At 39.2% G+C, this 72,089-nt stretch overlaps 1 protein-coding gene across 1 annotated transcript; it reads right to left on the bottom strand.

The window, feature by feature from the left end:
• Positions 1-46,481: 46,481 nt before the first annotated feature.
• LOC140240508 (vacuolar protein sorting-associated protein 54-like) lies at positions 46,482-70,902 on the bottom strand. Its single transcript, XM_072320615.1, has 26 exons — positions 70,533-70,902; positions 69,228-69,502; positions 68,335-68,428; positions 66,996-67,030; positions 65,192-65,299; positions 64,034-64,176; positions 62,824-62,923; positions 61,809-61,951; positions 61,387-61,510; positions 60,696-60,803; positions 59,775-59,833; positions 59,004-59,100; positions 57,884-58,113; positions 57,152-57,284; positions 56,558-56,689; positions 55,602-55,651; positions 53,758-53,837; positions 53,374-53,412; positions 52,772-52,838; positions 51,622-51,727; positions 51,136-51,223; positions 50,346-50,467; positions 49,596-49,676; positions 49,188-49,295; positions 47,890-47,984; positions 46,482-46,956 (listed from the first exon to the last, which is right to left on the bottom strand). Exons 1-26 carry the CDS (start codon positions 70,900-70,902, stop codon positions 46,854-46,856), a joined length of 3,090 nt encoding a protein of 1,029 aa, XP_072176716.1. The 3' UTR covers positions 46,482-46,853.
• Between the last annotated feature and the right edge of the window lie 1,187 nt (positions 70,903-72,089).

Here is a 72,089-nt window from a genome sequence, read left to right as displayed (position 1 = left end):
ATCAAGATCTGGCCCATCTGGGGGACTAGCGAGTATTATAGGCCTAACTGAATATTACTTTGCGGGGATAGGTATTAACCATTTCTCCCATTCCCATCGATTTTACGTCTGTGTATGCATCCGGCATTCATTTCAGAATGATTGTTTCTTTTAGCCCGAAGAGTTTCAATGGGGATATCCGGTTGAACTTAGTGAACATAGTGTACTTTGGTCTGGATACGACCCATCAGGGTGTCGTCACACTGTTCCAAAATTGATACAAGAAGGCAGAGCGAAATATTATGACATTTTCAATTCCGTGTGAAGTTGGCCCTGAACATGCATGGTCAAAAGCCGATCAACAGCCGAAGCAAGTGCGATGCCCCTACAAAAGGTCACACGATGGTGCCCGAACCACACGAGAAGGCTTCACGAAGATGTGAATCTTTACGACGAAGCTTACCATATTTAAGGACACACGAAGGAAACACAATGGCTGTACACATGAAGGTTTTGCCATGAAGTTGCTGCTGCAGTTGGAAAAACTCCACCGACAGTCAAGATGCCCTCATGAATGACCCAATATTTAGACGACATTTACTCTATCAGTATGTCCATTACCTTCGCTCAATTTCGGGACAGTGTGACTCCTTTTTGATGAAACATCATAAAGTCAGGTATATCTCTGCCCTTACTATATACAAAAGAATGCTCCCGTAGAATTATGGGGAGAAGTCACTGTGCTTTGTATTGTCATAAAATATTGACCATGTTCGAGTCGCGAGGATAAATTCTCTGGTCCACATACATGTAGTACTGAGAGGATTTTGTAAGAAGAGACGAGGATCTAAGTTACACGTTGTCTGGATCTGCAGTACATGTATGAAATCTGAAGCTCGCTTGTCAAGAAAAGAAAGAAAATATGTAACTGCTCGAACTTTGAACACTACAAACAATAATGAGAATTTGAAGTGTTTCCTGTAATTCCTTCAATTCTCCATAAAAAAAAAAAAAACGAGAAAAATCTTCTTAGGTCTTCAACTCAAAATTCTCCGTGGGTCTTCATCGCCGCCTTCACGTAGCTGAGGTTTCATGAATGAGTTCCGCACGTCGTGTGCCAATCTGCACGTCGTGCCCCAGATTTTATCAAGTCTTTTGTTTTGATTGTTTAGTTTTTATGTTTGGGTTCTTAATGATAATGCTTTGTTTCAATACATTATATAGACAGCCAGAGGTGCCACAAAAAGCAACACGTAAACGAAAGTTTGAACGAGATTAGGCCATCCACTTGCATCGAGATTGGTATTTTCAGCACTTTTACCATAATTTTCACCATCATGGATATCAGTATCACCCCTCCTTGTGTAACAGTGACATCTACTTTTATATACAATAATGATCAACAAAGATAGTCACCAAAACAGTACAATTCTTTAGGGTCGGATTGTAGTGGGATGCGGTGGCGTTTGTCCAATATCATGTAAAATTTCTTTAATTCATTTCTTTAATTTCCGTTTTCTCCTAATGTATTATTACTTTCGGTTTTTGTACCCCATCGCAGTAATTGGCGACTGGCGTTAAAGGGTAATTCTATACCCTGTGTTCAAGTTAACTGCGATATCGGAGGAGGAGTAACTTTAGGTCTAACAAGACGGTACAAAGTTTCTTTAAATCATACATAGGTGAAGAAAGTTATGGAATATTGAAGTTTCAAATGTTTTCGAAGATTATGATACCAATCACAATCCTGTCATGTAAGTCAGATAAGAAGACGATGATTAAATCAAGTTAGAGAAATGTTCCAGTGGTTTAAAAAATTTTGTCGTAACTTCGCACTTCCGCGATCTTTCTCCTTCAGAAAGAAGTCATCACAGATTGCAGAACTTTACAACAGTCTGATGTACATATTTTTTTTTCATCTTAAAGGGATGATATAGTTTTGGTTGAGATGGGTGGGTTCCAGCTTTAATAGGACCACTTTGTTTTTGGATATCTCCATCATTTCAAGAATCGATTTTCATCATATTAACTTTGAATTTCTCTCAAAAAGTATGCTGTTTCATGTTTTATAAATGGTTAATTCGATGAAAATCATCCGTTTTGAAATGGCTGTATGTCCAAAAACAAAGTGGTCCTTATAAAAATGTGGCTCCCACTCACCTCAACAACAACACCAAAAAAAAAACAACAACAAAACTTTACCATCATCCCTTTAAATCCATGTCAATGAAGGGACTATACAGTGAAGACTAAAGTTAACTTGACTACCAAATTGATTTTCTTTCAGAATGTATTGAATGAATAGGGAGATAGAAGGTGATTTTTTTTTTCATAGTGACCATGCTCATTTGTGAGAGAGAGGGAGCAATGTGTACTATAGACTGTCTTTGTGTTTTTTTCTTGTTTTTTGTGGGGTCTTTTGTGTTTTGTTTTGTTTTTGTTTGTTTTTTGTTTTTTTTTTTTTTTTTTTTTTTTTTTTGCCGACGAAGGTTCCTCAGATCTTATAACTGCGGAGAGCAGTTACCCGTCCCAGCATAGCTTCCTGTGAAAAAGTACAACAGTGATTCCTTCTTCAAGGTTCAAGCTCATGTATCTGACGGCACTGTCGACTCCAATGCTATACCTAAATTGTGTTCATGGTATCTTGGGATGAACATTCAGATCGATGCGCGCAAAGCGGATGGGACGTATTGCCACACAACGTTGGACAGGGAGGGGAAGGCACGGTTCACGGCTAGGGTCACGCCGAGTTGTCACTGCCCGTCCAAACAATTTTGCTAGCCGACTTCTACGAATGTTCCCCTATAAAAACCACTTGCCGGTAGCACCGCTGCCACTGCGAAGTAGTCAGGCAACGATAACTCGTCCATTTTCTCTGAAAATACATCTACTTCCTGATCCAAACACATCAGACGAAGTGGATGGTATCAGATATAATTATGTGTATTAGTCTGCCTTCCAGACTCTTCTGATTTGTATTTTGTTTTCGAAATTAATTTCGATTGAAAAGGGATATGCCCTTGGTTACAGAGACACTGTCCAATATCAAGTTTTTTCACCTCGCTTTCATTAATGAATTTTCGGGGACTTCCATAACAGGAGAGAAATACGCCGATCGCAAATTCCAAACGCACAAAGTGGCATGTTCATACTAACAATGATTAAGCTCATATTATACCGATGGCGCAACTATCACAGGAAAAAACGAATGGTTCGTTCTCTTTCGAGAAAAAAAAGTCGATCTAGAAATGCTGAATGTTCCTTGTATCATGAAGCAGGAACATTTTCTGCAAACAAGAACTTATGTGATGTGACAAGCATACTATCTAATGATGAAAGCAAGCTGAATAGAAGAGCTATGTTACGCGAACAGGTCACACGACATTGTTTAGACCCGGATATACGTAAGATTGTCCTCTGTGTGTGTGTGTGTGTGTGTGTGTGTGTGTGTGTGTGTGTGAGTGTGTGTGTGTGTGTGTGCGTGTGTGCGTGGGTGTGTGTGTGTGTGTGTGCGTGTGTGTGCGTGTGTGTGTGTGTGTGTGTATGTGTGTGAGTTTTGTGTATGTTTGTGTGTGTATATGTGTGTGTGGAATCTCAAGAGCATTGTACTTTAGACCGTGAATTACCGGCCTAGATAAAGGATCGGCTATACGTCGTGTGTCATATTTAATGTCCAGCAATATCAATATAAAAACTGTGGACACAATCAATCCGCGACATGAACTAGGACAAAAAAGGACGTGTCCTTGTAAGGTATCAACCGAAGTAAGTCAATAAATGAAGCTCGTATGCATGGACACACTTCGCTCTAATGGAACAAAATAACATCAACGCGGTCAGAGGCAGGACAATGGGGGATTTTCGCTCCTCGATGAACATCAGTCCATAATAGTGTCATCTGTTTCACAAGTCATCACGAAAAAAATATTTGATCAATGCTAGATATTAAACGCAGTTGTTTTCATTACACTACAAATTAAGAGTGAATTTAATACATTTGTTTTATCTATTCTTTTTTTCCGAAACATTCATGGAGAAGAATTTTTCAGCCCAATCTCAACTTAAATATAAAAGAATCTATATTTCTAGAATCTATTCGACTGATTTTAAAGTTGTTAATCTCATTAACATGGATTAAAGGGAATAGGTAAAAGACATGTGGATATATATGAGACAAAAAAAAGAGATGATTAAAATTCTTTACATATACAGAGTGCAGAAAAATATGAATAGGCCCTGATATAGCTTTGAAAGTTGTTTAGAAACAACGCAATACACCATGATAAATAAAAAGGTTTAAGAAAAGATGTATTTATATGGATGAGCTACGTCATGATACCAGAATCAGTGTCAGACTGTTTTTCATTCAGTATGTACTTTATTTATTTTAAATCATCTATGATCCTCAGTAGCTTGTTTGTGATCTTCAAAAAGAAAGAAGAAGAAAAGAGGCATGCATGTTGAAGGATAATCGTTGGTAACACTTACTCATACTAACAAAAAAGTAATTTCTTTTTCTGGGGGGGGGGGGGTTTCATGTTGACATCGAACGCATCTTATAAAGAGTTCTTGGTATACTGAGGTTCTACCTCTATTTCGGATATTCATCTGCTATATAATACGTTTGGCAGTTTCAGGTATACATCGCTGCTTTCAGTTCCCTTTCGGCATGGCATGGCTTCATACTTTTTTGGTGGTATAGCTCCATGGTTGCTGGTGGTGTTCAATCTCTTCTTCCGTTGCTTGGGTGACAAGTCTCGCGCACCTGTAAATCAATGCGTAACCAAAGTCTTCCGCATCATCATTCGAATGCGCGTTCCTCCCAAATGGTACTTATCCTCTCCCTCCACCCCCCCCCCCCCCCCTCTCTCTCTCTCTCTCTCTCTCCCTCTCTCCCTCAGCTCTACGTGAAAAACACCCTTCCCTCGAAGGATACCGTGGACAATTTAGATGTGAATCCGCGGCGACGTGATGGGAATTACAGCAAAGTGCGTCACACTCGGGCGAGATCCCAGAGCGTGCGGGAGAAAGTGGCGCCACAAATCTTTTCCTCGGTTAGTAGGAATAGCAGATTTACCCAGTTTTCTTTTCTTTCTTTTGTCAAAGGGACCAAGATACTGTATTTTGTTTCAGTTTACCATATTAGATCTCTTTATCTTCCCTCTGTGAGTATTTATTTGTAAATGTGTGTGTGTCTGGGGGGGGGGGGGCTTTTATAATGTTTGCTTCTTTTTCTACATTCCTTTTTATTTTTTACTTTTTTTCAATTCATACGTATAGGTATATGCTTCATTTCAAACCTTACACATTAATGATCTTGTGATATCATATATTTCAGGTTAACATTGTGTAGAAAAGACTCAAACTTGAAATCACTATGTAAGCTAGATGAATTGTTTAAGTTTGTTTTGCGCGGATCAGGTGTAAAAAAAAAACAAGAATAATAATAATCATTTGCATCAAATGATCATCTTGGACAACGCGCCGATAAACATTCATGATAACCATGATGTCATACTTAATTGGGTGAGTTGTCTGACATTTGTAATCCCGTATCGGTACAGTATGCAGAAACATAAACGGGAGCAGCCGGGAAGTGGTGTCAAAAAAAAAAAAAAGAAATCCACCCACTTATATTAAGTAGGTCACAGTCTGTGTAAGAGAATATGTCCTCTAATTAGATGAAACTTTCCAAAGTGAGTCAAAGTTACTATACACGTTTCACCACCACAAATAAGTTCACCTCCTTTGTCCCCACAGATGTTCTTAATTATCGACATGAAGAGAAACTTCTCTTGAGGGAAAGGATGTAGCCAGACGATTCACCACAGTCTCAAAGGAAGCACAGCCACAATTACCCGCTTCTTGTTGCAGGCAGCACTGCGGTAAAACTCACGATCTATTTCTGAGCCAACGTCATATCATGAGAAAAAAAAAATAATGATATAATAATCAGTAAGATGTCTTCTGAATCCCATATCAAAATAATGGACTGTGTCATATACCATTGGTGTCGAAAGAAAACGTTTAAGCATGCTACGTGGTGTCTGTCACATGGAAGAAGCATGAAGCCCATGATAATTCTCTACAAAATTATATTTTCTCCGTCCGTGAATTGCCCGATCAAACATAGGCAACACCGGAAAATAAAGTAAGAAATTTGAAGCTTTGTGAAATTCAGTGGATTATTTCTCATGATTTCCCCTAAACACATCACACACATTATCACGTATATGAGACCAACTCTGATTCTTTGGCGGCTAAAATATGTATTGAATTCACTCTGGAATGCCGAACAATCAGTCCGAATAGCTGTGTCTACACGAATGTTCGAACTTCCTACAGAAAACTCAAAATCATGCAATAATGCATACAATGAGTTATGTTTTCAAATGGAAACCAACGTTATGGAAACTCCTGGGATTTATTACCCATAATTCCTCAGGTTCTTCTACTCACCACCCCCTCCCCTTAACACATGAGACTATAATCCACAACCTAACGCATATTCATGATAAGCGTCGAGTGTTACTGTATTATTTTCTGTTTCTTAAATTTTTTATTGATGGCTTGGAGTAGTTGTTCTTCCAGCTGTGATGGTTTTTCGCACCTTCCAGCAGATCACATTGAGTTTGTATTTGCACGTGGGGGAATACTACATACACCGAATACCACGCGTGGGACACTTACAATTAACCATGCAGAGTCAAAACGAGTTGATGCAGACACCTTCTTGGTGCGGATGACCGTGATGCCGACTGTTGTTGCACTTTTCCCCCCAAAAAAGTACTTGGTTTATACGTGCTTCTAGCAGGGAAAATATATATTATATAAAAGATATATGCTAAGTAAAGACTTAAAAAAAAACAACCCTGACAATATCTAACATATTACAAACATATAAATCTGAATTTCCAGGATTCTACATACCCGAAATACTCTACCCCCTCTTTCAAGTCCCCTTCCCCAAAAACTTTAGCAGGAAGAGCGAGACACCCCGCCACACATACGCACACACACACATCACGTGCTTATAGCCCCTGTGTGACATATCGCAATATATTTTCATTATTACTTGTAGTGGTTTTGTTTTGTTTTGTTTTTGGCATTGTTATACAAAACACATGTGACATTGAGTTTATTTGATAGCGAGCCAATGTTAACGTTGGCATAATTTTTTGGAAAAACGATGGGAAAAAAAAAACCCTGAATATGACAATGAGATGAAATTAAGGACACCCACAACATTTTAGATACCAAATTGGCCTGTTAACAGCAGCCGTGAAAATGTATTACTCACACTGTTGGTGCTGTATAAATTCGACATGTGTATCAATAGAGTGACGACGATATCAACCCATTTTTATATCCCAGTTTCCAAACTAAATTCATAGCAAAACCTGCTAATGGAGGCCACCCAATGTATAATATCCTTGTCATCCTATGGGCGGCGTCATTGACCTCAATGACAGACAACAGTGCCAAATAATCACCATTGGACTCCATCACCTATTGAAGTCTGGCAAATAAATAGAATAAAATAAGATAGAAATAACTGAAATAGTGAACACTGGAAAGATCGGGAATGTATGAAGTTCCTCGTGTTTTCAAGCATTCCAATTAGATGAGCCCAATTACAGTCATCTCCTCAACATTGTTACCTGGATATAGCTCACCGATTGAAAAAGAAATATGCGAGAGAGAGGCCAACGGATCTGCATTACGTAATTAAATCCAGTTCGACCACCTGCTCGAGTTGGCTTTCCTACCCGTTTGCTCATCCTTCAGAACATCCAGGGCACTCGAAAGTTTGACCTAACAGGCATAATAGCTGCGGCCACTTTGTCATTATGATATCAGTAGGCGCAGCAGGACTTTCTACATTAAACACACACACACACACACACACACACACAAATTAAATCAAATTAAATCAAACTAAATCAAATTAAAATCGAAGTTTCAACGCTAAATGTTACACCAGCGAAATCAGATTTCCTATACTGCCAATACACACAAGACATTTCGAGGATCCGATTTAAAAACAAGGAAACAGATAGCGAACGATTGAAAGAAGCAAAGACAGGAATACACTGTTGTAGATAGATGAGTGATCACGAAATTATTGAAAATAGCCACATGAATACACAAAATTAAATAATAACATCCCTTTGATAATGATGGGTGTTGAAATCCATTACAAAATACATCGAGTGCCTGTTCAAGGTACCGCTTTTAGTCTGGTTCTATTGAGTGCGTCATGTTCCATAGAGTTTCACAAGCTATAATTCCAGTACATGACATTCTTCGATCGACCTGCATCTATCTGTATCACAACAACCCATTCACTCCCTGGTTTAGAATTTCACAGGATTAAAAGATTTCCGAGATTATTTTCGTCAAGACAGAGGCATGGTAAACGATATTAGATCCAACCCGTGCCTATTTTCTGAATTTTATAAATTTTGTGAATATTATAATATGTGTGTAAGTGTGTGCGTGTGGTCATCATGCCGAACTAACTACTGAAGACCTCAAAGTTGCTACATTTAGCACTGGATTATAATTTACTTTGGAGATTTCGCCATGTGTTCGATTGACCATGCAATTTTCCTTTTGCTGCTGTTATTATTGTTGATGATAGCGATGGCTGTAGTTTATTAGGAAGAGAGAAGTATAATATATAGGCCTATATCTAAGAGTTCGCTGGACACAAATAGAAAACATATCTCGTTAAAGGGGATGGCTAGTAACTGATCAGTGGCAATCAGTGGGAATGCTGGGGGATGATTGTTCCAATCCTTGTGGGCCCGTTAACGATCGCTGTTGATTTAATTTCGACACTGTATATACAGGCATGCTAACCTAGAAACATTGAACTGCACATTACTTGAATATGAGACCATTCTGAAGCAAATAATTTTCACACAACAATAGATATATAATGTACTCTTAATGAATCCCACAAGGATTGGAACAATCCCCCAGCATTCCCACTGATTCCCACGGATACTAGCCATCCCCTTAAAAGGGCCTAGTGTGAGCAAGGAGGTACAGTACTAGGGTATCTCATTGGTATGAGTGAATGCAAGATATAGGCGTGGTATACACTGTATTATAATAAATAGGCGGGCGAAGAGATTTATTATGAAATAGCGCACGCTATCTAAAATGATTGAACTGCCACCCAAAACATTTTCGAGTAGTTCGACACTGACTTTTCGAAAATATGTGATTACGGTCGTGTAGATACAATGAGAAGAAGAGAATGTAATCTCTGCAGTGAAATTTTGATATACAGAAATTGTAAAGAAATCAATCAACCATGTATAAGGGAGATATGAGTCTTTCCAGAGATGATTTATTAATTTTTGGATAGATACCTATACAACGTCATCACCGGTAGAAATGTTTCAGGACACTTTTTTGTTGTTGTTGTTGTTGTTATGTTGCTTTATAGATATTTGAACTGGCTGTGGAGAGGTGTGAACAATTTACTGGATAGTGATTCCAACCGTAGAAAGAGGCATGGAGGGTGCCAGATTGAGGGGAAAGGAGAGAGGAGGTGTACGTGGATGGGGGACAGCGAACCTACTGCTGCGATATCTGATTCCACCTAAGATGTTTGTGCTAGATTCAATTTTATTGGAGAGAGATTCAATTTGATCGGAAATGTTCAATGAATGTAGGTGTGATTGGGGGTCGGACCGTATGTGAAGGACAGGACTGGGAGCCCCGTATCTGCAAGCCATAGCTTTGTTGGGTCTTGTTTTTCTAATTCTTCTTCTATTTTACTTGTTCCTAGGCTGAGCCCGTGTGCTGTGTGCTGGAATCCAGCTACCTATCCACCTGTGTACGTTCTATCCCTGATATACATGTATGAATGAATCTCGGTGTGGTAATCAGACCAAAAAAATGGTTTCTCGCCGTCGGTTATTTTCCAACCAAACACACGAGTGTTTCTCCCCGAAAGGAAACAGGGGTGATGAGGAGGGGAATAGAGACGACGGAGAGCCGAGAAAAGTTGGAAATTAACCCCAATAAATGCACACTCGCGGCACACTTTGGAAGACAAATGAGGAAGAATTGCGTTCCGTGGGAGAGGTTAATGGCTTTGACAGGTTGTCGCTCCACGGGGTTCAAGTCTGCTGCCGAGACCCGTTCACACGTGGAAATGCATGCTCTTCAACAGTTATTTGTAAAAACCTTCCTTCAAACACCACGCCCATTAAACGTGACGCTCGGCTCAACGTTCAAGTTGACGTTGATAAGAAGAATGGAAACAAAACAGCGGAACAGTGAAGGCTTCGCTGCGATTGGACCTAAGATGAGAAAGAGAAGGAATATCAAAGTTTTGCATGACTACGCCTTCCAAGAACAATGAAATCGGGTGAAATATTAATATGCAAATTAGATGAGATGACAATACCATCACCCCACAAGTTTTCCATTTCCCTTCATACAATTTTGAAGATGTCATTTCTTTTTTATACATGACTTTAGAACAGACAATTCTTCACTTCAAGTTCTTTTTCCGAGTTGTAGTGGTGGGTGATGTTCGTTATTCCGAAGGTTCGTTAAGCCGAAAATGAAATAAGGTTCGTTAATCTAACATTTGTGGCGATATTCTGAAGGTTTGTTTGTTTTTTTTTTCCAAGGTTCGTTAGTCTAAAAATGATTTTTTTTTTTTTTTAAGTGTGCGTCCTAAATGAACCTTCAGAATTTTCCGGTATTTTCGGATTAGCGAACCTTCGGAATAGACGAATCTTATATCGTTTCACAGTAACGAACCTTCGGAATAACGAAACTTACGGTTAACGAATCCTTGGAATAATGAACATTCGGAATAACTGAATTGCTGAACTGAAATATTGAAATATCTACATACAAACCAAAAAGAGAGTTTTTGTAAATTGATAATATCTTCCTCTTTTGTAATTTGCGTTTGACTTTGATCCATGCCGCTGTTCGCGAAAACATGTTACAAATAAAAATAAGCAAAAGAAGTAAAAGGTCCGTAAATCTGCTATCACAATTAAACTGTCAGAGTTCTGTTCCTGTTCGTCGCATGTTCCTCTCTCTCGGAAAATGAGTTTGAATGCAAAGCAAAACCTTGGCCGTAAGTTATTGCATGTTCAAGAAATATGCAAGTGCTTACCTCATAAATCGAAATGTATACGTGGGGTTTTGTTTTCCCAGTAGCTCAGCTTCGCCCCTTGATATCGAGTCTAATTAGTGCAGACTGATGGGCAGGTGGTTGAGTGAAGCGTCTTGACACTCTGTTACAACCGTGTCATCTTCACGACAATGGAATCTCGTTTTCTGTTTACATTCACGAAAGAGAATCATGATTATACATGTTGCCAGCATAGTATAGATCATCAGTCTATCATTTTGCAGTATAGGGATCATGTAGGCTACATCGGGTCGTATGTTCGATTGCGGAGATGAAAAAAAAATCCGAGAGCCGAGACCGCTGCCCTGCTTATGACATTTCATCGTTATCCTTGATATATCCTGATTCGTATGGTACAAGACATGCGTAGGATGATACAAATCCCTAAGGATATTGTAATAATTCACTTTAAGTCGACAGTGATTGCAACATGTTTACATTTAAGTTTCTGCAAACTTTTGTGACAAAAGGAGATCAGGGCAAAAACTGAGTGAGATAGCATTTCATGGCTGGCATTCTCGTCACATTTTTCTTCAAAAACTTCTGCGTGACTGCAAATAAAGCCAGAATGATCTTGAAACACTTCACCAGCCGAGCGAAACCCGTCCCAGTGTTTTGAAACGCGACCCCTTTCAGTCGTGAACTTCGAGATGATCGTGACACCGATGACCTCTGAAAATACCAACGAGCGGGACGCTCGAGCGCCGCTGTGTCGCTCTGCGGTAACCATGGTCACTGGCCTCGCTGAGGAGTTCATCATTCTCGGAATAGCCAAACTATAGTTTGGGGTCACTTGCGTACGCAGACGCGCGCAACTAAAGCGAAAGATCGAGGCCTTGCAGTGAGAATTGTCGTGATCGCATCTTATGCTGAAACTTTCTGGTTTTCTCTTGTCCCTGTGGACGAATTAAAGACAAAGACATTTTGCGATGGTTTCACGATGACGGAAGGCAGTTCTGAAATAAGCGGGCCGTGCGATGAATGTGTCATGTCGAACTGCGTCATCAGACGCTGCGATTCATCCGTATTAACTTGCGGCCAATTGCCATCTTGCTTCGATTGTGACTCTGAGATGTTGTTGTTTTATTTATGTTGTTGAGGTTAACAAGGCATTTATTTCATTGCTCCTCCGAATAATGTCGGACACTTCCGCGGGTGATATTTTGATGTTCTTGCTCGCAAATTTGCTTGACTTTGTTCTTGATCAGTGGCAGGGTAAATAACTGCTCAGGCTCAAGCAAGGAGTTCCTTGGTTCTCTGCGATTGAAAAGTGAACTCATCAGTGGGTCGCCATCTTAAAAGTGCGCTGCCCGAAACGTGAAGCAGTTGGCGCTTTCGGCTCGAAGCAGTGATTGCGTCTCGACTCATCACCTGAGTGATGGGACGGATTCGATCAGCCTTTGGTTTCTTCATGATATAGTGTCAAGTAAACCTCGTCACACGGAGAATGGAACCATACACATATTCACCTGTATCCATTTTTTTTTTATTATTCTTTCGGGCAGCTTTGTTGGTGTGGACTGGCTAATTTTGTAGGAATGTCCTTATTAGAGTCAGGATATCCTACAATCCTTTCTACTCCATGAGAGACGTATGTGCTCTCACAGCACGCATCTTCGATACTGAATACAGCTGTACCAGGTTCACTGTCGTGGAGGATTACTGCTGGGGTGGAAATGCCACGGTGCGTGTGTTCGTTAGAATCTCTCTTTCTTAAAATTCCCCGGAAAAAAACATTTCATTGCGTGATACCTTCGGAAACCACGAAAACGACACTTTACCCTTTTGAACCCTCTCCACTTCCCTTCACTTCTCTGACTGTGAATGCAGGATGTCAGTAGTACCAGCATGACCAGCTGGAAGTTCGGCTTTTGTGCCACAAACACAGACGCAAAGTCGCACGCACACGCAGACCCACATAATTTACACACTACACACACACATACACACACACACACACATACACACACACATACACACACACACACACATACACACACACACACACACACACACACACACACACACAAACAAACAAACACACACACACAGACACTCGCACCATGGAGCTTCATGCCCATACATACACAACCACACCATTCTACTAAAAAAAGACATAATGATCATAATACAATAACCTGCACGTCAGCATATAAATTATATAGCCACGCACAAAGAAAGTGATCTACGCTTACAAGCTCAAAGTCAAACAGAGCTTCCCAATCCACGAATCTATAGCTGAACCTAAGAAATCCATTTCAAAATTTTTCAAGTTCATACGGAAAAAAAAATCCCTGCAGAACTGTGCAAAATTGATAAAAATCGGATAAAAAATAAGGAAGTTATGACATTCTGAAATTTCAAAATTTTTCAGAAAACGCTTCTTGACCAGTTGTTATGAATATTCAAATCAAGAAGCAAGTTGATAATGTCATGCTCTCACAATTTCATATCCATTTCACATACAGAATGACAAAAATCTCATATTTCAGCTGTATAAATATAAAATTTACCTTAAAACTACCTGAAATAAAAAAGAACAAATGTCACCTCAGACATAGTTTAGTATGGGAATATGTTTTAACCCGTATTACCTAAAAATATTTTTTCCCGAATTTTACATATAACATACATGAAAAATTGTGAGGGCATGACATCATCAGCTTGCTCATTTGAATATTCATAAGGACTGGTCAAGAAATGTTTTCCGTAATTATGTGAAATTTCAAAATATCATGTTTTCCTTATTTCTTATCTGATTTTGGTCATTTTTGGAACGTTCTGTCGGGATTTTTTCTCTTTCATTTGGAGTTTATTTATTTTTGGGTGGATTTCCTCTTTAAAATTCGTTTACGGAGAGTGAAACAGTATTGACACTCGGTGTAGCCATCATAGATGTTTTATCTCTATTTGTACCGCTTCATTGTAACTCAGGGGATATAACATAGTGCATGGTGTCACATAATGTGATGTTTAAATGTATTGCAACAAAAAACAAGGGAAATGTACGGAAAAGGTAGTTACGCCATTACGAAGGACATTAAGACCTATTTCTGTTGATGTGACATCAATATCGTGAGATGCAGAATGAGCACTTTGTGCATTTAACTCCAAGTAAAGCATTGATTGCTCGTCAAGGTTAATAGCAATTCAGTGAGAAGCTTATTGTCATCTCTCAATTTTTCGTCAGACTGTGCTTCATATCTATCGTGTTTGTCCCGTAAATGGCGGGAGTCCTTATTTTGTCGTCTGCGTGAGTCTTGTTGAAGACATAATGCTGCAATTAATAAGTCATCAATTACTTAACTCATAAGCGTATTTGTACAGCGCTGCAATCGAGGGAAGCCATCAGCTGAAATATTCAGAGGTTTTGAAAGAATCTGAAATAAATGACTTTATCATGCGCATAATCATGGTCAAAGATGGTATCTCTTTAGAAATAAATCAGATGATTTGAAGATTTATAGTTCGACTACAGGGGCGGATCCAGGAATTCCGTAAAGGGGAGGCGCCATTACAAAATTAAAGGGTGCGCCCCCGCCGCCTCCCCCCCCCCCCCACCCCCACTATGGATCCGCCACCGGAATATATCTACATCTACTCTGGACTCGATGTTGGAGTCAAGAAAAAGTAGTATGCTTGCTGCATAGGATTCGTGTACATTCCAGCATGTCCAGGGCAGGTGAAAAAAAAGAGAAAAGTCACTTTCTATCTACTTCCAAAATTGGTAAGCTATTTCATTCGTTTATCTATTCATTTCATTGTGTGCCGTTAGCTATTAGTAGACTCCACCATTAATTATGTATCTATTTATTCATTCATCTACTGGGGGGGGGGTAATTCATCTATTCATTCATTCATCAATATTCTTCTGTCATTAATAGTGCTTTATTTGCCATTTCTCTGTACTGTCTTTCTATCTATCCATTAATATATCTGCCAGAATTGTTGATCAAGGGTATAGATAAACAAGCATACATGTACACTGGTTTGTTTGTTTGTTTGTTTGTTTGTTTGTTTGTTTGTTTGTTTTGTGGAGTCTGAACTTGTAAGTGTACCTTACTTTTTTTCTTCTTCTTCTTTTCAATACTTCTTTTTGTGTATTTGTGTGTGTATGTACATAATTCTTGTACAAATTGTATTCACACCGTTTTATTATAATTATCAAGGCATCCCAACACGTTACCTTTTAGTGTAACTTCTCGGAACATGTCTTCAAAAGATCTCTGTATAGCTATCGCGTTCCATACAGATGTTCTTTGTGGTTGATCTTATCTGAATGGGATAAATGTACATGTTTTTGAATTATCAGTCTGTCTGTCTGTCTCTCTTTGCTGACCTACCAACATTCCCACCTAAAACATTATGTATTTCTACCTTTGTACCTTTAAATTATGTTGGCTGCGTACCCTGTACTTTCCAGGATTCAGTCGGGCAGTGCTGCTGCCCGTCTTCCGTAGGCACTTGTGAACCATCATAAAATCGACGAATGAGTTTTGCTCGTCCTCTTAAATAAATATGAAACTTGTCGTCTCTCATCTTCTCATTAGACCGTGTTTGAATTTGTCGTATACGTGTTGCTCTTGGGTAAATCGCGGGAGTCAACACAAAAATACTTATATCATAGTGTATAATTATGTATATATATATGTATATATATATAGTGCTACAGTCTGTTTTGACCTTACATGACCTAACCCGAATTAAATCTGATAAGAATTTCTCGATGTCGCCGAGTGGACATCAACTCACCAAACGGCATTTGAGGGCCTGTTTCTCCAGACAGGGAGGTGCCACCTCCCTGCTCCAGACAAGGTAATTTTTTGCACCACGTGCAGCCCTGCGGGCGGTAAAGGAGGTGGAGGGGGAGGGGGACCTATACCGGAACTGGTCCTGCGGCCACCATACCTGGCATATCCCATGGTCATTATCGCAGCGTGAAAGTGATAACCAATACAACGAGGGGCAAACGCCATGAGCTGTGCAAGCTCCATGGCAACGCGCGGGAACGCAGTTTGATGGACGTTGCCGCGTGCGAAGCGGTCGTCTGCACGTTCGCGATAGCGCAGCCGAGGAACAGGTGAAACTGCTCGCGGCATACTCCCCAGGCAGTCGCGATAGGCGGCAGTACGTTCACAGTGACTGCAGGATGAATGCCAACTACAATGTACGAGGTTTCTGATTACTTTTATTTCATTTTTCTGGTATTTAGATAATGTCCATGCAGGTATGCGTATGTGGTGTGTGTGTGTGTGTGTGTGTGTGCGCGCGTGTGTGTGTGCGCGTGTGTACGTGTGTGTGTGTGTATGTGTGTGCGTGTAAGAGGATGCCAGAGGTGTGTCAATATTCAGGAATTGGGAGGAAAAGGAGAAGATATTATGTCTCTGTCTGTGCAGGGAGGTGGACCTCCCTGGTCTGTGTGAGTATTCTTCTTGTCAGTCTGTCTGTTCTCGTCTGTGTCTGTTCATACAGTGTGTGCGTTGAATATGAAAAAGTTGAATTGCAACCAGTCAATATTTCAAATCCAGTGCAAATTTTGCGCATGCCTCCCCCCCCCCCCAAAAAAAAAAAAAGAAACACCCTGATAATTGAAATTTAAAGGGACTGTACAGTACTGGTTGAGGTGGGGATTCATGTTTTGAACATTCCTAAGTGAGATAATGAAAAGCCTCTTATGAAATATGAAAGAGCATGTAATTTTGAGAAGAATTCAACATTTATTTGATGAAAATTGGTTTTCAAATGGCTGAGATATCCAAAAAAGTGCTAATAATAAAAGGCGACATGCCACAACTTTATTAGGATCTCTTTGTTTCACCTTGTTTTTTGATATCTCAGCCATTTCAAAACCGATTTTCATCGAATAAACTTTTGATACCCCTTATTACTGCATGCTCTTTGATATCTCATAGAGTGATTTCTGAATATCTCGCAAAACGTTAAAAGCTAAATCCTCACCTCGACCAGAACTGTACACACCCTTTAAGTACATTTGATTTACTAAATTTCCCGACTTAATTTGCAATTGATATGGCAAGATTTGTTCTTGATATTTTGTACTTGATATCAAGCACAAAATGCTTATTGCAACAATAAGCACGACTTCCGATTGATTTTGGGGATTTGCAATTGATTGCAACTTTCATGCAATGCCTGCTATGTGCGTTCGTTAAAGGGATAGTACAGTATTGGTAGAGATGAAAATTGGGCTTTTAACATTTTGCGAGATACCAAGAAAACACTTATGATATAGTACAGATTATACCCTTTTGAGAGGAATTCAAAGTTTATTTGATGAAAATCGGGTTTGGAATGACTGAAACATCAAAGTGTGGGTCCCACACTTTATTAGAATCACTCTTTTTTTTTTTTGGATATCTCAGCCATTTCAAAACCAATTTCATCAAATAAACGTTGAATTCCTCATAGAATTACATGCTCTTTCATATTTCATAAGAGGTTTCTCCTTATCTCACCAAAAAATGTTAGAAACTTTAAATTAGGTCTCAACCAAAACTGTACGATCCCTGGATGTGTGTCCATGAGTAGTATCGCAACGGGTACGACGTAGGGCCTACGTCATGTAGGCCTATATACAAATTGGTGCATTGATTAATGGATATACCATGATGGGAATATATTATCTCCGTGGATATACTCATTTTACTTCAGGTATATGGTGCGTGACTTCTGAATCCTCGCATCGGAGTGTAAAATCTTGCGCTGAGACTGGTAGATTTATCGACTTAGATCTTGCAGGTGCAACGACTTGAAGTTGCGATGTGTGTCTATTTTCATACGGGCTCCTCGTAAAAGAGAGGGAAAAAAGGAAGAAAGAGGAGAAGGAAAGAAAAATTACATGTTGTCCATACAAACGTTGTAAATTATCCCATGACGTAAATCCGAGTCCGAAATTAGAATAGTGGAGATGTACTTGAGATTAAAAAGAAAAAAAAAAATGTCTAAACGGAATTCTTACGATGACATTCATTACAGTCGGATCAAAGGCTGCAATGAGGCACTTATAGTGCAGACGGTATGCAATACAATCTCATATATCGTGTTTCAGTTTTTGTTCGTGTCGAATATCACAAATCCGTATGTAATACCATTCGATTACAAGGAGGCAAGAAACTGACACAATCATTATGTTTCCTATTTTTGAATTTTCAACGTGCACGTACTCCTCTTTATAAATGTGTAGAACCTCAGTCTTTGTTCGTGTCGGATATCACAAATCCGTATAGTCTATGCAATATCATTCGATTAGAACGAGGCACAATCGTAATGTTTCCTACTTCTGTATTTTCAACGTGCGCGTATTCCTCTATAAAATTATGTACACACTCTTCGGGGGAACCTTGCTTTTCAGGGCTGTGTAGGTCACGGAAAGAATATAGCCTGAGGCACGGTCGTTGTGTACAAAATATTGGCTTCTATATGAGGGTCAGAGTTCGAGTTCAACTCGTCCCTGCGAGTTGTTCTTACCGATGTGTGAAGTATGACCTCAGGTGAAACCATGGTTATTCTTAAATTCTATTACGGCAGGTCATTGACTGAATTCTTATACGCCAAAAAGTTGATTTTTAATTGACATTAAATGACCGAAATGAATGGTAATTGTGAGCCTCTTGAATGTAAGAAAGTAATGCGTAAAACACAAACGAGTATAGATACATTGAGTGGTGTAATATTTCTGAGCATGCCCAGATAGGACCCCCAAAACCAACCACATTAATTGGTTAAAATGCAAAACCTACTACGAAATAATTGTCTCAGTAACAAAAACACACACAACATACATCCACATACTCATACCATATAGCTCTATGCTCATACACTCACAGACACAGATACGTGCCAGAGGGTGACATAATCATACTCTGCGTACCCCCCCCCCTCATATATATAATATATATATATATATATATATATATATGCATCCATTTAAATTCTCTCTACTTTCTCTCCCCTCCTCCATCCCCCAATAGAACCTAGCCCTACTTCTTATCTGGAAGGTTTTAGCTGTCAGACTGTTCCAAGGGGGCATCCGGTGATATGAAACTCAACAATTTCCCCTTCCTCCTTCCCAATCTTCCCTTTCTCGTGTTCAAATATAGAAAGTCTCCCGAGACGTCCAATCATTCATTCTTTCTTTCTTTCTTTCTTTCTTTCTTTCTTTCTTTTTTTTTTTTTTGTATACGTCTGGTAAAGAAATAGAAGATAACAGGGGCCTGGGGTGACAGTCGTTTCTGTCACGATAAGCAAGTTCAATATTGCTGTTATTACTTGCAATCTCGGATGCTCCATTCTATACAAGAGTCTGCTTCATGATGATTAATAATTTCTGAGCACTGTTTACGAGCACTTCTCGATAGCTTGATACATATTCTATCACCATTTTTTTAAACATCTCATCACCATCCTCCTCCTCCCTTTTTCATTCCAGCCTCACTAATGACTTGATGCCATTGGCACGTTGATTTCGAATTGAGTCTGTTCACCGTTGTCATCTTCTACTTCTTCTATCGCCAGGTTCCTTGCTCTGTGTTTCCTCAGCCCCTTTTCATCCCCTTTTTATATTCTACTCTTGCATTTTACCTTTTTACCCTTCTCATCACACCTCCCCCCCCCACCCGCGCCTCACCCTTATCCTCATCCGTCTCCTCTAGTTTGTTCTTATCCTCATCCTAAGTCATGTTGTATATATCTTCCTTCATATTATTAGATACTCCAGCCCATGACGGTTTCAAAATCTCAAATGTCCAAGAAAAAATGGAAATGAATGAATACAAAATAACTATTAAACACGAAGATACCAATCCCGCATCAGTTCCTTGTGTTTGATAGCTCAGATCTTTATGTACAGACTACTGGTAGATAAGATGGCGGGGGAGAGCGCAAGTGCATACCATATGCGCCTTTCCCAGGGTGAAGATCCGAAAGCTGCAGCAGTGAATGATTGCGTGTGACGTTGTTATTACAGATAAGACGTAGACAAATATATTCTGTTTATCTGTGTCACAAGCAAGTCGTAAATCATGCATTGCAAAGGAAGCGTAATACCGTCTGTTATGCTTTTTTGTTCCTCTTCTAGTACCAAGGCTATAAGGCAGCGCAGAACAGTAACGAATATTATTTCAAATGAATCTGCCTATCACGTTTCGCCTTAGTTGGATGGTTATAGCAACGTCATTACCATATAATATATCCTATATGTAATATATATAAATATTTGTGTTTGTGTTTGTGTGTGTGCGTGTGTGTGTGTTTGTGTGTGGGTGATATAGGTACCTGTAAACAAAGAAATAATGAAACAACTTAATTGTCAATTTAGGGATCTTTAAGCCATAAACACTTTTTATTCATCGACTAATTAATAATATCTTTATCCATTAATAAATAATTGAGTACTAGGCCTGACAGCTCTAAACGACTGACATGAAATGCGAGTACGTATCTGTAAAGGGTCCATGTATAGAACTGTATTCACAACTGCTTGTGTTAGATATCTTTTCGTTGCTCGTTGGTCAGCTATACTTCTGCGTCACTTTGGTTGAGATGGGGATTCAGCTTTGAACTTTTTGTGATATAATTAGAAACAACTCAATTTTGATGAAAGTCAAGTTTGAAATCGCTGAGGTATCAAAAAAGAGCAAAATAAAGTGATCCTAATAAAAGGTGGAAACCAACTTCAAAACTGAATCTCATCTAACAAACCTTTAATTCCTCCTGGAATTGTGTGCTCTTTAATATTTATACAAGTGGTTTCTAATTATCTCGCAAGAAGTTAAAACTTGAATCCCCATCTCAACCAAAACTACACCATCAATCCAACACAGCAACCATAAATCTCGTGAAAAGGGCAAAATGCTAATTTGTCATATCATTTCGCGAAACAATGATATCGGACATAACACATTCTATGAGCTGCTGATGTATATATTAGTCTCTCTCTCTCTGTCCTATAACATATCATTTTCTCTTTATTGTTGCCTTCTTTCATTTTTTTTTAATTCTTTAGTAAATTGAACATGAAGAATTGAGTGACTTGCTTCATAATTTTCGGAAGTTGTATTGAAGCAATCACGACTTTAAAAAAAAAAAAAAAAATAAGCAATTGAATCTGCCGCTGCTTAATAACTGCCGAAAGTGACTTTATCATATAGTGTGTACATTATACAACCAATTAATGAAGGCATGGTCGCGCGCTGTCATAATGTCTCAATTACATTAATTTTCATAATTGCCATCTTCGGAAGTAAAACATGTCACTGATCATTAGCAGCGATATTTTGCAGTGTTCAGGTTACCTCACCGGGATTTTATTTCACAAACATACATTGATATGTTTATGTAATTATGATAATAGATGTATTTCATCGGACACGTTCATTATAGCTACTAACAGAGAAATGTTTTAAATGAATGGGAAGTTTTCGATCGATTGCAAATCTCGTCGTGCAGACTGCTGCCACAAGGTTTCTTTGTCACTGGAGGCGCAAGGCATGTTGAGTAATACCGTCGATTTATTGATCTCACGTCAAATAGGGATTGACTGATTAAGTTTATGCTCATCATCATGAACGAGACACAAGTGAAAGAGAGGGAGGGATATGCGTGTGTGTGCGTGTGTGTCCGTGTGTGTGTGTGTGTATGTGTGTGTGTGTGCGTGTGTTTCCGTGTGTGTTCATATTTCTTCAGTAATCTTGTATCTATGGAGAACAGATCGGCTTTAAATCGTGCAGGGATATAGAGAAAGAGAAAGGAAGAGCGAAGAAAGAAAGAGAGAGAGAGAGGGATGGGAGACGGAGGAATTGAGAATGATGAAGACAAGACGGAAATTGCGTTTCCTGACGTACCTTGCTATACTCATGGACCTACTGTAGGTCCATGCTATACTAATACTGCACAAATAGATATCTACAGCAAGAGATGGAGATATACAGTCTAGTTTTGTTATTGTTGTTGTTCAGTTCAATTCAAGTTTTATTTTCCACTCGTGGGGTGGAATGCCCTCGTCAGCCAAAGGCTGGTTTTCAGAGGGGTCCACACAGGTTTAAAGGGATCGTATAGTTTTGGTTGAGACCAAATTTCAGGTTTCTAACATTTTTTGATGAGATGATGAGAAACCTCTTCTGAAATATGAAAGAGCATGTAATTCCATGAGAAATTCAATGTTTATTTGATGAAAATTGGTTTTGAAATGGCTGAGATATCCAAAACAGAGTGATTCCAGTAAAGTGTGGGACCCACACTTTATTACGATCGCTTTGTTTTACTTTGTTTTTGGGTGTTTCAGTTATTCCACATCCGATTTTCATCGAATAAACTTTGAATTCCTCTTAAAATGGTATGCTCTGTACCATTTCATAAGTGTTTTCTTGGTATCTTGCAAAAAAGTTAAAAGCCCAATTCTCAGCTCCACCAATACTGTACTATCCCTTTAAAATACTAGCATTATACATACAGTATACCAAACATACCACATATGCAAAGAACAGGAAAAAAGGATATGAACACCGTTGTACGCTTGTTTTAGACACAAAAGAAGAAGAGTTTAGTAACGAAAAAATAACAAGGCCTTAAAATACGACATGAACAAAAAACACGGGCATGTGAGAATTAATTCCAAATACGGAAGTAAATAGGTATTGTTGTTATTTTTGGGGTGGGTAAGGAAAGGGGGTGGGGAACTGACAAATAAAGTTAGAAATCAGAGAACAAGTAAGACAGGCTGGACAGAAAAAGAAAATGTTGATCTGTTTGAGTCCACGACGTATAGGTCTTCAAAACACGGAACTCTAAAAATCACGTAATGCCGAGGAGAAATTTGGCCTAGTATTCATGCGAAGTAAAACAAATATTATAAGATATCCTGTTTTCTGTAACATTCTACTTATAGTTGATCAATCACATTTGACCTTCATGCAACTCAATCGAAATGATTCACCGAATCATCATATCGCTGAATGATAGCATACAAAGTGATGAGGTATAGATCTTGTTCTTCAGAGTTACGGTATTAAAATTCCCCGTAGAGTGTAAAGCGTGAAACATCCGCATTCCAATGGGCGATGGGTCAAAAGCAAGGGGGATGGGGTTCATTGACATGATATTACACATGCACTGCTTTCATAGCATTCCAGTGTCTGCTATTGTTACTGTTTCATATATATATATATATATATATATATATATATATATATATATATATATATATATATATATATATATATATATATATATATGTATATATATATATATATGTATATATATATATATATATATATATATATATATATATATATATATATATATATGTATGTATACACATTCTCTTTTTTAAATCAAGATCAACGAAATATTGTCATCCTTGCCAACAATATCGCAGGCTTGCCGAGTTTTAAACAACTAGCAGCAACTACTGTATTACATCACACTGAATCCCACGAAATGAGATGCAGGAACAGGTACGATGAATATAGTTTTAGTAGCTCCTCAACACAAACAAACTAAAAACAGAAAAGAGACTAATATATCATAAACATGAAATCACCAGTGAACAGGTAAATCAAATGGGATGGGCTTGTTTTTTTTTTTAATCTTTAGGTCCACATATCCATATTGAAAACCCGTAGCACATTACATCATTCCTGCTGGCAACTCTATGACATTACATTATCATTCCTGCTGGCAACTCTGATACTGCATAGAAGACGCCGATGGAATTAAATCACACGGAGATTCTGAGCCCTGCACATCCCCATAAATGGATGAAAACAAAAACAAACAGAAACGTCCTCTTCAAAAACATCCTCGGCTCTATAAAACCCTGGATGTTAATTCTTGTTCTGTGGCAATTTCTCTCCTCCGACCCCCCCCCCTTCGATCTCCCTCCCCTACCCCCTTTCCCGCTCCCCCCTCTCCCTAAATTTTCGTCGTTGAGATGCGGAAAGCTGGCAACACTCGAGAACAGAGAGGGAGAGAGAAATGAGGGAAAGAAACGAAACGAGGAAGAAAAAAAAATCCATTGAGGTGAGGATGTCATAAATACGAACATTTCATCGTGTTTGCTGAACACTTCTCACCGTCGGGGTTTTGTCCCGACGTATTAATTTTGCAGCGTCGCCGCTCTGCGATCAGCCAGCGAGAAATCATACTTTTTTCTGCAGTATTCCGGGATTAAATTGAATGTTCAGGGCAGCGATGATTGCAGATTGGGAGTTGTGTGAGAGGATAAAGGGAGCGGTTGAGGAAATACTTCATGAGAAATAGGAGAGTGGGCCAGGCAGGCAGGTTTATCATGAGGTTTCAAGTGTGTGCTGAAAAAAAAAAAGGGGGGGGGGTATAAACTGGGGAAGGGTGCATAGACTTCGCGTGGCCTCAAGAATCGAGACAAAACGAGCAACAAAGAAAATTAACCAAATTTTCCGAATTCGCGCAGTGCAGCAGCGAGGGCAAGAATATGATGCAAGATTGTGGTAGAAATATTAGAATGAGAATACGTCCCCGTAAATTATCGACTTTTATTCTCGCATATCCACATTGCATCGACTGAGCTATTAATACCATCATGATACACAGGAAGAAACTGTCACTGGGGAAAAGGAGAAGGGTGTAGAAGTGAAGGGGGCAAAAGAGAGGCAAATAGTGCACCGACAAGCATTCAAACGTCGTAGACCCAAAACTCATCAAGTAAACATATTCGTATGCATTAAGTAGATACATATCTCTCTAGAGATCTAGACGGATCGAGAAACTGACATAGGCCTACATGAATAAGAACAGGCTAAAACATACATAGCGATCGATCATAGCAATATTATAAACTTGAAATATGCGTGCATAATTATACACATCATTTGAATAAACTGTGATATTAGAAGCAGATTGGAAGGCCTTACAAACATGCTAGATTTCAAAAGTCGGACCGTACACAAATGTGCAGATTATAAATATTATAACAAAGCAAATTAGTATGAGCAGACTGACAGACATTATTACTAGTAGCTGACAGACGAACTAGCAGAATCTTTTTTTTTTTCCTTTGATTGAATTGATATATGGGTGTTGATGAACCGAAATATTAAAAAAATTGAAGACAAAACTGTAAGAATGAGTAAAACGTGCTGTTGGAAAGAGAATTAACGTCGAAATAGTAGGCGTCATTGATTTTAATTGATTAGGCGGTTGATTATGACGTCGAAAAGTGCTGCCGCTTGAGTACGCAGTTCTGCGGACCGGACAAGAAACATATATAATGATCGAGAGAAAACTGATACCGAGGGGCGTGGTCAGGTCGATTGCTTCTTAACTGGGACAAGAAGAACACGATGATGGACGCTTAGCGGTTATGTCTCTTACGCATATCAAGTGAGCCCCGTCGCACATACTGTGCGCATATCAAATTAGCATAACCAGTCACAACCCCCAACGCTGTGTTTACGTGCTAGGCTCACGACCTTTCGACGTCTATTGACACTGCATATCTAGTTATTGCCGACCTAGTAGGCAAACAAGGATCAGCTTCTTGTGTGGATGGTACCTAGTACATGGCGCACTACCTTCATCCGAAGAACTTCAGCTCGCTCCCCTGTTTACCATACTAGACGAAAATGGTTCCAGCGTCACCATATGTTTCAAACTTCAGTCGTTAACAAGCAGTTATCGGAGAACGGTGTTGCTGGTAGTGTCATTGGAACTCTATTATCATTGAACTGTCTCACGCTTCCTCATACTGGGATACACTCATCATAAAATAACTACTTACAGTTTTTGGAGCATCAAGCATAATATCATCATCATTTTTAGCCTAATACTGATAGATATTAGCTTTGTTTATGGTACCATCACAGATCTACACCTAACACAATAAGTAGCTCACGGTACCATCGTGGAACTACCTGTGTAGTAGCTCCAAGGTACCATCATACAAGGGAGGTGAGTTCACCTTCCTGATCATACGGAGCGTACTTAGTAATAAGTTATGCTGGTAGAACATTACCAGTCAATACCATTATTATGTCGCCTATTGTGAGCCTACTACGTAAGCAAATATCACATTTATTGATGGAACAATGTTCATCTCTCCTATCCTCTCTATCTGCAGAAAGCTTCATTTGCAACATTCGACAAAAATTGACAATTGTTATTACGCGACTTGTAATTCGCATGTATCATTTCTATCTCTTTCCTACGGGCTGTAATCAATATATTTCTGTCCTCAAAGGGCACATTTTTCTGGACACTTCGCAAGAAAAAGAATTAGCCCTAAATTGTTATGATGACATCGTATTAAATCATTTGCAAGATTCCATTCTGTAGACTCAACTCTTGTTGGTCACCTGATTGCAACGGATTGTTTTGGTTGGCGATTGGTGATTAGGCTTCTGTTACCTGTCCACAGCCTGGTCATCTTTGGATAAGTCCCATTTATCCTTTCACAACGATACCACTCATGGCAGTGAGTCTACGAGTAGGGAATCTTAAAGCAATTAATATGGACATTTCAGCCCTTTTTGTGTGGGGAAGTATATTCTTACTGAAGGAAACTCTATATAACATAGTTTTATTTGTAACGGAGAAACAAATCGTAGCGGCGAGTTGAGTACCCAGTTAGTTTCTTTCTATAAAATTGAAAAAAATAAAAAACAAGAACAAATCACATCACTTTTTGTTTTCGATGTCTACCAAGATTCGGGTTTTAGTTTGCGTAATGATAAAGTAAACAAACAAACAGCGCCACCAGTACATCAGTCCGGTGATTTTTATTGGAATGTCTGAATAAGCACATGATGATGGCGCTATCTCAGATTATTCTTCACGTTTGGGGGGAACGCACTAGTATAGCATGCTTGGCTTTGAATTATCGTCTGGAAAATGTGTTTCCTTTTTTTTTCCTCTCCTCTTCTTCTCCTCTTGTTCTGCTTGTGTTCGTTCTGCGTTTGTTTTTCATATTCATTTCTACTTTTTCTCAATTGTGCTTAGGTTATTTTTCCTCTCTCTTTCTTGTTTATTTCTATTTCTTTTTCTTTTCCTCTTTCTTCTCTTTATACGGGCACACATATCACACTCATCACCGACCTATTTTTTTTTTGTCATACAGCATTTTTCTAACTAGAGTTAAAGGGATGGTACAGTATTGGTGAAGATGAGAATTGGGCTTTTACCTTTTTGCGAGATACCAGGAAAACACTTATGAAATAGTACAGAGCATACCATTCTAAGAGGAATTCAAAGTTTATTGATGAAAATTGGGTTTGGAATGACTGAAACATCCAAAAACAAAGTAAAACAAAGCGATCGTAAAAAAAAAAAAGTGTGGGTCCCACACTTTTTTTAGAATCATCTGTTTGGATACCTCAGCCATTTCAAAACCAATTTTCATCAAATAAACGTTGAATTCCTCATGGAATTACATGCTCTTACATATTTCATAAGAGGTTTTTCATTATCTCACCAAAAATGTTAGAAACCTGAAATTAGGTCTCAACCAAAACTACACAATCCCTTTAACAAGATTGCCACACAACATTAATCTCAAAGTCGTCACGTCCAAATTTCCCTTCAAATTAAGTGCGAATTAATTGTAGGCCTAGAGCTGAATATGCTGCGTCAATCGAGGAATAAGGTCGACAAATCAGTACCAGGAAAACTATACGTGAAAGTAAAAATAATTTATTATATCAGTACGAAATTAACAATACAGATGATAGACCTCAGCTAATAGTATCAACACAAATTGAGAGATGGCAGAATTATCAATGTGCAGAGAAAACATACTCGAACAATTATAAGTTATCTCTGACGTATAATCCACGGCCGGGTAAAAGTGGCGGCGACAGTATTTATTCAAGCAACCCAATTACAGATCTAAGTTATCCAGGGAGGTTAGTCCCTATATATAAACCCCCTCCCCCAACTTTCGAAGATTTACCCTCCATGGAGAATCGAAGGGAACAGACCACGATTGATGGCATCGTATTGCAGTCGTAATCTGGGTGCGATTTGGGATCGTCATGAGGCACATGATTCATTTTCGAATGCGGTGTAGCCAGTGATATTTCGCCTGATCGAGTTTTTGCTTCTGCGTGAAGTCATGTGCAAATAACAACCTAGATCCAGTCTGTATTACGAATGATACGTAATTCTCCTCTCCCCGCCCCCCCCCCCTCCACGTTGGGTTCATTTCCACAGAAAGTTGTGATTAGTGACTACATTCACTTGAAAAGTAGGGCATCATTCGAACATTAATTCAGCCTTCTGATGACGCGTTGCTATCTACATCTGCATGAGCAGACATTGTTTTATGTCAACGTACCCATGCAATCAGTAGCATCAGTAAAGACTCCCTTCAAAGTCTCACCTAATCACCCACTGGCGACAGACATCGAATTTAGTAGTATAATAGCTGCCAATTATTCAGATCCCGACTTTTGCGTCATTTTGTTATACCAGGGAAGTGACCACCTCCCTGGTTATACTATAGTCTCTCTCTCTTGTATCAGGTGTGTAGCTTGGGGGCAGGAAGTAAGAAGGGGATGCTCGATTCAGATGACTGAAGTGAAGGTGATACCAAGGAGGTAACCTCCTTGTTGATACTGGGGCGAATCTTCCAATCTGCTGCCATGAAAGTGGATTGATCGATAGGATTTAGGACAAATTATAGCGTTGTGATACTTATTACTCCGTCTCTGCCCCCAGATCCTTTCTAGCACTGTGGTGATAATGGTAATGATATTGAATGTGATAAAATAGAAATGCTGACGATGATGATAACAGTATAAATGATAATAATAATAGCAACTAATATCATAGTTGCTATATATATCGCTATCAGTATATTACTATAAAAAGTTTTTGAAGATAAACATAATCAACAAATATTGGCGATGAGCAGCAATACATTGATCTATATACATGCAACCATTTTATGCAGTGCACATATACGTGGATAGCGGATGGTACATCATTTTATTGTTCCTTTAACAATTTTAGACAATATTTTTCAGAGCTTCAACATGCGCATAAACAGACAAGGAGTGCGCATGCGCACACGACCTACAAACAACAAGGTTCCTGCCGTAACGCACGGCTGAGCAACATCAGGATGCAGGGAAATCATCCAGCGGTTCGGAGCTTCCTCAGAGTTCGGTTGCCCGTGGCAACAGGCAACACTGACGCGGATGTAGCTGCAAGTACTCACGGACACTTCTCTCATCAAATCTCAAAGTCCTGTACTTGTACAGGGTCTCTCCTCTTAACGTCCCTCCTTCTTTGTAGTTTCTCCACCCCCCCCCCCCCGCTTTCTTATTTTCCCTTTCTCCCCCTTTCAGTTCCATCATTGTGGTCAAGGAGGAATCACTCTATGCAGGAAAGCCAGTTTAGTCATATACCGAGGCGTTCCCAGATTTTGAAACTGATATGGGATATAGATAGGACAGATCCAGGCAAGTTTGATGCCATCTCACGAATGACTTTTGAATGTTTACAAATCTTTTCGCTCTCGTTTTCTGCACACTGAACCGCCAGAATTTTGTCCGTATGTGGAGACTATGGGTCCTAGACAAGGCAGTGACCACTTTGTAACTGCCCGCGTAACTGGCCCTTCCCAATGTCTCTTACTGTTTTGTCCTATCTACTTCTATGTTTGCCCCATCGTTTGTGTGTGTGTGTGTGTGTGTGTGTGTGTGTGTGCGCCCGCGCGCTTCTGTGTGCTTCCATCGTATTACTTTTTCTTTTGTAAGTCCAGTTTATCGAGTGGACCACATCTTCTCTACAGGCTTGTTTTTTATACCTGGGCTACTCTTACCCCCAAAACACAGTAATTTTGAACAAATGGTTTCATTATAGGTTATATGCACTTGCTCATTTTCTCTTTCGCATTCAAAATATTTGTTTATGTATTTTGTATCACATCAATTTGTTGAATCTGTTGTTTCTGAGAGAAATTTGCGATAATGCAGACAGAATTTGATTACACTTGATTTGATTTGGTGGAATAATTCTTGCGAAACATCATTTTTTCATTATTTAATCTTAAATGAGCATGAGTAGGATTCAAAGACGAACAAGAACCTCGTCCGTGGTGGTTATAAACTCTCTCCTCCTCCAACGAATGCAATGGGCGACAAATATAATTCTGCATGCGCCTTATCTGAATTGTATTGTTTGTCAATGAGTAACAGGGTTATTTGTTGTCATGGCAACGTTGAGCAGACGCAATTTGAAATCAACGTGGCTTCAAGTCGTTAGTGATGCTAGCTCCATGTGTTTGGACAAATGACTGGAATGAAAACGAAGGAGATCGAGGAGGAGGAGGGGGAGGAGAAGAAGAAGAGGATGAAAAAGAAGAAGAAGAAGAAGAAGAAGAAGAAGAAGAAGAAGAAGAAGAAGAAGGGGAGGCATGGAGGAGGAGGAGGAGGAGGAAGAAGAAGAAGAGGAGGAGAAGGAGAAGAACAAGAATACTCATCGTTAATTAGGTGGCTTCTTCCCGCCAGGATTAGTGCGGTTTCTCGCACACAGCCTTAATTGCAGACGAAATGGGTGGCGAGGGAATTTCGCATCTACTACAAGGACTCGGAATCCAAGAAACAAACAAAATGTGAGTTAAGGGATACAAAGCCTATCACGGAATAAAAGTGAAAAAAAAGAACAGAGATAACAATAACGAAACACAAATACAATTTAGATTATTTGACATCAATTCACTTCATTTATCTGTAGTACGTTTCCATATGATCTTATAATGCTTAGAGAGTGGTAGATGTTGATATTTGTTGCGGCAGATCCATCGACAACGCTGCACAATCCCTATCCATTATTATCACTTGGATGTCATCTCTCATAATAAGCTTATTCTATGAGACTACACCTGTGGTTTGCAACGTATATTGGCTCTGTGTTCGCATGTAGCCCCGATATTCAAAGGAGACCTCCAAACGATTTCTAAGCCTGTCATGTGAATGTATAAAATATAAAACATTAATACTGTGTTTCTATCTTTTAAAAAAAAGCAACAAAGGAAGTTTCTTTTGTTCATGGTTATAAACACGTATTCGTCGCTGGTCTCATGGCGGCATCACCAATTTTTCAAACCGACCTCAAGTCGCGGGCACTGGTCAATGCACACGTGTGAGGCAGACTACGGACAATCTTGCTAAGAAGACGTATATAAGAGATAAGGGATGAGGCAAGATGCCAGTCCTACGTATGTACATGTAATGATAAAACGACCCTTCCGAGGACGGATCTCTGTTTAGAAGTGATGCTTGTGACAAAATCAGATGTTATTTCGTACTCTAAATAAATGCGCTGGAATCGTTTCAAGCGCTGATGAGATGTGGCTCTCTCCGTTCCTGGGTCTGTCTGTTTCATTTTCATCGTCAGGGGTAATCATTAAACTGGAACCACCTGAATCACAACTTAACATCTCTCTACGAAATAGTCCCCTCTGAGAGTCAGCTTTTTATAATACGGTGTACTTATACAAGGGATTAATACAAGGACTGCGGACAAACAACAATACACAATTTGATACCCATGACGTACTTCTACCTATTCAATACAAAAGAGCACACAACAAGATCACAGGTTTATTATCGGTTATGCTGTTAATGCGGAATCTTCGCAACGTTTTTACGGCGGTCGAGCTCATCAAACTAAAAGCGGAATTACCGTTTGCTCAGACCTATTAATTGGGGTCTAAAATCAACCGGCGGCCTGGTCCTAGAGAGGAAAGGTACACAGATCGCGAGTTAAAGTTTAACCAAGGTTTACCAAACTCGGGGTCAACACAAGATTGTTTCTCGGCAGCCACTGCGAGATTGATTTCGCTCTAGCAGCGGCCAGCCTTTTCGTTCCGAGCCTGTTGACATGGCTATCAATTTATACCCACGGTCTTACCGTGTAGCCGAGTCTCATTGCCGTAAACTAAAGCATCTTATGGACGAAGAGAACAAAATGTGGCCTCCGTTCGTTGTTTTAGGGTGAGGTCGGAGCAAGTTGAACAGCAATTATAGAGTGATTAAAGCTAAAATACCGAAGGACGGATGAAAGCAAACACATGTATATCTCTTTCTGGCTGCCTTTCTCTTATCACACACCACATACACATACAAGTACACCCACACAAATATTAATGAAGATAGCTGGTAATACATAATCTATCTCTGAAATCCTTTATCTCGGACGACGATACATCCATCTAGTTTTCCATTGGTACGTGTATGCATAGGAATACATACACACGGCACCTTCTATGTAGAGGTAAACTAGGGGCATAAACTCCAAAGTCTGTTATAACCACAACCCAGCAAAATGTACAAACGTTATATGGTCACCATCACTGTGCAACATTCATGATCATAGCCATGCAGAGCTTATTTTGCCAATACATCTCATTATCTCTGTTCATCCTCACTTCGCAGTCAGGAGTTACTATACACTCATGTTTTCCCGTGGCCTTAACAGAGAAGTATATTTTGTGTAGACAAGGAGCTTGGCTTTTTCACCTCCTTGGTGTAGGCCTATTATGTACAGTAGTTGTATACCGTCACTACAAGAGAGCGTCAACTCTCGTTATAACGACGAGTGAGGGCGCTAAACCTCATGAAATTTGAGAAACCTGGGTATTTATTCGCAGCATCTGGACATGACGAGGTCAAAGTCCGCAAACATTTTTTTCTCTCTCTCTCTAGATAATATTATCAACATAATGGCTGGAAACCTAGTGCACCTTCAAGCAGTCCCATCATCAATCAACATTAATGCTTGCAGTCAGCTGTGCTCATCTGATACAGATATCTAGCCACTTAACCATCTATTTATCATAATATTATAATGTGATAAAAACCTAAAAATGGCATTAAAAATACCCCATCCTGCCGGGAAAATGCATGTTTCATGAAACAAAGCTTCTAACAAGCTAGTTTGTAAAAGTAAAATTCACCCAGTCAACATTTAACACGAAAGGGCATCCTGTTTTTCTCGAAGTGTAGATTCCTACGACCAAAGCTGCATTTCAGACACGTATTCGTGAAAGAAAAGAAAATAAGCGTTGAATAGTTATCCCGTAGGTTCAGTTTTGTTGATTAGACTATCATATTATCTTCATGTTACATCAGGTACAGTCAGTATACAGCAATACTCTACAGCTCGATTTCCTCCATCGCTGTAATATTCTGAAATTACTTTGGGTTCCTCCCAAAGGAAACCGAGCATTTTATTTTTATGGAGATATTTAATGGACAAGTATAAAAAATGCAGCTAAAATGTGAAATTTACCACTAATGATTAAAATGGATATTACCTGCGGTGATAATGGGCAATTCGTTATATCACTTATACGCAATTAGAGCGACACAATTTGCCACGAACGTGGCTTTTGCTTAAAAATATATTCCAGACTTTGCCCTGTACGTGTAAAACGCGTGGCGTGTGCGATTAATATGTACCAGCAAACATGAAATTTTCGACATGGACACCCAGCGTGAGATATGAAAAGCTGTCAGGCGGGCGGATATCTCTCCCGAACAAGGTCGGTAGCAGGAAGAGTTGAAGTGTTCCTTTTGAATACTTGAAAAGCAAAACACGTTGATTAGAGACAACAGAAAAAAAAAAGAGAAAAAAAAAACTACCCGAACACAGTTAAAAACAAAAAACAAAACCAAACCAAAAAAAAAAACAACAACAACAACAACAACAACAACAACACAACATCAACAACTTCAGCACATCACGTATACTAGCACCTCAGCGTCCTCAGATGATTTCCGCCAATCACAATGCCTATAATTTTATACCTACCTCTGTCAATGCGTTAAGTACATACAGTATGTCCCCCCAAAAATACAATCGGCTGTTCGCATTGATAACTCATAATATGATTAAACTGTCTAAATGCTACTTAAGGGTCTTAAAAGACAAATATCCTAGCTCTATTTTTGCAAAAACCCCATTCAGTTTGGTTAAGTGGTCACAGAGAAATGTGGATTATTGTAAAGCATCGCATGGGTCTGATTCTTCCAAGTTTAGCACTTGGATGCTCTTGGAACTACATATCAATGGGTGAACACATTGGACAGAACTTGGAGGGAGGGGATTCCTGAAATGCTCTTCAAAACTCCTCATTTCTCTTTGACCACTGAAACAAATCTGATGCGGTTTTCTGTAAGATGTGGGCAATGAGTTATAGTTTCATACCCTGAAACTATATTTGGATTGATTCACTAGTTTTAAAGTTATCATTGCCGAGGTCCCGTTGTATTTTTTTTTAAACATGCGGTACAAGAAGCACACGGCATTATTTCATACCAGGGAGGTGCCACACGAATATTGGCATCATGACAAGCACATAGACAGAAACAAGTATGCATGCATAGGGGACTAATATACATACACACCACAACCAAACACACATGACGTACGTGTGTGCAATTAACACTTTTAAAAAAACATTGTTGACATAATGATATATAGAAGTGTAACGTATATGCACAAATTGGCTAATTGGCTCCCGGATATCGCAGATCACCATTAACGACACCTTCAACGTCTCTTGATCAGTTGCTAAGCTTAAGTCAGTTGTCATTTCTGCTATTATCTGGCTCATTGAAGGTGCCATGCACGATAATTACGGAAACATCTACTCGGTGTTCGGCTAATCATGTGAGACTTAGTCCTGTAGTCATTAAGGTGTGAATGCTATGTAATAGTTGTGAGAACTCCTGACGAGCTCTCGGAATAATTATGCGTCTCAATATCTCATGCAGAAACATTCATCGGAAGCGTGAAAGACAGTACAGGATCAATTGACTATAGTGTTAGCGCAAGGAGATCAATCGGTGTACCTCGATCCTTAGGTTAGCGTGAGTCTATAATTTCTTTACAGAACATACATTAAATTGCTGTCTGTGGAATAAGTAATCTAGCTACGACTTCAAGGGGAACGACTCTTTGCTTTGAGTGCAGAGCAACTCGAAGAGTGTCTTGGACGATTTTGCAGTCACGTGACCGTTTACTACCGTGATGACAGGAAGTTCCCGTGAGACAGCGGATTTTGAGAAACATTAACGTCACAATTAGTCTCTATAGTTGTTTCCCCCATTGATCGGGCGAGCTGTCTGATAGTGGCTGGGTCTCCGCTTTTCTTTTTTTTTTTTCAGATGGAGTTTAATTGTGGTGTAATGTCCGCTCTTGGCCGTCTACCATTGTCTATGGACATCTTGAAGATGATGATGAAAACGCATCATGGTGAAATCCATGTCTTTATACTTTCACTAATCTTCACTAAATTTTGTCTCCTTTTTTTTTTCAAAGAATTAACTAAATCAAAGCAAATGATGTCACTTGCTTCGAAATTGTTCCGCAATTATTATGCTGATAATTCTAAAATAGGAATGGATTTCGAAGGGGGGGGGGGGGACGGACAAACGCTTAATTTTAATCGATTCTAGTTCAATCCATTAGGAATTCGTACAGAGACGACTCCTTAGCTAATCTGCATATGCGATTTCTAGGCTTGTTTTTGCTGCAAACAAATGTTAAACGTTAAAAACTTTTATTTCAAATCCATTATTGATGATTCATTTCTTATTAGACTGATGGAAGCGGAACTCGAACATGGAGCAAAGTTTCACGTCAAGGCCAAATGAAGCTTTCATTTCAACAACTTATTGGCTTTCATCGGGAAAAAAAGAGCCCGTCATCAGTCGACAATATACACGTCGAAGCATGAATTATATTGAGAGATAGGGCATCATTACAAACGGATTGTTTCCATGGATACAGATGGAAGCAGTACCGTGTAGGTCTGTCTATATGAGCATCCCTCTGTCACATGCAGGCGATTAGTAGACAGTACTACTAGATCATCGGTTCTGAAGCAGGCACCGGGTTCCTGGAACAAATTGTACTTATGTCCCTTTTCCGAGCAAGAGCATGGACGTATGTCAACCCATCGGATATTACGCAGTTTCCTCCACAACCTACAGGTTTCCAGACCCGGAATGAAAAATGAAATATTTTTATTGTAATCATGTGCTTACATGATTCAAAATCAAAGCTTGTGATGAATAAGGCACAAGATTCCTCCATAACACACTTTTCAGTTGAATCGTGGTACGGTGGACGGACTTCCACATGATGATTGGAACAAGTAGCTACGAACAAGCGACACACTCTAACACAAGTATACAACAAAATTCTGTTAATCGGTGATACTTTGGCTTCTATATTATAATATCATAATGCATTTCAGTGAAGTTAAGTAGGCCTACTTCATTATGTTGTCATGTAGGGCTCTTATAGTCGGGGGGGGGGGGTCGATTTTTTTTTTTTTTATTACTGGAGGCAAAATAGCATTGATCGTGAGATAGGTTTTTCGTAATTGCTTTAATTTGATGCTTTTCTGTTGTTATATTTTGAAACTTTCAACTTTACGTCTGAGAACATAATGACCGTTGTTACGGAATTTGTCTGTATTTCTCATGATTGTTCTTTGGACATTTCATCACAGTGGGAAGAAAAATCTAATGGCCCCGAAAGAATCAAGTCTCTTCTTGAAGATAAGGATGATGACGATGATGACGATGATGACGATGATGACGATAATGACGATGATGACGATGATGATGATGATGATAATGATAATAATGATAATAATAATGATGAAAAATAATAATGAAATCAAAATCAAAATTAAAATAATGTTTCCTTGTATAACATGTTTCAGACTGCACTCCAGTGTGCACAGAGTATGTAACTCACACAAAAATCAACCATCTAGTACACCAACCAAGCACCCAAACAACAAATGTTTACAGACAGAAATGAATAGATAGATATTTGCACTCTTCAAATTTGTGTATAATTGATTGCACTTTAGAAAACTCTATTCGTCTTTAATGGATCATGTACTTGCTATAATATTCGCAGATTGCGAACACATTTTACTCTATTCTCTCCTTCTTTGTCTCTCTCTCTCATTCTCTCTCACTCCAGATGCAACCTTTGAATAGCAAATTGGACACGTAGGTAACAATCACAAGGATACATTGTACACACTTTTGAGGACCGGAATACACTTTGTGGAACGATCCTTTTGATAACAAGCGCTAACACAATGAAAGGAAGGTTGAAGGGGATGGGTACACAAAACTTACAGATAAACATTACACAGTCATTTTCCCATTTGACTTGATGTCTGACCCAACCCAGGATTTTAACTTAGGAACTCGATGACACTCTTTCGGTTACAATCGCATAGAAACAATAGCTTGATTCGAAAACACTTCAAAGAGACAAGAGAGTATGTTTGATATGTTTTGTGATAGGTATGCCACTTATTGCCCTTGTGTGTCGAGGCATTATAAATACATTAGGTTGACTTCAACTTGTGGGCATGCCTTGCAAACTTATGCATGTGTGCCCACGTGTGTGTGGGTGGGTATGCGAGTATGGATATGCATTCGCTCTTGATGTAGAAATACACAAGACATTTTGACAGAATATTTAAAAGCCCACTGAAGGTTCAGAAGAGAAGCACAACCATCTTACACATGTGTACTGAATAAAAATTGCAGTGATATTTCTCTTTCTCTCTCTTTAACAATCCAGCTATACATTGTAATTCCATGGTCTTTAATACACAAAAATTTTGATCACAAAGTAATCATGTCTTAAAGGAAAAAAAACACAGAAAAAAATCACTGTTGTTGTTGTTGTTGATGCCATGATTGCCACAACTTCAACTCTCCACTTCTGCATTTCCTGTTTGTTTGCTTTTAGACAAGTAATTTTTTTTCCTCATTGTAATGCTCCCAACATTACACAAAGCATGTCATCGCAAATATCAAGTGCAGATATAGAAAAATTCAGTCACAATGCCTAGGAATGCTCTCTGGGTGTGATAGCATTGAATTGTCTGTTCTGATCACAAACATTTCTTCTCTCAATATCCATTTCACTCATTCCTGTCCTCACGGAGGCATTCATGTGTACACATTACTCTATGCTAGATTGACATTCTTGTATAGAAACACGAATATCATAAGAACATCTATGATAAATATGCAGTATATACATTTTTCAATGCAAAACAAAAGCAAAATCACAATACTCCTCTGTGAGAAAAGAAGAAATAATATATATACTTCAGTGGAATCGGCTTACATAACTATCAATTAACATACCGTCTTTCCTGCTTGTTTTATAAAAATATGTGTCTGACAGATGCATTCATCTCATATATAATTATGTACCCTTAAGATATGCAAACATACGAACACCAGCACACCATCACGCATACACAAGACACACACATATGCACACAAAAACAAACATATGCTATGCTCTGCACTGTTGGATGACACACATAAATAAAAGTCTGAAAAAATATAACCCCTCCCTCCAAATTGACAAATGAGTCATCTTCAGTAACATGTCCAATAACCCCTACAACACCCGTGACCTTCATCAAATAGACCAGACTCACTTAGAACTAGCTATTCTGTTTTCTGTCTAACCCCATGAAACCCCTCCCCTCCAACAAACATGTCCCTTTTCAAGCAAGCCTTTGTTACCAGTCCCTGGTGCAAATGTCATGCTGTTTTCCTACTAAAAAGAAGAAAAAAATATCTCTCCTCATTGCCATATTCCACATCAATGTGCTAAAAACAGATCAAATGGCTGTTTATGGCATTCATACAAGTTGTCACACATCTTCAACATAGGCTTGCTAGCAAGGGGATATTGTGCTGGTTCTAAACACATTAGCTTTAGCACATTCTTACACCATATACCTCACTGCTGAATTTTGAGGTAGGGAAAACTTCCACTTTATTTCATGCAAAGCTTTGTGAACATGCCAGAATTGCTCATGACTTAACAGAAGTTGGCTTTTAAAAATCTCAAACTGGACATCAAACCTTCTCCCCATCATAGGTTTTCTCATTTTGTTCCCTTAATGCTGATAATGCCAACATTAAATCAAAAGCAATCAAACAAAACTAAAATGAACTACAGCAAACTTGTTTTTGATGGAAACCACTGTCATTCTTGTGAATAATTACACAGCCTCGGTGCACGGCACAATGACTGTCTTGTTTTCTTTTGAAATATACAGTGTACTTCATCACTTAAACACACATCTTAAATTGTATTGTCCCTCAGCACATTCATATTGACCTTGTCCAGACATTCTAACTTAAAAAAAAAAAAAAAAGAAGAAGAAGAAAAAGAGAAAATTGTTTTTGAGATTGCAGCCTGATTGTGCTCCCCTTTTGTAGCTTACACTCTTTCCAGGAATTCTTGTATCTGGAAGTACTGTTGGCATGAGGACAATTTATTTGTGAACCATTCCAAACAGGGGTGGATCCAGGAATTCCGCCTTACCAAAATTAAAGGGGGGAGGGGGGAGGGGGGGACGCATGCACCCCATTTCCCCCCCCCCCCCCAAAAAAAAATAAAAATAAAAAATTTTTTTTTTCTTTCTATTTCTTTTGTTTTAACAAAAAATAAAGGGAGGCACATGCCCGGTGCATCCCAGCCTGCCAAATCAAATCTATTCCCTCGCACGGAAGGAAGCATGAATGATGAAATATTCCTGGAATGTCCCTGCTCTACTTCCTACACACCAAAGTTATCACTTTGTACCCTCTACTGACAGTGTACGAAAGAGAATGACAAATTTCTCCTGTTACTATTTGTCTCTATGACTGTCGTGAGAGTAAAATGTTGCAATGCAGTTGCTGGATCAAGCCATCACATCAAGCTATATGTAGCAACTATCTTTGTCCAAGTACCCTTCCTCCTCCTCCCCCTCCCCCCACTTCTTCAACCTCACAATGCCTCCCAACATCATGGTAGACTACACAAGTAGATCAGAGATAGAGAACGCAGGTCACACATAGAATGTAAGCTAGAATTCAGAGTGCATCGACCCCTACTAGTCTATCAGCCAGGTTACCACTCCACATTGCATACAACTCTTGGTGCACTTTCCACTATCAGGAGATAATAATACTCAACAGAGGTGATGTTGTGTCTCTGGTGTCCAACAACAATATGTACTGGAGTGTGTGTCAGATGAAGCATATAAACATGACTGGGGGGTGTTTCATAAAGCTGTTCGCAGAGTTACGAACAACTTACGAGCGACTGGTGATCAGTTCTGTAGGGCCCATTGCATAAAACTTACCGTTGAATTTCAATGGTAACTACCGTCAAAATTAGGCGTCACAGCCAATCAGCATCAAGGATTATAAAATTTACCGCTAATTTGAAGACTTACCGCTAGAAAGGAGCGGTAAGTCCAGCGGTAAGGGTTTTATGCAACAGGGCATGTGCTATACTCAGAATTTCCATAATTCAGCACAAGAACTGATCACCAGTCGCTCGTAAGTCGTTCGTAACTTTACGAACAACTTTATGAAACAGGGCCCAGGTCACTTTGAAGTGGGGCAGTAACATTTTTCATTACAAAAAAAATTATTGGTTCTGCATTTCAAAACATCCTCTGAAATTCTATATAAGGAACACCAGTCAAGACACCAAACTTCCAATTACTGAGATATAAAACTTGCACTTGTCCACCCAAGTCCCCAAATCAGCTCATTTTGCAGTTTTCTTGGCTTCAATGTCTGCAATTTTTTTAGTACAAAGAGATGACGCAGGTCACTTATTGACTCTCTTGATTGACAGGTCGCAACCTCAAACTCTGCCCCAGGAAAAGGGGGAGTTTTGCAGAGTATGCAATCGCAATAGCACTGTGCCATTGAAAATGATTTTTACTGAATGAAATGAGAACAAACAGGAACAGATTTCTCCACCCTTCAAAGAGACAAAATACTTGGACAAAGTGGAAACCTTGCACAATGGTCAACTGGATAAAGAAGAAATTATATTCACAGGCAGACACACATGTGCACCAGCACACAAACACACACATACACACACACACATACATACATACAGAGTTCAAGCACAAATGCACACATACAAAGAATTACAGTGACATAAAGATAGAGGAAAGAGAGAGAGGGAGAAAGCATGATGACAAAGTGAAATTGAAATTATTGTAAGAGATTGCTAAAACAATAATATAAACCCATATAGTCTACACAGCATACAAAAAAAAAAAAGACTTTGAAACTGGATAGACATAAATATAGAGCTAGGAATGTTAGGCTAGTATAAACATACGTGTACACTGTTAAACAGGATATTCTACAAGTTACTGGTAACATAAACGTTGTGAGCAATAGACTGCAAATTTAGCCAACATACCCCTAATAATGCAAGTATTGAGGAGGCCAGAACAGCTGATAAACAAGTTTAACTAGAGACATCTACTATCTGAAGGATGGGAATTGAGGATGATGACCATCGTCTATGGCTTCATCATTAAGAAATTCATCTCCGGGAAGGACAGTCGGTACGAAGGACATTAACTGGTCTAATGAATTCATCAGAATCGTGCAAAAGTTTAAGCAAAGCTGGAGAAGCACTGTCATATTAATCGCTTCTGTGTCGCTCTTGAATGGCAGTAAATTGCAGGATATGGCTTCCTAGGGGAACCCTGAAGTAGCCGTTTGTCTGGTCGAGTGACTGTGGAGTGGCACACGTAAAGAAATCCTCCCCTGGCTGCTTTCATACAAACACTGATGAGTGATTTGTATCTAATATTTGGGAAGAAATGCACTTAAGGGATGTGCGATGCATTATTTTCAATGGATTGTAACTTGAGCAAAGGCAAGACTTATCCCTCTAACTTATTACCAAGTAAAATCAGCAAGGTGACCTTAGGAGCTCTTTTGAGGTGCCAGGTGAACACTGGATTGCATGACTTGATATCATATTGAGAATACCATGGTTGCTGATTTATGATATTTGTTCCATTTTGTTAAAATTGTTCATTGCTCAGTCCTTCATCTTTCAATGAAAGGAAAGAAAAAAGAAAGAGAAATCCATTCCATTGTACTATAGTTCACAACCCATAACAGTTCCAGGGCTCAACAATTTGTGACTTTTCCAAATGGTGAGGACAGCATGAAATGTACAATATTCCTTTTCAAACTATGGATAAAACACGTCTTTTGGGAGAATATCATCTTTCGCAGTGAAATGGCAATATGATAAATGAGGCAATCTTCAAAAACTGACTGCTGTCTCACATCATGACATTTTTCTTCAACTATGGCTTCTACTACTGAAGGACATCGTCAAATTCTTCTTCTTGTTTTTTTTCCCCCTCTGATGAAATGTAAGTGGTTATACAAACCAGAAAGAAAAAAACAAATGTTGCAGGATAGGCAATACAAGTGAGAGTGCATCTGATGCCATATAAATGGATAATAGTATGTTGATTCTTTGAGAGAAGGATCTCTGTGGATGAAATACTACAGGGGAGTCCCATTATAGTGAGGACAGATACAAGAATCCACTTTCAACTAGGTAAAACATATGAAAGGTTCCAACTGACTTTATGTTTTAATCTACAAGAAATCAAAGCTTCTCTTATTGCAAGATGAATAATGGGCCAACAAACACCGGAAATCAAGAGAAAAATTTGTGCGGATATCAACATGAAGGAATGTTGGTCCCGAACAAAACAGTGGGCAAAATAATGTGCTGTATCAAAACTAGGAAACTAATGTGGAATAACCACTCTCTATACTTGTCTGTATTATCACAGTAAGTGACTACCCCCGTGACAAGTGCTACATAAATGTGTACTCTGCATTATCTCAGTTACACATGGCTTTGTGGAAATAAACGTAATGAAAGGCGGGTTCCATCTATAATATGATTTTTGTTAAATCCAACACATTTGACAGCATTCATAAAGAATACAAACTTTTTATTTTCATGGGAATGCTGTAACCATTTCCCCATCACATTTCATGTCTTTGTGTGCATCAAGACTACATTGTACCATGTATGTAATATGGTCATAGTAGAACACGTTCATACGGTGTACGTTTGTGGATGTGTCTTAAGTGTACAGATACAGGGAGGGTCCGGATATATTGAGGCAAATTAACCAGATATGAAGACCCTGTAATAATGGGATTCACCTATGTTCACATATGCAGAACTTATGTGATTGGATGATAGGCATGAATACATAAATTTAGCATGCTTATAAGCACCATCTGTCACATACACAGAGCAGAGAATCTGATCTGCTCCTATATAATGTCTCTGCTCTCAAGTCACTGACAATTCAAATCCTGCTAAAATCCGACAGGATCTAGACAATTACTGCAAGTGCTGCACAAGAAATCATGAAGATAACATAAACTGATACCTTACAACTACAAAAATGATGAATATGACCATGCCATCCCTTTTACAACAATTATCTCAACACATATTGAATGCTTTTCATTTGTTTGTTGTTGTTTTTTTCACTTTCAAACTTGTTTTGATTCTCATTTTTTTTTTTTTTGGTATACAAATATGCGGCATAATGTCACATGAGGCAAGACTACACAACTCTGGAGATTGCTCACATTTGATGACAATGTTCGTGGTATAAGGACGGTATCAACTCCTCTCAAATAATTCATCACTTAGTTGTCGAATGTATGCTGTTTGACGTAACCTCAAAACTAGAAATGTCGCTATGGCGACTGATGCCTCCGCCATAATGCATGATTCTCCCAATAGGTGTATGGTACAATGTCTTCACAATGTGTTATGACAGTTTCACAAAACTGACAAAATATTGAAATGACAGGTTTGTCAGAAATATCTTGAATGTTCACTTTCCTTGAACTAGGTTTGCTATAATTGTCTAAGAGTGCAGGTACCTGTATTTGGGGAATTGAGAACTTTTACTTGACTTCTGACCTACCCTTTTATAAGTTTATGCATTGAGTAATTTTCAAGGTATGAAGAAAGAGTGTAATTACAGTATAAAATATATATATATTTGCATTTAAACCTGACCTTTGACCCTTAACCTTTGACCTTCTGGCTGGAAATTTCTCAGAGAATCTCCATTAGGGAATACATATATCAAGTTTTAGTTTTAAAAATAATAATGTAAGCATTGCATACACTAGTATATGAGGGAAATAGTAAAATTTTGAGGAGTTGACCTTGACCTTTGACCCCCTGACTAGTGACCCATGACCCCTACATTCCTTAGAAAATCCCTGCCAGTCAGTACATGTGTATGTACCAAGTTCCATGAAGATACATTGAACCATTTGCAAGAAAAGTAAAATTGTAACATATTCACCTAACCTTTGACCTTTTGACCTTTGACCTTATGACATGAAACTCTCTCTGGAGAATCTTTATGCAGTAGTACATGTCTACAATAAGTTTCAAGATAATACCTTTGGGCATTGCATGGATATGGGGGAAATAGCAGCATTTTTAGCATTTGACCTTGACCTTATGACCTCTTGCCAATGTCACTAAAATCTACTCAACTAATTGCCCCATCATACATCATCCTTGGACCAAGTTTGGTGAAAGCTGCTTCATCCAGTTTAGAGTTATCACGTAAACAGATAAATTTTAGGATTTGACCTTGATCTTTGACCTTTGACCTCTGTCCAATTTCACTCAAAACCTAATCAAGTAATTGTCCCATCATACATCATCCTCAGACAAATTTTGGTGAAATTTGCTGAATCCAGTCTTGAGTTATCGCGTAAAAAGATACAATTTAATGATTTGACCTTGACCTTTGACCTTTCACCTTTGGCCGATTTCACCCAAAATCTAATCAATTAATTGCCCCATCATACTTTATACTTGGACCAAGTTTGGTAAAATTCCAGTCAATATTACTCAAGTTATCGCGTAAACGAATGCGGACGGACGTACGTACGGACGTACGGATATACGTACAGACGTACGGACGTACGTACGGACGGACGGACGGACAACCCGAAAACATAATGCCTCCGGCACCACTTCGTGGCGGAGGCATAAAAACTACTTCCCATGATAGACCGCACATGCAAGCAAGTACTACTGTAAAAGCTGTTATTTTCATGAACAGATATTTTTGTGAATGAGGAGGTCCAGTGGCGGATCCAGGGGGGGGGGGGGGGGCGCAACCGGCGCACGCCCCCTTTATTTTTCGTTAAAAACAAAAGAAAAAAAAAATGAAATGAAACCCGGAAGTGGCACCAGAAATAATTAGTCATGCCCCCCCCCCCCCCTTACAGAATTCCTGGATCCGCCCCTGAGGTCACATACATTTTCACAAGATGTTGTTTTTCGCGATGTGACACCGAGGCTATCGTAAGTGCAATGACGACCGTCTGTTCGCAATATCTTTTGCATGTTGTCAAATTCACGGCCCAGCAGTGATTCGTGAAATCTTTGAAAATGAAGCCCTTGCAAAAATACTAGCTTTTACAGTATGTCTTGGTAGACAAGGCATACCATGGTCAAAGGGTTCATTCATGCTTTTAACACCCATTCTACTTCATCTGACCACACAGTTTGTTCTCTCTGCTGCATAAATCTATAATTCTCTCAAACTTTCTCCTCTTGGACCTCTAATTAGAGTGACCACTCACTGGTTGGTGGACACACTACTTCATTTGACCTGGAATATCGAGAAAAGGTTCTCTTGTGATACCATCAGGGCAAAAAAAAAGAGCAAAAAACAAAACAAAACAAAACAAAAACAAAAACACAGGGGCAATTTGTCTGTGGAGCACAGTCCACAAGGCTGTCAGCGCCTTCTTATGCAAACAGTACATTTCTGCCTACATAAGGCCCTTTATCTATTCATTGTTCTCAGTCTCTGACTGTAAGGATTAACCATGGCTTCCTTTGTGAGAGGACAACATTTACCTATTTCCAACTGGGAAACAGATTGCATTCCCATCGGACGTAGGCAAAGGATGGTGTCCATCAAGTTTTGTGTCTCACATACTTGATTGTCTCAATTCTTTTTAGGTTGCACTGGTTTGCGCATGATTTTGTTACTCTTGCCATGTTTCAACTGACTGTACTGACAATGTTTTGATTACAAGGCATTATATCTCCACAGAAATCATGGGTTTTGTTCTCAAACAATACCAATAGTACTCACTGTATTGTAGACATGGAAAGATAGACTTCTCCAGCATCACGCCTTCCACCCATACATTCATATTCTAATGTCCTCTGAATGAGGATAATGTTGGTATCAATCAAGAGAATGTTTTATCTTCCCATATACTGATGTCCCACATATAGAGAAAAATGTTTGTCGAGATGCTAACTTCTCGTTGTCAGCCACCCATCTGAACTCATTACTCCTAGTGCAGCGATGCTAGAAGAACTGGGAGGTGATGGGTGGGCGATGAATGGGGTTAGCTCTACAAGCTTTGCTGCACAGGGGTACAGTTATACCTGACAAAAGTCTTGAGATCTCTTCACCCCAACTGGTCTCTCAAAAGGCGGCATGAGGGCAGCACATTCATTGGGATGAAACCTCACAAACTGAACACTGATCCAAACTGTGTAATCATGACACTGACAGGAAGAGGGACACTCGAAGCCCCTCCGATCTCAGACTCCGGTTTTCTCCTCGTCCCTCCTGGGCCAACCTTCTCACTTTCCCAACTACCTTCACTTCATGTTATTCTTCCAAGGGGAAGTCCCAACTCCACCCACTTTCTCGAAGATTTAGTGACTAGCTCTGCTGGCTCTCCTCCAGGGCCTGTGGTATCGTGTGCTACCTCCATGACCAGATGTCTTCCATGTCATCGACGATGTCGCCCAGACCATCCAACGACTTGATGAACTCCGAGTAGAACACAAGGTCAGATGTCACAAGCCTGGAAATGAAGGTAGATAGAGCCCAGAGGACGAAACAGAGTTAGTTTACACTTGAATAATTCCTAGTCCTAGTCCTAGTTCTAGTCCTAGTTTACGCTTGAACAATTCTAAGTCTTAGTATGATAGGATGTGTAACATGCTTCACTCCCACTGGGGAAACTCACTATAGTCAACTGTAACAGGAGTAGGATTACATATTTTAACACCAGGGTATATAGCATCTTAATCATTTAGGGCTGCCAACACTGACTTATCAAAATCAGGAGGGTGTCACAGAGCAATCAGAGAGATACTTGTGTGCTACATGCATCTCCACAGGCAAAATGATTTCCCAAATCATATACGGTATACGCCGTTATTTTCGCGAGGGTTTAATTTTCGCAAATTGCAGTTGGATCGCGAATTTAACAACACGCAAAATTGTCTCCATGCGCTTTGTTAATAGAGCATTAACGTAAGCGTCGGCGTCGATTCGCGAAAACAACATCTCGCGAAAATGTCTACGACCTTGTCATTCACGAAAATATCTGTACGCGAAAATAACGGCATATACAGTAGTCATATATTCCATATCCTCTTGTCAGCACATGAATTAAAAAAAGAAATAAATAAAAAATTAGGGAGCCTCCCAAAGCATCAGGTAGACTTGGAGGCTCTGTTGATGCATCAATTTCGGTTCACGCCTGGCTATGCTCCTCCATCACCTCAGAATATATTTCACACTTCAAGGATAGTCCATCAAACACAGGGTTGCCAAGAACCACTTACATGGTCCACTGGACTGTCGCACTGGATTACAGTAATATGGCTGGTTGAAGGGTTCATTTACTTCCACAAGCGAAATGAATCTGCATGTCATGAATATTCATGAGCAATATTAATACAAAGTTATTACAGAGTGCATGCAACAATGACATTGCAGCCATACATACCCGTGCTTGGGTCCCCCATTGTTCTCTACATTGAGGTGTATAAGCTGTTCCTTCAGTCTGGTCTTGAATGACACATTCAATCTCGTGAAGAGGACCTGTGCCAAATATAGATATGAATTACTCATCAGTGGAAAGTAAGTACAGTATCAAAGTTATGATTTCTAATTACTTACGTTCCCCAAATCTGCCTGAGGTATCATTCTCAGTGTGTTTGCATCAAGTGATCAAAATTGAGATGTAGCAATGGTTAAAGCATTCTTCACTTGTAAATGCTGACCCATGCATGCTTGGATGGAGAGGGTTAGGTATGGTTTTGTAAAGCTTTCGTAAAGCTTCTCTAGCAGACCTTACACTATCCTGTAGCAATTTTCCATTATCCCTCCTTTCTACCTGCATAAAAAGGGTTAGCGAGGAACAAGTTTTTGTGCAAGAGCACTAGTTCCCATTAGTCCTTCGGTAATATTCCCCCTCACACACAAACAAGCACATGAGGGAATGAGAAAATGAGTGGCTGCATACAGCTTTTGAATCCTCAGGCCGACCTTAAAGGGGATGGCTAGTAACTGATCAGTGGGAATCAGTGGGAATGCTGGGTGATGCTTAATTAATTGCTTAATTGCCCCGTCACTGTACAGGCATGCCAACCTGGAAACATTAAACTGCACATTACTTGAATATGAGACCATTCTGAAGTAAATAATTTTCACACAACAATAGATACATAATGTACTCTTAAATGAATCCCACAAGGATTGGAACAATCATCCCCCAGCATTCCCACTGATTCCCACTGATCAGTTACTAGCCATCCCCTTTAAACCCAACCTATGGCAATTTTTCCTCCTGTCTGGACTTTAGATCAAACAGCCACCAAAAATGGAATGACAGATCAAAAATCCCCAGCTACAAATTTAATGTTTTGCTTATTATCTCCAAATTACTACCACCACTCCCCTCCCTACCTTCAAACACACACACACATACATATTAGTGAGATACAGTAGAAAGCAGTGTGTCACAACTGTGAGCAAAAGAAATTAACTGTATACACCGTATATTTCACAAAGTTTTTATTTTCATGAATTTCGCGAGTCGGGTGCTATTCAGGAATTGAACAACATGCAAAAATACCCCGACATGACTTCAAAGTGCACGCATATATTCTCCATTTACTACCGTACTCCCTGAATACAAATTTAATCACTCCAGAAATTGTTGGGAAGTCCTGACTTGCAAAAAAAATAGACTCCCTAAATAAATGGCATATACAGTAAATCTGACAGACAGGTTTGCCCCACCTTGATTTGCTCAGGAGGAAGGAGGTCAGCGATGGCTTCGTACAGCTTTCGGATCCTCTTGCAGATCTCTCTGAAGCAGGATGAAGGGACGGGAGCTTTGACCTCCCACTGTGGGGGTGGAGAGACACAGAAAAGTAATCAAGAGTCTTTAAAAAATGACAGAAGCATTCCTTCAAATTCAAAGACGTCTTTGGAATTACTGAAGCTTGACTCACATCGACATTTAACCAGAACTGAGTTGAGGCTAAGTCTAGATTCTAAGCCCATGCAGAGGTACATACTGCCAAGACTGTACTCTGATCAAGCAGCAACGAATCATAAACAGAGCCAGATCAAGCCCAGATTGAATGACAATAAGATCGAAGTTCATGAAACTTATCACTTCATAGGTTTGGTATGCATACTCACCATTGAGAGGCATGACCGAAAAGAGTCATCCATTATGGCAACAAGCTTGCTGGAAATCTCTTGCACATGGTCATTGTAGTCCTGTCAGGGAATTGAAGAAAGAAAATCAACAAGGATGAGGTTATGACCAACTTCAAGTGATACACTGACGTCATGGAAATGTGCTGAAATATTCCAACCAAGAACTAAAACAAAACAAGCCAAGAACAAATGAAAAAAGAAAACACATACACAAAAGGGCAGGTGATTTTGCTGTCAGAAAACTACTACAAGAATAACTTCTTGGAGAAAACGCATGTTAGAATGAAATTTAAGGAAGCTCAACATATCGCCATTACACAGAAGAGGATATATGCACCAGACGGCAAGCCCAAGTAGCATCTTTTACCCCCAATTTTTACACCTGCAGCAATAAATCTGGAAAAAGATGGATGTGCTGTGTGATGACTTGATACACTGAGCCAATATTCATGCTTTGTGCCGGTGTGATTACACATGCAAACATGTAACTACCACTAGATAGCATTCACAGTTGTGCACTTGTTTTCTGTCAGGAAACCACTGCTGGAAGTCCCTAATAAGGGCTGGCCTCACACCCCCATTACCATTCACATTACACTTGAGGTTGGCCTAAAGCTTGCCGTGGAGAGGGTCGTTGAAACTGCATTGAATACCTCACATGAGAATTCAATCAATCACATCATTACAGTCATGCTGAACATCACCGTTATTCAGAGGCAAGGCACGAACCTTGTAGATTTTGTCAAAGCTCTTCAGAAGGGTCTGCTGCTTGAGAGACAGACGGTCAGCGAAGAACTCCTTGACGATTGGAATGTAGAGTGCCACCAATTGCAGACAGCGAGATGTGAGTGCTACGGGAAGGTAAAATATAGAGTTCATATCAACAATAGTCTCTTTCTATACAGATCTTACAAGTAGAGGATATCTGATTTCTGGGCACCATTTTGTGAAATTTGTCAGCCCTGACAAGTTATCATTGTCTGACAATCTCCATAAAATCCTTGCTTTTGATTGGCTGAAAAGCTCTGGTCACTGACTGCTACTGTGGTTATTGTCAGAAACTAACAACTCGTCAGAACTGACAACTTTCATGAAACGGTGACCTGAATTTAGGTACATGAAAATCATGGGATATGAAACCAAACAGGGATGATGTGGTTTAGTATGCTCATCTAACAATTTTAGCAGGCTTTGTACAATTAAACATTTTCAATCAACTGAGAAACTCATGCCAGTTTCACCTCAATTTTAACTGACTCAGAAAACATATATTGCCAAAGCATATGGAACAATGAATATTTCACAAAAATCTGATGCATAGCATGAAATTTGAAGACCTGAGCAGAGTGTGGCAGTACTAAAATGTATCTTTCTGGTTCTGAGCTGGCAGTAGTCGATGATTAAAACATTTCATCCTTTAGCACGCTGAATGTCTAAATATTCCATCAAGCTAGCTAAGGTGATGTCATGGAAAGTCACAAGTGTATAGATAGAGGTCCGGGAATGCTCCACGCCTTACCAAGGTTTTTTGTTGTGATTGTCTTGAGTCCGACAAGTTTGAGTGCTCCTGCGCCCAAGATGAGCTGACATGATCTGGAATTGAACATCTGCAAAAAAAAAAAAAGAAGAAGAAGCAAAAAACATTGAAGAATATATTCAAAACTACTGACATTTCAGTCACTAGATAACAGTGAGTATCATGCCTTGATTATCACGAAAAATAACATCCCAAACCCTCTATCTTTTTGGTGTCCTTTCTGCCTTTCTTTCACAAATTCAAGAAGATTTTTGAGTTTGACATCTTTGCTGAATTTGAATTTGGAGATCAAGGAACCCAAAAGATATACATGCAAAGCACAGAAGACTGTAAATATTTACGCAAAGGACTGTATTTTAGGCTACTTGTTTGTTTGTCTTGTCAAAGATGGAGAATCATTCAAATTGCCAGTATGGTTGCTAATTGGCTTCAACCCAGCCTGGGTCAGGAGGGAGACAGCTGCCTAACCTGTAAGAGCTCCACCACCCTGGTGAGGAGATCAGCCGTGGCTGTGGGCACGTCCCGCGCACACTGGCAGTACTCTGCAATCATCTTCAGCAGCAGCAGTACAGTCCTGGAAGAATGGAGTGATGGAGGCGAGAATGAAAATGATGTTGATGATGATTATGATGCTGTTGTAACCATCACTACTACTACTGCTGCTACTACAATGACTACTGCAGCTACCTTCTATTACTATTATTGCTGCTACTACTGCTAATTCTACTGCTACTATTTCTTTATTATCACTACTATTACTTCTGTCTCCACTTCTGCTTATGAGAATGTAATAGCAATCATAATGTTAGTACATAATGACAAGTAACAGATTATCAGTGATATGAATCAGAAAAAGAAAAAATGACATAGAAGAGGAAGAAAAAGAAGTATAGGAAGGAGAAGGAGAAGGAGAAGAAGAAGAAGAAAAAGAAGAAAAAGAAGAAGAAGAAGAAGAGATAGAAACCTATTTCATACACACAACATTACACAGATAATAGAGAAGCATTTGCATTGATCATCTTGCCTGAATTATTTCTCCTTTCTATCAGTGGTCCAAAATTCATCAGTTCGATAATGTGGAGACAACTTGTTGTATGTTACAACCTTATCCAATACCCTAAGCCATTGTCAAGCAAGAAACAAAAGAAGAGCAGGAGTGTAGAAATAAAGATGCAGATACAAAGCTAAACAATGTTATCCCCAGCATGCACGAAACAATGTCAAGAATACTGTAAGACCACAAAAATTCGCAGCATGAAACTTTCCCGGATTGGAGCCACCAGCCTTTTGCACGGCATGAAACTTTCACGAATTACTGCTGGCATTCAATGTATTGTGTAGACAAACACTTTTGCATGCAAGAAACTTTCATGAATCTTGGCTCCTTGCAAAAATTTCTGGTTTTACTGAAGAAGGACCTTTTCACCCCCCCCCCCCCCACACACACACACACACTCCTTTCAGAGACAGGATGTGCCTCACCTTATGGCACAACCACTGCTGCCAAAAGACTTGAACCAGGGACTTTCTAATTGAGAGACAGCCATCTTCTCCATTAAGCTACAATAGCTTTATATCATTAATCCATAGGCTAACTTAAATTGCATGTTTTACTCACCCAACAACGGCATACTTTGAGCCGTTAACATCTACACAGTCCACTGCCTTCCTTTCACCACCATTACCTGGAAAGGGAGCAATTTAGGAAAGCAAAAGATTGGGGTGTGGGAAATATTAATCTCCAAGAGCGCATTGTTATCTTTACCACGTTATCATGATTGGATGTGCTTGTCTGTTCTATCTACCTCAGTCTTAATTAGAGTCCCTGTTCTTTCTTCTATTATCAAAGGTGTGTTCTCAACCTTTGTAAATATTCAATTATATATGACAGCATAGTACTATAAGTGGGTGTAAAAGAAATCAGGTCAAACTGTAAGACAAAATCAGGCTGAAGTTTTCTCATCAAATGTTAGCATCTGCACTGTGAGCATATTTTGTAAAAAAAACAACAACAACAATAACAAACTCTGTATGAACAATACATTTTGACTAGCTTTATGTATCTATGAATCATTAGTGGTGACTTCAAACATTTCAGCAAATTACACCCCCACTGAATGCATTTGAGGGTCCAGCTTTGTTCTGATAATTACACCTAATCAATTAAAACCAGCATCTTATCTTACTACTGCTATCTCTCTCATACAGTCGTGCACTTACCCATATCTGTCTTCGCTAGGAGGTCCAGAGAAATTTGTCCTATAATCAAAAACACATGAACAGACAAATATATTTGACAATTTGTACCAGAGAAAACACACGCTGACATGTCAGAAAAACTTTAGGATGGAGGAAAAAACTAAATTCAAATATGAGGTTCCCAGTTAAACTCCCAACACACAGCGATTACTGAAACAAGATTGTCATGAGCTCAAACTCTCCAACCTGACTTAGTGAATAATGTGATCAGACAAGTAACAGAACATGACACAGACTGCAGATCTGTAATAATATGAAATATGAATATCGACAACAGCTTTGGCACTCCCTAATGTGCTGGTATCAAAATAATCCATAAGCGGTGAGGAGTAACTAGGTTCTTACCAGTGGAGAAAGCTGTGAGGAGCTCTTGTAGCTCATATGGAACTTCTGCCTGCTTCCACCTTTCACTGTCGAGAATCAAGCTGCACCGAATATATTTAGAGCAAAAGGAAATACCTTCGTCATAGTTTTTAGTAACAGAAAACTGTGCTGTTGCTGACATAATGTACATAGCTTTTGATAAGGCAGAATGTCAGAATACTGTATTTTCATTTAAACAATGATCACTTGGCTTTATTGGTGATTGCAGTAGCAAAGAGTTACTGACATGCATTTTGAGTTTGTTATTATTACCAAAAATCATTAGATATCATCAGCATATTTTATTCCTGTTTACTATGTGAATACAAGTTCTATAAATTCTTATTTTACATCCACAAAAACTTGATGTAATGACTGACACAGAAACAGCAAAGGATGTGTCAGAATATATGTAATGGTAAGCACATGCTGAATAACTTCAGCAAACTCAAGTAATAAATACGAAATCACATTTTACCTAGCTGGCTGAAAGTAACTCATGAAGAAACTTTAGACACCACCATTGATGTACCAACATCATGGTCATATGTGACCCGTTACAACGGTTTCAGGCAAAAGTCGCAAGAGCAAATTTCCTCCTAGGCGGGGTACAGAGATTTTAAACCATTATTTTTGTCGATTTGGGGTTTTTTCAGAAATTGAATCTTTGATATGTTTTGTACATCCACATTAAATTTCACAGCATAACACTAAGTTTTTCCTACCAAAAATTGAATTTTAAACACCCTATGTTGGATCGCACTCGTCAGTTTCAATCTTCTTTCGAACGCCGCGCCACATATGCCCAGTGTTGCTACAGCAAGGCATCTCGCGTGCGATTGGATAGTGCGTCGCACACATTTACATAGTTCGGCTTTCGGCGATACGCCTCGCAGCGTGTCGGAAATGTTTTGTCCACGCATGCATGCTCCATTGTTGTTGCTACCATAGATATCAGTATGCTTGGTCTTTAGTGTATGCTCTTCGTTTGGCTTTCTATCGGAGCTTTTCCACCGCAATGTTCGACAACGGAAGTGAAACAAAAAGTGAACAGCAACACTAGGCACCACTAACTTAACGTGAAAAATAGATACGATAGTGAACATGGTTTAAGCGTATCAGACTGACAAATCGCCACACAAATCGTGCAACATACGATCGGAAACTGACTTTTTGATTGTGCTTGTAGTAAATATGACAGCAGGTTGACTAAAAAAAGACAGCAGAAGAGAGAAAAGGAGTGGTCATAAATGACCAGTATTCAAATAATAAACTGTAGTAAACGTCAAAATTGCACCAAACTAAGTAGCGTTTGTTTGTTTGTTTGTTTGCTTGCTTGTCTACTGCACAATGCAACACATTCATGGCTTGAAAAGAAAAACAGGAGGAAGCGTGACCCTTTTCATGTTTCTGCCTAGAAAGGGTCCCAATGACGAAATTTACAAGACAAATCAACCGCTATGAAAACGTGATTTGTAAAGATGTGGAAAGTGCCACCCGCTCCTATGACGTATACACACAGGCATAGCGTGTGGATGCCATTGAGTAATACGTGCACTATACTCATGCAACCAGCAGCTTGTAATCATCGTATCCGCCATCTTGAAAGAAGTACTGGTAAACAAACCCGAGCGAAACACAATGTGCATTCGGCTCCATACACCGAGTTCCGAGGAAGGTACCCGGGAAATTTGACTCTCTCAGAGAGCCAATCAGAATCCGCTATGGTTGCTAAAGGCGGAGCTTAATCTCTATTGGCAATTGGCAATTGGATTACGGATTACACTAAAAATGTATCACAACATTGACTGCTTTTACAATCTTACCTGAGCTTTGTTTTCCGTTCCTCATGGAATCTACTGACAAATTTCACTGCCTGCAGGGTAAAAAGAAAAGGAAAATGGTATAGTCATATGGGTCTGTGTCATTTCATTCCAGTGTTGCTTAACCCATTCTTTGCCAGTGAATTCGGTCAGTGCATACAACACTGTTTTTGTGTGTGTGTGTGTGTGTGTGTGTGTGTGTGTGTGTGAGTGTATGTGTGTGTGTGTCAATCCGCACTAACAGTACACAAAGGGTTAATCCACACTCAATCCACTCCCAAGGTTCCTTAGTAACTGCAACAGTATCCGCGGTAACATTAGCAAAGATACGCCAGGTAATAGAAGAATTGTTTTCCAAATAGTGAATGCCCAGTCATAAACCCACATCACATCAGAATTACATTTCACTGTCCAGTACTGTACAATATTTCTATTTAAAGAAAAAAAAAATATTGGTGAAATCATACTGATCTCTGCACCAATAGGCAAATTCCATTACAATTTACCACAGCATTAGTGATTTTTGTTTGTGTGATCCCCTAGTCTCCCCGCACCTCTGGTGGGCTCGACAAAAAACTAGCTTACTTCCAAGACTCATTATCTACCATAATTGGATTTCTGACTTTTGAGGAGCTACTCTAGAGACAGGCAAATCACAACATATCAAGTGATTGACAGTTACCTTATAATCTAGATACAATGTGTGAGTGAATGACAAACATCAGAGACACATCTCACATATGTCTGTGATGTGACATTTATGCAGCTAGAAAGTTTGAGAACAGATTCATCATCCAGCATCTTGACATCTGGCAGTTCACTTTCCACTTTCACAACAGGAAGTTGAATATACAGACGGTCAATTGCTTGTTGTTTGTGTCTTTCATTTTATCATAAACTTTTTGTTCTCCGGATATAATTCCACAGATTTCACTGATGAGCTGCAAGGTAAGCCTCACCTGATTCTGCAAGCCTCCAATGAGGGAGATGCTCCGGCGGCCACACATCTCCTCACAGTTGCCGACAAAGACCTTCACAGTTCGAGAGAGCGTCAGAAACTCACTGGAGCTCAGTCTCTCGAGGAAGCCATCCTACAAACAAACAAACAAACAAACAAACCGTTTGTAGGCAACAAGTTGAAGGAGTACAGTACACAACATCCGAGGGCAGTGAATTGGCATCTAATGCTTCCTTTTCTGCCATTCAAATATACATGATGATGTCACAAATTCACAACATCTCCACGTGCACATATATTACTAATTTCTTCAACAACTACTTCTTCAAGTCCCCCGCTTCAGCACTCCGTACCACAGCTCAAGTTTGTTCTCTGTCATGGCACCCACCCTCTGGAACACTTTACCCATCTCTGTTCGTATTGCACAAACTCAAGAGAATATCAAGACAAGACTAAAAAACACACCTATTTCAACAATATTTTTTGCAGTTAATTGTAGTGTTGGGTTTTAAAAAATATATAATTTGTAGTATTTTCTAACTATGCTATTATTAGAACAATTGTAAAGCACATAGCAGGGGGTAGATTGACTCACCTTTCCTCTGGCGATGAGGAGTTTGAGACAGCGGTCATGCATGTAGTCACACACCAGCCCCAACATGTCCTGTAGACCAGTCATCAACTTTGCGTGCTCATTGGGTGCAATGAGGTAGTCACCTTGAGGCAACCTGGACATAAGGAGGGTTGGGGGAGGGGAGGATGGGAGGTGGCAGGGAGGGGGAAAACACAAAACCAATGCACATATAACATCAAGACAGACTGTTATTCTCTAATGGTCATGAGATCATATACAATGTAATTTAATGTAATTTACATTTTTCAGTTTTCAGGAGAGGTTGATTTCACTATAGTGATGCTCATCTCAATGAATCCAAGAATTTTAACTTTAATATTGACACAATAACATATCAAGCGAAATTCATGCTTAAAAAAGGCATATGATGGCCTATGAGATTGAATATTCCAGTCAGGCAGAGAGATGGCGTGTGGGAAGTAATCAAGAGATGAGCAGAATCTGAAAGGAGAATGACGATAGGAAAATGCAGATAGAAGGACACAAAGTTAAGCTTGGGGTAGAAGTGAGTGGCTGGGACCAGAGAGTTAGCATTCCCATTAAACAATTGCCAAATCACAGTTCTCCATTTGGAACAACTGCACATAGTGAGCACAGCAAAAGAGAGCTTCTCATGGTGGATAATTCTGTTCATCCTCTCACAGTAGGAACATTCTCTTACTGGGAATTTAAAAAGCTAATGCTTGTTCTCACATGTCAGCCGCCTCAATGCATTCCTCCACCTCATCCAGCCGCCCATCATCACTGTACTGCTCATCCAGCTGTGAGGGGGCAGGGCTCAGTCCGTTCATCTGGTGGCCCTCGGCCCCGTTCACGGCCTGCTCTTTGGGCCCTGCTCTGCTCACCACCCCTTGCCCCTTCTCCTCTGTGTCTGGACGACCAGCTGCTGTATTGACCAGTCTCTTCATGATCCCATACGTGTACTGAAATACCACAGGGACAGCATCAGTTTGAAAACTGTCCTAAGAGTACTCCTCTTACAGATGACTGTACATTGGTCTCAGATGTGTGTTAAACTTGGAACTTTATACATTCCAAATGCGTTCTTGCCATGTGATATTCCAACAAGCACAACTATATTCTCTGTTCCCCCATGATGCATGTTAACAGTCTGTTTGTCTAAATCTTGTATTTATCAATTCATTCATCAATGTAGTATCATTATCATCTTCACTATATCAATGATAATGAAGATATTGAAGGCAGGTACAATGGAGAGGTTCAATTGGAAGGCAGTAATAATAATGAAGAGGCTTCAACGATTTCAAGACACTATGCCTATAATCAACATATCATACATACATATATACATCATCATCAAACACTGTTTAATGCCTCTGTCTGGAAGGGTAGCGAGTCACATGTTTGTTTGTTTGTTTGTTTGTTTGTTTTTTGGGAAGGATTGTTCATCCCTCCCTTATCTCACTCTTACCGTGATTTAAGGAAAGCTGCCCCATTAATTTTCTTGGTGCAGGGCCTAAGTATGCTACTTGAGGCGAATATGCTCTAATCCAATTTTTGGGCAGATCCTTCAATGTAAAAGGTCAAAGGTCAGAGAACTTTGTCTACCGGTAAATTGGGCATCTTTTCAGCTGTAACTTCATCTTGGAATTTCCAGAAGTATATAATTTGGTAGGAAATATGTAAAAATAAGTAAGCATTTATTTCAGTGGAATGATTATGATTACAGGTAAACGGTCATCAAAGGTCACTGTACTTTGGGTGAATAATAATGTCATTTCTAGTCATACTTCAGCAGGTAATTTTTACTGCAAACATGTATGAGGTGGTGAGGAGTCAAGAGAAGACAAACCTCTATCCTGTTGAGTAGTATCATCAGGTTGATGAAGACTCTGTTGAAAAGTTCTAGCCACTGGCTGAAGTTCAGCAGTCTCATCTGTTCTGACAAACTATGAATGAAACAAAAGATGACAGGCTATGACATTCACCAGCTAGTAAATGGGTTGGTAAAACTATCCAGTGGTCTAAGTCCTTCTTCCAAAATAATCTTTCAGCAAATTCAAACCACACTAGCACTACCAAACGAAGTCCTATCAGCCTATTGAATAGAAAATCTATTAAAAAATAATAATAAATACACATGAAAAGCAGTTATGGCATGTTTGCACTGTAGCCTTAATGCCCGAAAGTGTGTCATCTTTTTTTATTTTTGTGTTTGTATGTATATGTGGGTTATATATGAGTTTGTACGCCATCATCTGCTTTCTTCATCAGCAGATGCATCAGTGTCTACCTCTGGGGCCACTGTCTTGATGTCAGCAAAATAACTGCCTTCCACTGGATCATGGAGTTGAAAACTCAAGCCAATGAAACTTTACTTGCAGAGATATTTCAAAAGGGGCCTCACTTGGTCGTCATCATTATTTTACAAACAAGCCAATTCCAGCCAAGGAAACAATATCAGAACTTGGACATTGGTAAAATGAAATGTACATCTCACAACTACACAGAGAAAATATGACTGAAACTGGAAGACTTTCAATGTACGAACGAATACAGACAGGCCTCAATAACTTGCAAGCTAGTAAACAGAAAAAGCATGTGTGAACAATCAAACTTGTACCTTGATGGTGTTACATCACTGTCAACTGTCTCTGCCTCAGACACAGCTTCCACAACAGTCTGTTGGAATGTAATCAAATGTAAAATTAATGGAAAGTACAACATAAAATGTGAAAGCTCTATTTTCAAAATGAAAAAAAAAAAAACTTGTGTTGCCATCTCATCCATAACTCGTCATACAAACGAATAACGGTTTAGTCTTATTCTGCTTGTCAAAATTGTTTGCAATGATGTAGGAATTCACATAAATATTTGACATGATGTGATTGACTCTTTACCACTACAGTTTGCAAAACTACATACATACTGATTTGCTCTTGATTTGGTAAACTCACACTCAAAAGTCATGTAATATTTTCACCTCAAATCCTGCCTTTCTACCCTGGCTTGTTCTTTCACCCAATATCATCACCGAAATAAAGTACTGAAGGAAATTAGCAAGCCTGTACAGCATTTGAGGTTGATCAACAGTAAAGAAATGACTGAAGACGTACCGATATCCTTATCAAATGTAAGTTCGTTAAAGGGATGGTATAGTTTTGGTTGAAATGGGGGATTCAGATTTCAACGTTTTGCAAGATAACTACAAACCACTATTAAAGAGCATACAATTCTAAGAGGAATTCAAACTTATTTGATGAAAATTGGTTTTGAAATGGCTGAGATATCCAAAAACAAAGTAAAACAAATTGGTCCTGATAAAAGATGGGTCCCACCTTAGGACCTCCTTGTTTCTAGATATCTTAGCCATTTCAAAACTAATTCTCATCAAATAACTGTTCAATTCCTCTTAGAATTGTAGGCTCTTTACCATAAGTGGTTTCTAATTATCTTGCAAAAAGTTGAAATCTGAATCCTCGATCTCAACCAAAACTATACCATCCCTTTAAATCACCAACAAGAGAGAGGGTTCTGCAGCTACCTGCTTGATGACTGCCTTGATGGCACTGGTGGTTTCTTCCCGATAGACATCAATGAAACTGAACTTCCTCTGCCTCATCATGCCCAGGATGACAGAGGACAACTTATCCTAAGGATTCAAAGAGGTCAAGACAACACAGAATGGTATTTCCAGGGATGAAGGATAATGCACATGGATCATTACACAAGAGGCTGTTAGTCCCTTTGAATAGAGTGCTTTGTTTACAAATGCCACAGGCTCCCTGGAGTGCCATCCAATTGGTACAGATGTCTGGAAACTATAATAGTCAATGAACAAGATTTCCTAATCTCCCTTAATCCCTATTGTGTCACAATGGCATTCCTGTTGGACTGTGATACATTGCTTCACCCGATTGGGCTGGTACAGTGTACCTGTGCAACTACCAGTATGTCAAATATGGACATATTACTGAATGCTCATGAAAAACCATGGCAAGTTACGCTGAGTGCCTGGGAACTCTAGCACAAATATATTGTCATTGGCATTGTCGTCCTCAGAGTCCTTGCAAAAGTGAGTATAATCTCAGTTTCAATTAAGGTATCAGATCTTAATCGGCTGAGGACGGACTGATTTTGCTACAACAAGCATTTTCCATAGACCCTGCCGAATATGCTCAATGGGTTAATACAATGCAGGCTGCTGTATTTTCTATTTCTCTCCCTCCTCTCACCTCCTCAGTTGGCGTGGGGTCATCCAACGGTCGATTCAGATCCTTGCAGGTGTACCTTGTGAACTCTTCGCACAGCATCTTGTCAATCAGTTTCTCCATCTCAATCAGCTGTGAGCTCAGATGCCTGGATAATCAATCCAAAACAAAGACTGAAGCTAACATGTGAAGGGATTGAGCTCAGATGCCTGGATAATCAATCCAAAACAAAGACTGAAGCTAACATGTGAAGGGATTGGGCAGAGGACCAGGTAGACAGAAAGTAATCAACCTCTTGATTGCTTTATATCAGCTTTTCTTTGTTTTCTTGTTCTTTCCTTATTTTACTTCTTTGTCCCATTCAACACAAACACACATCCACACACACAGACTCAGACACCCACACAAACATGTAGAAGACTAAGGAACACACACGCAGGTCTGACCTGAAGCTCTGGATGCCGGCAAGCTCCTGGGTGAGAATCTCATGTGTGGTGGAGATGAGATCCAGGGCCCCGACAAACTCTGAATTGGATAGGAGCAGCTGGATGGTGGGTTGGGTCTGGTGGACTGTGGCCATCAGTTTCAGCTGGGGAAAGAGGTGGAAGGGGGGGGGGGAGGGGGCATTAGCATCTGGTAGAGCATCAAGCATGTACACGTAGCATCTCACATCTAGTGACCAGTTGCTACAAAAATGATGATAGGTCCTTCAACATGACCAGAGTATAAAAAAACACACACACAAATGCATCTACCATCAGACCATCTCCAAATATTTGGAAAATTGAGACACTTTCTAGCTGGCTCCCTTCTTCAAAAAGAGTGAGGATATTTCAAAACAAAACAGAAGTGCATGACAAAGGGAGAGAAGGTTTTGTTGTTAAGCTGTCTGCAAAGCTCCATGGTAAAGGTCTAGATGATGCTAGAATCTTGCAACAGTGAGCATGTGCAGTACAATGTGTGCATACTCCCTCACAATAAAGCACAACTCTACATTTGAGATCTGCAAATATGTCACTAAGTATGACAGTTGCAGTACAACCAAGGGGGGGGGGGGGGCACTAACTCTCACCCTTGAACAGCCAGTGTCGAGCCATTTCATGGAAATTTGCACTTGAAATAGGCCATTCACTGGTGGCGTAATTTGCTGTAATGAGCAATACATCATAACCCCTTCCAGTCATTCAGATAAAGGTACTGGAGCTACAACATTCTTGTATTAAGTCAATGTTGACTACCAAGTCCAGCTTTGTTTTCTGGAACACCTGTAGTCTCAGGTTGGAGACGATGCCATATACTCTCTTTTAACACAAGAATACTAACACAGATAAAACAAAACAAAACAAGAGTATGTGTATGACACCAAGATCTATAGACCGAAAAGAAGATTATGCAATTATTACACTGCGTGAAACAATACATTTTGAGATTTAAGCAATGTAAGGCTGGTTCCACACTCACCTTGTTGTAAACTTTGACATAGTTTAACCTGGAAATCTTCAGCCGCATGACTTGCAAGGAGCCCTTTGCCAAAACTTTATCGATGTTGTTGATTTTATCTCTGCGAAATGATAAACAAATAAAAGGCATGAGCATGAGACACAATGTAAATCAAATCATTTTCTGTAAACATCACTGCATTACAGAAGAAGATTACAAGTTCATATATTACTTCATAAATGCCAGTGCTAGCTTGGTACAACTCAAATCTAATGGCAAGATGAACATAGTGATCCAAATTACATGTACCTGTTTTCCTTGTCCTTTTCAGATACTGTATTGAAAATTGTGTGATTTGATGCACTCATTTGGCACACAAGCTTTCTTAAGAACAGTTCCTTTCACATTTATGCATGGTACTGCCACAAAGCATTAAAGATAACAATCAAGGAGAAGTTGTGGAAAACAGGATCCACTAATATACCAAAATATCACATCAAACATCATATTAGGCATTCATCAACACAGTGATATATATATATAATTTTTTTTGATGAAAAACTTACATGTTTATAATGTTAGTAAATTGATAGGACAGGAATATGTTGTATGGTGGCTTAAGGATGAAGTGTAAAAGATTATAATGCCCCCCCCCCAAAAAAAAAACAAAACAAAAACAAAACAAAAACAAACAACAAAAACAAAATAAAACAAAACAAACACACACACACACACACACAATATCACATAAAATGTTGCTTTCATCTACATTTAATCCATGTTTAGCAGGCAAATTTTGGCATTCACAACTTTGACAAAGATTTTGACATGATTATCACTCTCAATTGTCTTGGTAATTTGTAATAGTAAAATGTCGATGGCAATTTCAGGCATTGGGGTCCAAGAGAGTTTACAGCATTTGAAAACAAAGGATGCAGTAAAAACATCTCTATTTGACTGTCTTTGGCACTGAAAATTGAACAGCAATTCATAGTGTCTTTAACTACCTTTGCCATTTAATGGGAAATGTAACTGCCAACAGTGTTATGTTACACAGATTCAAATAATCATGCAAGACATCACCCAAAACAACAGAGAAATGAAGAAAAACACATCACTCAGCCTGGTAAATTCTCGCATGCATTTGCTAAGACTACAGCAGCAGAAATTCATAGCTTAACATGTGTCCGTCAGTCTGTCCGTCTGTCTGTGCTTCATAGCATGTGCTTACCTCAAATCACAGACAGCCTTGGCTGTGGCAACAAGGTCCTCCTGCAGCTTATCATGGGAAGCCATGGCGCTGAAGAACGCATTGGATCGCATCGAAATCTGTCGGGCAATCTGTACTTCCACCATGTCCAGGTAATGGCTCAGCTGTAGACAAGAGGCACAGAGAATCAAGTAAATGGCTGGTAAGGAACCATCCCGCTGCCTGGGCAGTATTTTCCATAGCAATAACGCCCACTGCAGCTCAATAACAGAAGGGCAGCTTCATAAATACCGCCCGGTATTTTTTGGATGATTTGTATCAATATCACAATGCAGATGATATGCATGGGCGGTTACAAGTTCAAAGGGAACATTTCCCATTGGCTCTCTGAAGCGCCTGTTAACAGTACCAAGCATGACTTACTGCACGTAAAAGCATGAAGAGCACATTTATGCGTAAGCTATATTTGGACCCTATGCGCGTGACTGGCAGGCCAGTGGGCGGGGACCATGAACCTCATTAGAACCAGCAGCGGTGCCAAAGTTGCCTTGTTCTTTTTTCGTTGGCTTATGTGGATACGAACACAAAAGGGCGACATAAAAGGCCGATATGGACACAAAAAAGGAAAAGAGCCTTGTCTAGTAAAGAACCAGGCTTCCAACTAATAAGAAAGTTACAAAAATTTCTCTTCATATGTTCTCATAAACATAATTCAATTCAAACAATATTCCATGAAATTGTTCCCAAGGCATAAAATGAAATGAGACGTAATTACATAAACAGATGGGCAACTTGAATACAAAGTGCCTCTTGCACTACTTAATAATAATAATAATAATAATTGCATTTATATGGCGCTTCATACTGACGTTTCTAAGCGTCTTGTAGTACATGAGAATTACAACTGAATAGTGGAAAAGGGACCATTCAAAAATATGTTATCTAATTGGTAGCTTTCATAATGATGAGAAAATTACATGCTTATGACTGATATCAGAACATTTTGACACAATACTATATAGACAAGTACACCTACAGAAAATCTATTTCCTATGTATCTAAGCAGGATCAGCAAAATAGTATACAGGTTGCTAATGACTGTTTAAACACAAGATAAGTGTGAGAAAACAAGACATCTTTAAGGTACATAATACTCAAATGTTGCATAGCAATGGATACCTTTTCTTGGAGTAACTTTGAGGACTGCTGGCCTCTGAATTGTGACCATGGCAGCACGGCTTCAAAAGTTTCTTGATTCTCTAGAGCAAATTCGCCCTTGAAAAACATCTGGAACAGGGCAGAAGAAAAATCAGATCAATGCTTCTCTATTTAAAAAAGAAAAGAAAAATAAAAAAAGAGGGCACGACCAAGGTTAGTCCAGAGTAACAAGCATGTGCATAACTTGCTTCCCCCAACAAACAAACACACAAACAAAGAAACAAAAACAAATCAAGCGAAGAACCATACAAGACATATTTCTGATTTGCCTCTTTCTGTTTGAGCACAGCGCTAAGACATGCTGGAAGGTTGTTCAAATGCATGATTATGCAGAATATGGGTATAATCCTCAATAAATATAATGTGAGGATTGGCCAACCAGTCATAATTACATCCAGGGAAAACATGTGTGATTGGATTCAGTTTTAGTTATTTGATGACAAAAATTGTGTCAATCACATACCAGTTTATTTTGTAATAGAAGGCATTTGGGAAAACAAAGAGAGATTACAGAAACTACAGTGGCTACAAAAACACGCACAAATTAAACCAAAAAACAACATGATATTCAGACTGGCCGATATCAATATACAGCCAATTTTTATATGGCTCATTAATTTGTGACAGGACAGGTGCATACAAGTACCTCTCATGGTGTATTGATATCTGCACATGTACAGAATATATCCAGCAGATATATATTGAGAATACAGCTAAAGCAATTAGTGTCTGGGAACACTTGCATGCTGAACTTTGCACCCGTGTGAAAATAGTGCCATTCCTGGTACTGTGGATATCTGTCATGCCAAGCATCAAGATACCAACTGCATTACTCAGTACCCATTGTACATTCACTGCATTAAAGTACCATGTCACTCAAGAGCAGAAATGCATGTTTCAGATGACGGAAGTAATATATAGAAGGCTGTGGTGATAAATTCCACGATGACAAAGATGAATATCATACTACTACTGCTACTACACGACTACTACAACTTATAATAATACAACTACTACTACTTATAATAATGCTGATAATAATAACAATGATAGTGATAATAATGATGATGACAATGAGATGACAACAATAATAATACTACTACTACTACTAATAATAATAATAACAATAATAATAATAATGATGATAATAATAACAATGATAATAATCCTAACAATAATAATGATAAATGAACATTTGGAGGGGAAAAAAAAATGAAACTAAGAATCTGTTCACAAAGATGTCACATGTGTAGTATTTAATGAAGGTTTCAACACTCTTACAATTGTACATACATGTATGATGCACTTACATTCAGATTACATGAAACAAACATTGCTTTTTATGGCATACATGTACAAAGTGTAATATGTAAAGCAAGCAGCATTAGTGTGTCATCGGCTCCAGAAACATTTGAAAACATTCCAACCAAGTAAGTCTTCATGCTGGACGGCTCATACTTGACTACTCTGTGAGACATTACAGAAAACTGCAGGTGATTAAGTCTCAATGACATACATGTGGTAAAAGAGATATGTTTCACAGCTAATCTGTACCAGTGAGTAGGCCCTACACATGTACATACAATGTCAATGTGCACACATGCCATTCAGTGGTCTACAAATATCTACTGATAATCATAATAATTCATACAACATGTTTTGTCTAATAAGCCATACTTCAAGCTTGTGAAGTCACAAAAGCGGGTGGGGCGGGGAAGGAAAAAGATTTGATCTTATCAGATATTTAATAATCTGTGATACATACCTTTGGTACTTGTTGCAACTCAGAGTTAGTTTGCTCTGTTGATAAAAGCAAAACAAAATAAACTTTGTTACCTGGATGGAATGCAATGGAAATTAGACGCAAATGTGAATGAATGTGAATGAAACTTGGTTTGAATATGCACAGTACAACATTTATGAGGGCTGTATATGAAAGTCTACATATAAAGCACATTGCTTGAGGTCTATGACAGCACACTGGAGCACTTTGATGATACTAGGACAGTAATTTCAAAAATATATTACGAAATATTTCCTCACGTTTGCAAATGAGCGGTAAAACTAGAAATGTCACTATAAAGGCAACTGATCTGCCTCCGCCAAATTGCATTATTCTCCCATACATCTTGATAGTGTGGGATGACAGTTTCACATGGTTAACATTTGTCAACATTTTGAAGCACTGAAGGTGTACATTTGCGAGGGAGTGAAGTGACCTAGCCAAAGCTCACCTTTGTGTGCACCCTCCTGTCTGGTGTTTTTTGTTTGTTTGTTTGTTGTTGTTGTTGTTGTTTTTTTTTTTTTTTGGGGGGGGGGGGTTAACTTCAAAATATGCAATCTGAAGCATGAACATAATATTCTACAGTGTAGTTGTTTTTGAGAGAATCAATGCACAAGGAAGGGGAATTGTGACTTTCATTTTATCTTATGGCAGGTTTGCTACAAAATCTGTACATATTCATTATTACAGTTAAAAATCAGTAGCCTGCTAAAATCTCTACAAAGTGGTAGTCTCTACCACCCAAATTGGTAAAATTGGCAAGTATGCATGATTGCTAAAAAATTGAAATTACATGTTCTGAAGTTTGATGGCACCACCCTATTAGGTGTTTACACATTCCTTGAACGAGATTTCATTTGGATGGCTAAATTGTTTCAGAGAGCAAGCTACTTGACTTTTGACACTTGCCCTTTGATCCTACAGTCTACATCCTCTTCAAATAACCACTAACTGGTAATATCCAATTTTCATGACTATACTTTGAGCTTTGTTCAAAATATGAAAGTAGTGGCATTTGAATATTCCAATTAAACCTTTGACCACACGGCCAAATGCTTTCCTTACAGAATCACTGTGCCATAATATACATGTAAATACCTCTAGAGTCTAATAAAGTGTATGCACTGAGTAAGCTTCAAGGTATGGAAAAATAGTGTAATTTTAGCATTACAATTAATTACACCAATTTTACCAATTCCAGCTACTGAACAGTTCAACACTTGCACTCAATAAGTCATGTTAACTGCACCAATTAGTGGCCAGATTATCACTTATTACTCTTTCTTAAATGCTGCTTGATCTTCATGGGTTCAGGAATTACCTCTAGATCTGGTGGCAAGACAGCTGTTTTGGCTTTCATCTTTGTCCCGAGTGTGAGGGTCTATTGCAGAAGGCCTCCTCTGCTCTTTCAGTTTCTGTGTTAAAGGTAATATGAAAAAGAAAGGAAATTACTAATACTTTTTTTCCTTCTCTTTTTGGTAAGGCATGAGGTGAAGACGTGCAAACATCACTAAATGAGTATTCCACAGGAGATATAAAGCAAATGTGTATATAATACATACAAAAAAATATGTACTGCAGGTATGCAAGTGAATACGTGTATATAGGGTACCACTAGAGATCTGATGGCCATTTAATACTTAGCGACTCTGCAGATAACACAGTTTCGTTTTGTTCAGTTTTGCTTTTTTCTTTTTGTTTTAATTTTTTCTTATTATCTCTCCTTTTTACAGTAAGGATCCATGTGCCTGCTTGGCTCACTGTTGGGAAAAAAAAAAAAAAACCCAAAAAACATAATGCCTCTGGCACCCTTAGGGTGGAGGCATAAAGAAAAAGAGCTCTTGCCTGTTGTAGATATGGGAACACTGCCTGAATGCTCAGGGCAAGTGTGACAAATGTCTTTCATAACATATTGCATGGTCATATTCATTTCAACAAGTCAATGTTGCAGTGACAACAGACAACTCATAAGATGGGTCATTCATAGTTCTTCATAGACACACAAAAAAAGTAATCCTCTACTTGCGTCATTGTATTGTCTCACATGAAGAATGGTATATTCTTACAGGTGCAAATAGCACTATTCTATCTCAGAATACCATCAAAATAAAATGGCATTTACATGTAGAATCAAACTGTTCGAAGGCTGTACATTTTGAAGTAGCATTTTCTATTCCTCCCGCCCCACCCCACAAACACATTCCAGGAACTCACTCTGGCAGTCTGTCTCAGATACTTCTCAAAGTGAATCCGTGATATCCGCGGCACATACGGAGATGACGGAATCTCCGCCTTCTCCACGAAGGCTTCGCCCCACGTCTTTGTGAAAAAGTCTGTCTCACGTTTGACCTTTCTTGGGTCATTCAGTACTGCGGGCAGATTGACCACTGATGACAGGACAGTCCACTTCTGCTGGTTACTGATGACAGAGGGAGCCGAGGAGGTGGGTGGGTCTGACTGGGCTGCCAATTTGACTTTATTTGCAAAACCTGCAGTGAAATAATGAGAACACAAAATTGGTGCAGTACATTAATAATAATAATGATTATAATGATGATGATGATGATGATGATGATGATGACGATGATGATGATGATGATAATAATAATAATAATGATAGCAATAATAATAGTGACCTCTGATAAAGAGTTGAAGTCCATCAAAAATGATGTTCATGGCACTGTTACATAACCAGCATGAACAGTAAATAATACTAGTACAACCATACAACAATTATATAACTTATTGGAACAAATTAGATACAAAAACAAACAATGCATCAGTACCAACACAAATTTCTCGTTAATGCAGCAAAGGCATGCACAGTTTATAAATTTCATGTTGAGCTGAGTAATATGGTTGTCAAAATTTGAAGGAAATTTGATATAATTGCACTCACTGGCAAAACATCACATCTCCAAGGGGCAACTGTGGCTAGAGTAACTTATAACTCTGTCCTGACATGAATCGACGGTCAAATTATCTTTAGTACTCAATGCATCATTTTCTTAGCACTACAAATGCTCAACCTATTGACCTATATTTCCACAATACAATGGTATGAGACAAGAGATGATTTACATGCATGTAATTTGGCAGAAGTCTTTAACCTGCAGGAAAGAGGACAATTTAAAAGAATGGTACAAGCCACCAATGTCAAATTCTCATTAAATTCTCTCATTATATACACAATAAAACCAATTAAACAGTGTGGATCGCCATTGTGCCACTAAACCATTATTCAACATCGACAGTAGGAGTACAGCAGAACAACATACATACATCGATGCACACTGAAAACTGCAAGTCAATGACTCATAGTTCCTTTTGGAACAGCCACCCAAAATGCTTGAATACTCCATTACCACCTTGTGCATGTATGATGTATCCATGCGTAAGCTAGCAAGAGTCAGGCAGTGTAGAGTATTGGGGAGGCTGTCCCAAGAAGAACTCTTTCTAACATACTCTCTAACACTGTAAATACTGCTGTGATGTCATTTTGTATTACACTTCTTGTACCTTCATCATTCATATGATCCTTTGCAACGTGATATTCATAGTCAGTGTCACTAACACCATCTACAGGAAGAGTTGGGCAGACACCGTGCAGGCCGTAGCGGCACACAAATGAACCTCCTTCGCGGGCACAGTGTTTTTCACGCAAATGTCTCGCAAAGTCTGTCTGGGTCCTCATGTTTATACTGCACAAAGCACACATCCGCCATGGTGTGGATGTCATACTGCGCTGCGACCTGCTGCTGATTTTTGCTTTCTCCTCTATGTCCATCGGATTCTGGTTGAGATGATGATAGCGTTCCTGCTTGTGCATGCTTGCACGTCCACGTTCAATGTGGTCGACATGATTCACGTTGGATGCAGCGTCGCTCATCTTGTTTCACACATTACACACAGATGGAAGATTCTCCTTTCCACACTTTCGATTATTTCTCCAAACAAGTTACTCATTCCACATAATGGATCTAGGCCTACACATGTATTGATCATGCTGATGTCTATGCCATCAACACATATGTACGTCCAGGTACTGCACAAGGAAAGATCCTCAAATCATCAATCATGACCAGGTTACCGATAAGTCTGCACCCAGGCCCATGAACATGGTGAAGGACTGGTATCACAGCCAGACTGCACTCATGTATGACGCCGCGATATGAGGGTCGTAGCCAGGTAGCCAGGTAAATTTACTGTAAGTATAGGACTGGTGTTGTTTTTCAGTGCTGCTGCTGCAGTAGTTGAGCTGTATACACAGTTATGAGTGACTGTATGTTGGCCTAGCACTACTCGGAAACAGGATCTTGCAGCAGCAGGTACATTTATAAACTCTCTGTAGGCCTATAGAATTATAGGCTCTATTAAATGCAAACAGAACTAGTCCAGACACATAGATAGTTGACTAACGTTAGATATGATGAGCCAGGCAAAGGAGTTCGTGTTTTCACTCAGCTTGCGAATATCTGTGCGGGTACTCGACTGACTGTTTACTTGATTGGTGATAGCCTACGGGACAGCAGCAGCAGAAAATATCACGATATGCACTAACACTATCAAAGCTAACTAAGCAAAGTAGGCCTAGCCCACTCCCGAAACCGATCAAATCGCCTGTGATTTCGTGGCACGCTGCACTCGATCCTGGCCTGATGATGAGTATGACCCGACCCGCGACCGGCAAAATCAGATGTTGAAGCGACTACCGATACCGAGTGTGTTTGGCGCAGTGAAGAGTGAACGTCCACGTAACAGCTAGTTGGCCCCACGTAAAAGTAAGGGTTAGAGCTGATACTCAATGCAACGGTATAAATGTGTGTGGTTGCCCTTCCCTAGGCCCTCTGTGTGCTAAGTACGCTGTATGAGTACTACCGTCGTAGGGTACGCAACGTTGAATGAGGCGAGAGGCGAGAGGGTATTTAAATCAAATTGGCAACCAAGGATGACAATGATTTAGATATGTATTTATTTATTTTAGAAAAATACAAAAATTAGATATCCTTTAAAAATTATTAATATCTTTAATATTTAATGAACTATGCTTATACTTAATTTGATGATAAAATAGTG

This window comes from Diadema setosum, chromosome 1 (genome assembly GCF_964275005.1).
Source record: "Diadema setosum chromosome 1, eeDiaSeto1, whole genome shotgun sequence".
NCBI classification, from domain to species: Eukaryota; Metazoa; Echinodermata; class Echinoidea; order Diadematoida; family Diadematidae; genus Diadema; species Diadema setosum.
This window is presented reverse-complemented; position numbering and strand designations above follow the sequence as displayed.

Excerpts from the sequence above, each read along its gene's own strand:
- LOC140240508 (XM_072320615.1), bottom strand. The coding sequence starts at position 70,902 with ATGAGCGACGCTGCATCCAACGTGAATCATGTCGACCACATTGAACGT. Across the intron at positions 64,177-65,191 it reads CAAAGTTACTCCAAGAAAAG|CTGAGCCATTACCTGGACAT; the intron begins GTATCCATTGCT and ends TCTTGTCTACAG. Across the intron at positions 47,985-49,187 it reads TTCCTCCTGAGCAAATCAAG|GTCCTCTTCACGAGATTGAA; the intron begins GTGGGGCAAACC and ends TATTTGGCACAG.